We start from the raw sequence: 72,089 nt of genomic DNA, 5'->3' as shown, positions 1-72,089 counted from the left end.
GCTTGTGGTTCCATTTTGGTGGTGGAGGAGAATGACACCCAGTGGGCATGTGAGTGGCACCATCTGTCACAATTGGTAAATGACTTATTTCTGGGTATAGACTGAAAACACCCTCTAAGTTTAACTTAGAACTGTAGGGCCAGATGAGGGCATTACAATCATATCACGAAAACCAGGCCTAATGACTGATCGGGCATACCAGAGTGGGGAGCAGGTAGAACTCCTTCACATGGACTCCAGAAAGAAGTGGACACCGAGTGTTGCCAGTTTGGAGAGCAACAGAGATTTTCTTGGCTGTAGATGGGCGTAGTTTAGGGATTAGAGCTGGGGTGAGGTGGCAATAATGTGACAATGGCGTCTTCCGGCTGGGCAGGGGCAGAGAGGCCACTGACAGTGCCGCATGGGGGTCCTCTCCTGGCACCACTCACCTCCTAGACGAAGGCTGGCCTGGGGCCGGAGAAGGGAGACATGGCTGCTTCTCACTGCCCTCAGGGACAGTGCAGGAAGTCTCCCTGGAGTCTCACCTGCCAACCGGCCAGGGCCCCGTGAACCGAAACCTGACTCACCCACCCATGACAGGACATCATCTTTGAGGAGGAAAGGGGGCTTGAAGTAAACTGTTCAGCAATGGTGATGTGTTAGCACCTCATTAATTAATTATCTGAGCTGCAGTTAGGAATAAGCCTTTAATTTAGATTTATAGGGTTCATTTAGAGTTACAAGATCAGCTATTACATATGAAGTGCAGGACTCATGGCTGGTTTCTATGGGAGATCCTCACTGAAGTAAAAACAGAGAAGTATGAACAGTCTCGTTGCCCTGAGGGTTTCTTCTGAACCAATGAGGAAGGGCAGAAGCAGGGTGAACACACCTCACCTCCCCAGACACTCTTCTCTCTTGTGGAACATAATTCTGTCTTCTGCTCAGAGCTCATTTGAATAAAAAGGAGACATCACACCATGAAGGAGATGCACACCCAACTATGGAGGTGGATGTGGTCTGGGTTGAGTTGCTGGCTTGGACAGGGAAGGACAAGTGTGGGCAGGAGGCGTGGAGCAAGTGCAGGATGGAGTCTGGAAGGTTGGGTCAAGTCCTTGCTCCATTTCCACCTGCTTGGGGACAATCCCTGAGGTGGGAGGTGGATAGGATATTCTTTCTGGCTCTGAAGTTGGCTAACCTGGGAAGGTGATTGAGTCTCCAATGGGGAAAAGGTTGGTAGCATTCTCATCATCTGTGGATGCCTTGGCTGGGACTCTCCAGAGCTTCTCTCTCACACACCTGGCCAGGTGGAACTGAAGCCACAGCATTCATGATTCTGAGGGGCCAGGGTAGCCCCCTGCGACACAGCAAGGCAATGTAGAGGGAAGAGGATGAAGGCCAGACTGGGGTTGGAGTTGACGGTGTTTATGGGCAGGTTGGTGGGCTCGGGGGTCCCTGCTCAGCTCTCAGAAGCTGTACCTGGGAGAACCTGGAATGGTGCGAAGGGTGCATGACCCTGCTGCAGAAGGCCCTGCTGCTGCCCTTCTTTCCTGAGGGGATGTTCAAAGGTTCCACAAGCTTGTGGTGACAGGTGGGGAGATCCAAGCGGACTTCTCACCTGCTTCCAGGACCACTGAAGAACTTCTTTTGTTTAGACTTCAGAAAGAAGAGGCAAATGAGAGCCTATGGCACTTCCCCTCCTCCTGGCTCCTTCACCAGTCTCCCAGTGACTGAAGGAAACCTTGAGGTAGATGACAAGAGAGCCTGGGGTTCAGGGGCAGATAGGCAGGGAGAGAAGGGAGGGAGGAGAACATGTCACATCAACTAAGGAGATGCCCTGTGGTCAGTGTTGAGATTTTCATAGCAAAAGAAGCCCGCCTGAATCCCAGCTGGATCACTGAGCAGATGTGGTATGCTTAGTGTTAGGTCAGAACAAAATGGAGTCCCTGAGGACAGCAGGAGGGCGACAGAGACACAAGGAAGTGGGTCATCCACATTCCTTGAGGAACCACCCAGCCATCATCCCTTCCTTGCCTAACAATTCCCCAGGTCTAGGTGTCCTGCCCCTTATCTCTCAGGACACCAGGTTACTGTTCTGGTGTCACACCCTGGCTATCTTAGATCTCCCCTAAAGAAACCTTTTCTTTAGTTCTCCCTTCCTCACCTTCCCCCAACTGAAAAGCTCTATATAGACCACTGTCTGTGGTCCCAAATTGACTGCTCCACTCTTGAGAATCAGTCGTGGCAGCTCATGTTTTTCCCAAATAAAAGCTTCCATCTTTGCCCCAGAGTGGTCTCTGTGGTCTTAGTCACTCCTGAACCTTACATCTGGTGCTGTGACTCAGATGAGGCTACGGGTTTCCCTCTTGGGCAGCCAGACCTCCTTTTCCCTGACCAGACCACCAACCTGCCATTCAGTCCCCTGGAGCCTTGGACCACCCCTTCCTGATACAGGCTCTCACACCCAACCATGATTCGACCTCACTGTTCTTCCTTCTCCTCCCTCCTTCTCGGTAAGTGTCCCTCTAGGGTTGCTTGCTCTCGGGTCTCATCCCTCCTCATGGAAGCCATGCCAGCATGCCAGGCTACACCCCTTGGCCACTAGGCCCCAACCCCAGGTCTCAAAAAAAGAGGTAGTCTCGAAACTTTGGGTCACTCTCTAGTATACCATACCCTAAGGGGTGCCTTTTTGTTTGGTTGCACCATCTCGGGACACCCCCTTTCCCTCCCTCCTCTTCCTCTCCCTCCTGAGCTCTCATCTTCCACATCCAGTCACTTTCGCCATTGGGAACACAGTCGCCCTCCTCGCCCATTAACAGGCTAAAAAGCCAACAGTTGTGGCCCATATGGCCTCTGCCCACATGGGAGGTGCAGGCCCTGGTCACCCCAATGGTCCAGGGGGTCATATTGATGTTCTGTGTAAACCCAGCTTAAGCTCTGGTTTATTTTTCTCTCACCCTTGTTCTGTTCTTTTCCTGTCTCCTTAAGAACTTAAAGCCTCTATGACACTTGGACAACATTTTATCTTTCTCTGCAACTCTGCCTGGCCACATCCATAATCCAGACAATGGGTCCAAATGACCTGAAAATGCTACTTTTGATTTCCATAGAGGACCTGACCCTAACAGCTCCTGGCTCTTCCAGTTCCCTCAGACTCTCTTGATTCCCTGTCTGATAACAAGTTTTGATTTTAGTCTCCAGAATTGTAATTAAAATACAAATTTAAAATGGGAATGTGTAACTTCTGAATAAGTGAATTAATGAATGAATATGTGAAGGGGAAATTGTTGTCTAGAGTCTATATGAAAAGCGCACTTAAAATGAATGTGCATGTGACTATGTATGTGGCTCACAGCCCTAAGGCAGCAGAATGATTTCTGTTCTGAGTAGTGCCATTTCATTGTGGGGATGTTTTCTACCAAGCCCGCTGTTTGAGACAGCATAGCCAATTTTTGCTGTTGAGTGCCCCCCCCCAGATAAAAACACTAAAAGTAATTAAGATCATAGAAAAAAATGCAAGATTCTCCTACTCTCAAAGAGTTGTAAAATGGCAGGATCAAAAGCTGCCTTGTAGCCCTGAGGGAACTCTCCCTGGAATTTAGGGGGAAAATGGCTCTTTCTTAGCTTCCCTATCTTATAGAGCCAGGAGGCTGCAAGCACAGGGAATCTCAGGATCCTGGTCCCAGCATAATGATGAATGAATGCCAAGTCACTATAAACAGATGGGGACTTCTTATTGCCCCGGCCAGCAGGGAGTTAAACAAGGACATGAGGGGAAAGTAACCTGGATGGGAGACAAGAGACACAAAGAAGGAGACCAAGTCTATATTCTGATCAAGGTCTCCGATTTATTCAGGCAAGCACAAGCTTATATACAGAAAATAAAACTTTCTAGACAGTGCCTATGTGCCTAAAGTCTGCTCCACAAATGCCTCTGTGTCTGAAGACTGTTTGCCAAGGCCATACGATAAGGCCTCTGTGCCCAGAGATCCAAAAACAGCTTCAGTTCTCATGGTCAAAGAGCAGCTACAGCTCCCAACACTTATAAGAAATTTGTAACCATTTTACGTTTATTTTATCTTTCCATGCCTCTATGGAACCACTAACAGACAATAGCCTCAAGATTTATATTTAAATTTAGAAGTAATCGATGCTAAATTTAAAAAAATTCTAAAATTTCTAATAATGTTTAAATCTGCTTTCATATTTTTTTAAAAAAATGTGTTTCAGGAAAGTTATAAAAAACAAAGTTCCAAAATCTATATGTTTATTCTGGGTAAATAGCATATGCCAAATCTGACCTACTCTCTTTTTAAGAAGTTATTTCAAAAGGCCTTCTGATAAAAAGATGGTCATATTAAAAGTGTATGGTAAGGACAATAAAAGTTTTTGTTAGTAGTTATGAGATGAACTGACTGAAAAAGATAAACTGGGGAGAAAACTCTATATGTTCGATATTAAATGTTTATTAAAAATATTGTTACAGAGTGGTTACATGGATTGTAAGGTAAAAGTATATAGATGAAGGTATGAGTAAGTATGTAAATGAAGATATGAGTAAATTTAAAAAAGAAAGTTAAAGGCAAAGTACTTAATCAGATTACAGACTTCTTGAGATATAAAATGACTATTAGCCCAGGGCTTATAGCAGACTAACAAAGTATGGCAGATAGCAGGTTGCTATGGTATTCAGGTTATAAACATAACTGTAATCTGGTCATGATACTAGTTATGAAAGACTGAATTTAGAGTACCCAACCAAGTTAACTAGGTTCTTCTATTTGTCAACCTTTTACCTAAATCTGAAGATTAAAATTGACTCATTAATATTTATTATATCTAAAACCCTGCCTCAAAAAAAAAACTCTCAGAGGAACTATTTGCCCCCCCCCCCATTTTATAAGGTAAGTAGTCCACATTTGAAACAAACAGTATTTATCCGTCACTCACTTGAAAGCTATTTACTTCATGGTGAATACAAAAAAAAATTTCCAAACAAAGTCATGTTGTGATTTTAAGATATAATTTCTCAGTTCCTCCAACTTAATACTTTAATTTTAACTTACATCATTACTGAACAAGTTTTCCAAAGTACCACAGACAGAATTATAAAGTTGGTTAAGATTTGAATAGTTATAGATTGTGTCATAAAATTTTGTGTATGTTTAGAATTCAATATAGTTTTATAGTTTATAAAATTAAATTGGAAGAGATTTAAAATATTTCTTTTTGGGCTCTGCAGTTAAAGGCGCTTATTTGCAAAGCCAGATGCACATAGTGGAACATACGTTTGAAAATTGTTTGCAGTGGCCCTAGCATACTCATTTCCTCTGTTTTTCATGAGACTTGTCTCCTTTTTTATTAGATCATGGCAGTTTAATCCATTTCCTCTCTTCTTTGGGCATGTTAAATATAACTAAATTAATTTCAGGAGCCGATTTATAGATTGGATGCATATCTTATTTAGCTTTTAAGAGTGCTAAATCTTCTCAAATGTATGTACATAAAGGTATCCCAATTCTGATAAGCTTAAAAATTATAAATTTTTCATGTCTTCATATTTAAGTCAAAAATGCTACTACATAATATAGATTTCTTGTTTACTTTAAATTCTGTCAGCAGATCTTTTGTTCATAGTTTACTGTCTGTAGCTTCATTGCCTTAAATATGTAAACTCTAAGTTTTGTTAATATCAGACTTTTTCAGATATCAGAATATTGTAATTTGGTTTGTACAAAGTCCATGATATTTGACTATCAGCAAGCGTGCATCACTATGCCTGGATAAAACTCTGTAATTTTAAAATGGTTCTTGTCTTGTTCATACTGGTTTTGCTAGATGCTTATCACTGAGGTTATAATCCTAGTCTTATAAAAAAGTGACTTATTGTGATTTTGTTCTTAGAAAAACTAAAAAAGCTCCCCATATATCCACTGTACACAAACAATGTTAATATACATTGTCTAAGCCTCATGTAGCAGTCATAAATATTTCTTTAGTTAAGCCTTAAAATTGTTTAATGGTAAAAAGTACTTATTTAAGAAATTTCTTTGTGTTTGCCATATTGTCTCTAATGCAGGCTTGTTTAACTCAACAATGAACAAATTTTATTTTATTCTTGAGCTATGTATAATGAGTCTCAATGAAGGCTTTACTTAATTAATTATTTCATTTCTTTTATCTTGGGTTCACTGCTTATAAAGATATACTTACAACATGGAAATACAAACAATGTTAATATAGTTTGTCTAAGCTTCATGTAACAGTCATAAATACTTTTTAGTTAAGCCTTAAAATTGTTCAATGGTAAAAGATACTTATTTTAAAAATTACTTTGTGTCTGTCATATTTTCTCTAATGTATGTTAAGATCAGGCTTGCTTAACTCAACAATCACCAAGTTTTATTTTATTCTTCAGCTATGTATAATCAGCCTCAGTCAAAATTTCATTTAATTAATTGTCTCACTTCTGATATCTTAAATTCATTGCTTGGAGATATTGCTACTTAATACATGGAAATACAAACAATGTTAATATAGTTTGTCTAAGCTTCATGTTCAGTCATAAATACTTCTTTAGTTAAGCCTTAAAATTGCTCAATGGTGAAAGGTACTTACTTACAAAATTGTTTGTGTCTGTCATATTATGTCAAATGTAACTCATCAATGACCAAGTTTTATTTTGTTCTTGAGCTATGTATAATCAGTCTCAGTCAAGGTTTCACTTAATAGTCTCTTTTCTGGTATCTTAAGTTCATTGCTTATAGAGATAGTGATACTTAAAACATGTTTCTTACCCTAAAAAAAAAAAAATCTTAAAGTGCTGTTTTTCTTCCAGTTTGGGGGTAATTGGTATTTACATTGATATACAGACCAGCCAAAGTTGTTTTCAAATACAGGTGCTAAGTTTTTACACTGTCTTGTCTTTTTCCTGGCATACAATTTCTAGATTAAATCAATTAACTTAAAGTTATTGATAAAATATTGTTTTGGGGGCTGCTAAATTGTTCTACCTATACTTATAACTGACAGATACTTAAAATATGGAATGTATGCTTTCTATGTCTCAGATATAGCTTGTACTGTCACCTGACAACTAAACTTAAATACTAATCAAAATGATTTTAAACTATTGTGTCATTCTCTAACCAGATCTGGTTTGCAAACCACTTTCTGCACCCATTTTAACTAATGTGTTTTGCTAATCAGATATGTACAGTCTCTCTGAGTGAGTAATAACCATATGTAGAAGCTTAAATCAATTGGAAACATTGGAGTTAAAAGGATAGCCACTATTTTTGTTCCTGCTCCTGGGTCAAAGGGCCACAGGAAATGATGGGACACTTGAGCTTCTAGCCTCTGATAAGGTACCTATCTTCTTGGTCAGAGAGGATGTGGAGACCCAGAAACAAATTTCAAGTCAGTATATCTGCAACATGAAGAATGCCATTGGAATTTTGATGGGTATTGCATTAAATGTGAAGATTGATTTTGGTAAGATAGGCTATTTTCACAATATTGATACTTCCAATCCAGGAACAAGGGATTTTTTTCCATTTCCTAATATCTTCTGCAATTTCTCAATTGAGTGTTTTAAATTTTTCATTGTAGAGATCCTTCACTTCCTTGGTTATGTTTATTCCAAGGTAGTTTATTCTTTTATGCAATTGTGCATATTTCATCCTCTGTGTATGTGTTGTTAGTATATATGAAGGCTACTGATTTCTGTGTATTTATTTTGTATCTTGCTACATGGCTTTAGGTGTTTATTGTTTGTTGGCAAAGTTTTTAGTGTCCTTTATGTATAGAATCATGCCATCTGCAAATAATGATAACTTGATCTCTTCCTTTCCAATTTGTGTCCCTTTTACATGTGACTCTTGCCTTATTGCTATGGCTAAGACTTCCAGTACTATATTAAATAAAAGTGGAGATAGTGGACACCCTTGTCTTGTTCCTGATTTTAGTGGAAAAGCTTCCAGTTTTTACCCATTTAGTAATATGTTGGCTATAGGATTATCATAAATAGCCTTTATTATATTGAGATATGTTCCTTCTATTCCCAGTCTCTGTAGGACTTTTATCACAAAGGGATGTTGGATTTTGTCAAATGCTCTCTCTGCATCTAGTGAGATGATAATGTGATTTTTGTCCTTCAGTTCATTTATATAACGTATTACATTTATTGATTTGTGTATGTTAAACTATCCCTGCATCTCTGGGATAAAGCCTACTTGGTCAGGATGGATGATCTTTCTTATATATTCTTGTATTCTGTTTGCCATATTTTGTTGAGAATTTTTGCATCTATGTTATGAGGGAGATTGCTCTGTAATTTTCTTTTTTTTTGTTCTACTTTTGCATAGTTTTGGTATCAGGGTGATGCTGGCTTTGTAGAAGGAGTTTGGTAGGATTCCTTCTATTTTTATTTTATGTAAAATCTTAAGAAGCAATAGTGTTAATTCTTTTCTGAATGTTGGGTAAAGTTCACCAGTGAATCCATCGGGGCCTGGACATTTTTTAGTTGGGAGATTTTTGATAACTGCTTGGGTCTCTGTACTTCGTATAGCTCTATTTAATTGATTCATCTCATCTTGATTTAATTTAGGTAGGCCATATAAATCAAGAAAATTATCCATTTCTTTCAGATTTTCATGCTTAGTGGAATATATGATTTATAGTATGTCCCAATGATTTTTTTAATTTCTCTGATATCTGTTGTGATGTTGCCTTTTTCTTCTCTAATTTTATTAATTTGTGTCTCTTCTCTCTTTCTTTTGGCCAGATTTGCTAAGGGCTTATCAATGTTGTTTATCCTTTCAATGAACCATCTCTTTGTTTCATTGATTCTTTGGATTTTTTTTTTTTTTTTGGTTTCTATTTCATTAATTTCTGCCTTAATCTTTATTATTTCTTCCCATCTACTGATTTTTGGTTTGCCTTGCTCTTCTTTTTCCAAGGCTTTAAGGTGAAGCATTATGTCATTTACTTGAGACCTTGTCAGATATTAGGATTGCAACCCCTGCTTGTTTTCTAGGCCCATTTGCTTGAAACACCATTTTCCAAACTTTCACTATAAGATAGTGCCCATCCTATGAAGAAAGGTGAATTTCTTGAGGCAATAAATTGAAGGATCATGCTTTTTAACCCAGTCTGCAAAGCTATGTCTTTTGGTTGGGGGATTGGGAGGCTGTTGATATTAAGAGATATTATTGAAAGGTGTATATTCATTTTTGCCATTTTTTGTAGTTCTCCTCATTTTACCTTTGCTCTCTGGTGTTAACTAGTATTTGAGCATTGTTTGTTTTATCCAGGTTCCTTATATGTGTGCTTTTCTTTCTCTTCAGCATGGAAGAATCTTTCAAGTATTTTCTGTAGAGCTGGTTTTGTCTTCAAATAGTCCTTTAGCCTGCTTTTGTAGTGAAATGTCCTTATTTCTCCATCTATTTGAATGGATAGCTTTGCAGGATAAAGCAACCTTGGTTGGCAGTTGCTATCTTTGAGAACTTGGAATACATCACTCCAAGTCCTTCTGGCTTTTAAAGTTTTTGTTGAGTAATCTGCTGTGATCCAGATGGGCTAGCCTTTGTAGGTAACTTGATTTTACTCTCTAATTGCCTTCAATATTTTTTTCTTTAGTTTGTATGTTTGGTAGTTTAACTATGATATGGCAAGGAGAGGTTCTTTCCAGATTTTCTCTGATTAGTGTTCTAAAGGATTCCTGTATCTGCATTGGCACCTCTTTCCCAATTTGGGGGAAGTTTTTTTATTTTTAATGATTTTTGTTGAAAATGCCTATTATGCCCATGGAGTGAAATTCTTCTCCTTCTGCTATGTCCTGAATTCTTATGTTTGATCTTTTCATAGTGTCCTTAATATCTTGAAATTCCCATTCATACTTTCCTACTAGTTTGTCTTTCTCTTTGTTGGACTGTATTAGATCTGCCACCTGGTCTTCTAGCTTAGATATTCTGTCCTCTCCTTCATCCATTCTACTGATGAGATTTTCTACAGAGATTTTTTTGGTTTTGCTTTTTCTTTTTAATTTCATTGACCGTGTTCTTCATTTCTAGTAATTCTGACTGGTTTTTCTTTATTATTTATTTTTTCTTGTTTATGTCTTGTGTGGACCTTTTTATTTCATTAAATTGGTTTCTTGTGTCTTCTTTGATTCCTTTGATTTCCTCTTTCATTCCTTTGATTTCCTCTTTGGCTTCTTTGAGCATATTTATAATTTTGGTGGATTTATGTTGTCTTGACTTTTGGTGTTTCTTGTATTATGTATATATTTTTGCACCTTGGGTTAATTTAATGCTTGGATTTTCTAGTTAGCTGCAGTATTATTAGATGTATCAATCAATCTGATGTTATATATCTTCAGGTTAGGAGCTTAAGGTGCTAGATGTGGCTCTCAAGACTCTCAGAGTATCTACCAAACTCACCCTAGGTGTTGGGTTTGCCTGCTATGAGATTATTCAAGAAGGCTGAGTGGAACAAAATATAGGCAGATTCTAAAATTTAACTAAACAATGTACACATTCAATAAAAAACAGCACAGAGTATTTTTGTAAGAGTAGGTATTATGACAACCAGATCCTCTAACAAAGTCACTGTCCCTTAGGTTGTGTGGTGCCCCACACCCTTAATCCTGTCAATAAGGAGGTTAAGATTTCATGTCTGTTGAGAGTTCCACATAGTTTGTGACCAGGTGAGACCCTTCTATAATGTACAACAGAAGAGGAAACAAAGCCACTATATATCAATAGGCAACAAAGAACAAGCCCAAAACATAGCTTTTTTAATAATTGAAATTCTGACCATCCATCAGATTTTACCTATAATTTATCCTGATAGGGAAGTTCCAATTAGCACTTCTGGTTCAGGCCTATATACCAGGTTTATTTGGCAGGTACTGACCTGGTGTAATCCCAAGTACCTTTTGGGATGATTTTGGTCTCAGTCATGCTGCACTCCTGCTTGGGTCCCTCTTTGGTGCACTGTGGGTTTAAGTAGGCTGGCTGGGCCATTGTATCTCTGCTCTGGTCATTGATGCTGGGTGCTGTGAGCTCCCTTTCCCTGGTCTCTGGTGCTTGCACTGGTGGTGGGGGAGGGGGCTATGAATGGTGGCTCTCGTCTCCCACTGGTCCACTTGATCCTCTACCATGTGATCTGCTCCTCTGTTGTTCACTGCAGTTCTCCCTTCATGTTTCTTGAGTCTGAGAAAAGCTCCATGTGAGTGGAAAATCCCCTCACCTGGCCTTTTCTGCGGCTCAAGTCGAGCCTTGTAGCTGTGGCCCAATGGGCCTGGATGTGGTGCTGCTGCTGCTGCAGCCACTTCTGCCTGCCTATGTGGGCTCTAGATGTTCTGGATCTCTCCTACTTCTCTTCTGCCATTGGTAATTTCTTATACACCTCACCTTTTAGTAGAAGAGTGTATTTTGTTAGGGGTTTTGGCTTTTTCTCCCTAGGCTGCTTTGGTGTGGTTCCTACACCACCATCTTAACCAGAAGTCCCAAAATCTCTCTTTAATTAATGATGCTTATTCCACTGTACCTATGCTGACCTCTGTCTCCTTTGGAGAATCTGTTCATGTTTATCAGAAGGCAACTAGAATGAGGAGATGAACCACCCCTCACACACCATTGAGGGCCCAGGTGAAACCACAGAGGAATTGGCAAGGTGAACAAGAGTGCTGCTTCCATGGTGAGCCTGACCATCTGTGCCAGGGTGAAGAAGACTGACGCTGAGGACACTCAAAATGCACCAAACCAGAAATCCAGAAGCTGCTGAGAGCTCAAACTAAAGTAGATTTAAAACACTCACCGCTGGATGTGGTGGCACATGCCTTAAATCCCAGCACTTGGGGGGCAGAGGTAAAAGAATTGTCGTGAGTTTGAAGCCACCCTGAGACTACTTAGTGAATTCCAGGTCGGCCTGGGCTAGAGTGAGACCATACCTAAAAAAAAAAAAAAAAACCTGCCATGCTCACAGAATTTTGCAGAAAAAGGGGTGGGAAATGTGTAAGAACCACAGAGTGGAAGGGAATGTTCAGCAGCATCCCCTTCCCTTACAACAACTGACTGATGCTCTCACATCTCACAACCCACAACCCTATGGTGAGTACCAGCAATCCTATTTGGAAGGGTCCTCAGAGGAATGACAGTAGGGAGGATGGAAATGATAGCACTAACATATAATGTATCCATACAACTTTCTATTAAGAAAAAAAAAACATGAAAAAGGGACTTTAGAAAAGCATGCACTTCCAAAAATTAAAGTCAGTGATAAAAACAAGAAGTGTCCCTTCCCACCCCAGCATAAATCTCATAGCTGCTGGGGTGGGAGAGAGAAATACTGGTGCAAAGATCCAACAGCCTTGTTGCCACAGTTATGGGGGGGGAAGGGGATGGAGAGGGAGAGGGAGCCTTGTCTCCCCTGGGTCAGAAAAGATATACTTTAAAGTTCACAACCAGTACACCTGGATATACCTATACCAGGTGCCCCAAACAGTCAGCTTGAGCTTGGAGGAAGAATCCACCCACACCTGGGCAGGATGCATGCTTAAGAGAGAGATCTGATTGGGTGAGACAGGCAAATGATTTATCTCATGGCTGAAGCAGGTGGGGTGAGCTGACATAGGTGAGGCCAGCCGGGATAGGTGTGGCAAGGATGTGATGTAAGATTTCCCTCCTAAGGGTCATCTTGCCTCACCAGACCTGCCTATTCTGGACCCCCCCCCCCCACACACACACACACTCACACCAAGACCCTGTTGGATGCCCGGAACTGTTGGTACCAAGCTCTCCCTGTGCACGCTCACTTCTTGGGTGTTTGCAGACCACGCCTGGAGAAGGGTTGAGGAGAAGGAAGCTGCTTCTCTGCCATTTGTGCTGAACACTCCAGCAGCTTCCTGCTGTCTGGCAGCACAAAGAGAGAGTGTCCCAGGGAAGAGAGGCCCATGGCTGCTATTGCCTGGGGCAGATTTAGCCAAAAGCTGTAAGAAACATGTAGGGCACTGAAGTGAGATCTTGCAATTAGAAGAAAATGTATACAGATGATTGGGCTTCTGTGTGAGAAGGAAAATACTTAGTAGCAGAGCCCAGTAAGTTAAAAAGAAGATATAAAGGGAGGAGAAAGGAGGGGAGGAGGGTGTTTAATAGGTTGGTATTGTATATATGTAAGTAGAATGATTGAGATGGGGAGGTAATATGATGGAGAATGGAATTTCAAAGGGGAAAGTATGGGGGTGAGGGAGGGTATTGCCATGGGATATTTTTTATAATCATGGAAAATGTTAATAAAAATTGTGAAAAGATAAAAAATAAAATAAAATAAAATTTTTGCGCTGGAGAGATGGCTTAGCGGTTAAGCACTTGCCTATGAAGCCTAAGGACCCTGGTTCGAGGCTTGGCTCCCCAGGACCCACGTTAGCCAGATGCACAAGGGGGCGCACGTGTCTGGAGTTCGTTTGCAGTGGCTGGAGGGCCTGGCGCGCCCATTCTCACTCTCTCGCTATCTGCCTCTTTCTCTTTGTCTGTCACTCTCAAATAAATAAATAAAAATAAACAAAAAAATTTTAAAAAATAAAAATAAAATAAAATTTTTATAAAAGAGAAAAAAAAGAAGAGGAAAATGTAGAGCCCAGTTTCTCATCTGCCATCCCAAAGTGGCTCCCCACTTCCCTCTTCTCCTGGCCACTTCCTCTCAGCCAGACCCTCCTTCCAGCTCTCCTGGCAGATCCAAACTGCCCATTTCATTTAAGGGCCATTCATAGCCATCCTGGCTAGGCAGATCTTCAGAGAGCTTTTAGTCTATGCTCATTTGTTTAACAGAGGAGAAATCCAAGTTTTTAGAGGCCCAGACGCTATTCAAGGCCCCTGAGTACGATGTGGACATCTGGGCTGGAGAGAGAGCACAGTCAGTAGAGCGCCTGCCTTGCAAGCTTGAGGGTGTGAGCCCAATCCCCCGGCCGCACATAAAATGCCTCCTGGGCAGTGTGTGTCTGTAATCCCACACTGGGTAGATCCCGGAGGCTTGCTGGTGTCCAATCTAGCCTACTTGGTAAACTCCAGGCCAGTGAAACACCGTGTCTTAAAGGAGGTAAGAGTTCCTGAGGATGACACCAGAAGTCGTCCTCTGGCCTCCACATGAATGTTCACACATGTGCATGCACACATACTGGCATTCATATGTACATACGTGCGTGCACATGCACACACACACAGACACACACATTTTAAAAGAAATGGGAAGCTTACAGTTGTCCCCACTTAGCATTTTACTTTCTCTAGTCCGAGTTCTCCATAGACAACGGCAGAAAAATAATTCACAAGTTTTCAACTTTGAGCTGTTCGGAGTAGGATGGAATCTCACACTGCCTTGCTCAGAACACGCATCACCCCCTCAGTGCCATGTGTCCAGTCCATGTGTCCTGCCTGACCTCCTGTCACTTAGGAGAGTGCTGCCCCAGACTACCAACTTGTCACCTGCTCCACTGATCTCAGTTAACTCCTGTGTGGAAACCCTGAGGTCTACACTGTTGCCCCACAATTTTCTTGGTCTTGCCCTTATCTGGAGCTCCCTCTACCCAACTTCTGCTTTTGTAAATCGTGCTTGCTTACTCTTGCAAAAGATGACTGAGGTGCGAGATGACTGAAAGAGTGAGGGGTAGGTTATTGTAAAGGAATGTGGTGTTTGCCTTTGAAAACTCACTGTGAATGGATGATGGGGCTGCTCTCCTCCTTGCTGTGAGGGGACAGACACCAGCCAGCTTAATAAAGACTCTCCTCTTAAATTTTTATTTGGGTGGTCTTCTGTTCATTTTTGGTCTGGGACTCACTACAGTTCTAGCAAGGAAAATGGTGACGAATACAACATTCAATTCATCCACCAGTTAGATCAGAACCTTCATAAGTCAATAACTTCTCAGTGGTTGGATCCACCAGCTGGGAAACAAGTTCAACACAGGAGTCTTTTGGGGACACTTTATATCCAAACATCTCCTAACAGTAACAACTGTTAAGTTTGTTTATGTCTCATCCTTCTCTGACTCAGGAACTCTGCGGTACCTGTTCCTACCTTTGTGCCCAACATTCTTCCAGCTTGTCACACCATTTATATAATCAAGTCTCAGTACATATGACACCACCTTCAGGGTCTCTCTTACTGCCCACACTGCCCACAGTTGGTTGTCTTGTCACTGATCACTACCCAGTATTGCCCCTTCATCTCAGGTCTCCTGTGTATTCGGTGGTGGTTTGGGCATTGTCTTTTTTCCCATCTAGGCTCTGAGCACCAAGAGAACAAGAGCCCTGCGGATGCTGTCACCTCCGGACCTGGCACCTTGCACGCATTTGTATCAGTCAGCTGTCACTGTGTCACAAGCAGCACCCATTCAGTGGTTCAACCTGAAGCAACTTACCTCATTCCTGGCGGGGAGCTGGACGTGGGGGAGCTCTAGCTGCCTATGTGCCGAAGGTCAGAGGGAATGTCTGTTTATTCCAGGCCTGGTGCAGACCAACTGCATGTGTTGCTAAGCCAGGGCTGATATAAATGCCACTGTGGCATTCATCTGAGCCTGAACCCTCTCTGGACCTGCTCCTGCTGGCCTCTAAGCCCAAGTCTGGCCAGGCTCACCCCCTGACCCAAAATGTACCATCAACAGTCTCTCTAGTTGTAAGGCCCTCTGTGGCATGCATAGAGCACTCCTGGGTACTGGGTACTTGCCTGCTGTGTCCTTGTAAGAAGGACAATGGCTTGATATCAGGAGCAGGGTGCTGAGACCTCTCCCCAAGGACACGGGGCATCTAAGTGCACCTCTGGTGCTCCCCTGGGATGAGCACAGGAAATGTCAGTATCCAGTCATTTGAAAGTGAGGAGTGCACTTATCCATTTAATGCATTCTCTTGAAAGAGAACCAGGCCGGTGGGGCCCCTTCCTGGAGCACCTGGACCCTGCTCCTGCTGCTGCCGACTCTTCCCTGCAGGATCCTTAGAGACCCCCAGGCCCTCCGCCCTCCCTCACAGCCTCCTGAACCCTCCCCTTTCAGAGCCCCTCTGGCTGTCCTCATTTTGGCTTCTCCCCATCTCAGGTCTCTCTAGAGAACTTGCTGAGAAGATGCACTGCAGATTCTGCCTCGGGTCTGCTCACTCCTCCCAGGAGCTGCGATGTGATGGGGCGGGAGACGCCTGGGTGTGCGGGTGCTAGGCCCTTCAAGGTACAGACGGGAAAGTGATGAGGACGAGGACTCACGATGGATAACCGGCATGTGAGCTTTGGGACTGCCGCAATCCGTACACACTCGACAGCAACTACACTTCCCAGGGCCTCTGCAACATGCCTATGGGGCTGGCTATCATCATCTTATGACTCCAAGCAGTGGGGGTCCAAGGGCATGGCTCGCTCCAGGTCACAGATAAAGTGGGGATGCACTTGGGTCCAATTAGCTGTCCCTCCCTCGATATGATGGACAGAGAGAAGGTAGAGGGGCCAGTTAGGTCCTTGCCTGAGTCAGGTGCCACCTTCTGTCCTTAATCACTGTGATAGTTCAAATGTGAAATGCCCCTCATGGACTTATGAATTTGAGGACTTAATCCCCAGTGGGCTGTGCTGTTTAGGAAGTATGCGTAACCTTTAGGAGGTGTAGCCTTGCCAAAGGAGGTTTGGGCCTAGGAGTGTTACAGGCTAGCCCCATTTTGTGCTTTCTGCTTCCTTTCTGGTGATGTGAAGGTGTGTTGCTGACTGCCTACTCATGCTTTCCCACCATGATGGAACTTCCCCTTTAAACTGTAAGCCCAAATAAACCCTTTCCTTCCATAAGTTGCTTCTGGTGAGATATTTTGTTCCAGCAAGGAGAAAGACTGATACAGTCACTGTGACTTCTTACTTCAATGCTGATCTGAATGTGGAGCAGCTGCTGAGAACACCACACCACATGGAAAAGCAAGCAAGGCCGAGGGATGACCCAGTGGCAGAGCACATGCCTGCTGAGCAAGAGGCTCTGGGTTCCATCCTTAGTATGAGAGGGAGAGAGAGACAGAGAAACCAAGAGAAAAGAAAAAGAAAACAAAGGGAAGAAAGGAGCACCCTGCTGGATGTATCAGCTTCTGCAGAATCCACATAGGGTCACGGGGTGGGGCGCTGAGAAAATATTTCCATGGCACTAAACCCATTACAACTGTTCTCCTGCCCTCCCCCTCTCTCTCCTGAGCTTCCTGGAGACTCATTCTGTGCTCATGTGTTAACAGCCCCCGCAGAGAGTTCCAACATCCCCAGCCCCTCCTCTGATTTTCCCATAGTCTCCCTCTACCTTCCAGCCTGCCCAGACCGCCACCTTTCCAGACCAAACCTGAGCCTCCTGTCCCCTTGCTGCCTTCCCGAGTAGTGAGAACATGGAAGATACTCCTTTCTGTCTCCTCACTGTGGCTCACTGTCATTCCTCAGAGCCAGGAGCTTCCCTAGAGTGAGCCCAGTCTCTATTTCCTTCCTTCCTCTATATGCCACTGCAGTGCTGTCCCTCTCTGCAAACCTCTCTCCCTCTCTCTCCTTCTTGAGCCATTCTTTCTTTATCCACCTGTTACCTAAGGATGAACTGTTGAGCTTCCAGGTCTCTCCCCCAACCTCCTCTCTTGTCCACGCCAAGTGATTCTGAAGGGCCTTGTCCCTGCTGCTCCATGAACACGCTGTGCTTTGTGTGTCTCTCACATGTGCTCAGAGGTCAGTCCTCCAAAATATTGTAACAGAGGCTCCATGTCATTGCCCTGTCCCCTTGGCCATGCTGAGTTGCCCAGGCCAGAGGGCAGCTGCTGGCACTATGAAGCCCTTCTTCTAATGCCACTCTTGCCTTCTCCCCTCAGTCCCTTTCCTCTTCTCTTAGGTTCAAACTTCACTTCTCTTTCTTTCTCTCCTCACCCTCTCCTTCTCTTCCCTTTCCTTCCTGCCCCTCCACCCTCTTCCCTCCCTTCCCCTTCCTTCTGTTTGTATTCCTTTCCTTGGAGGACTCCAGTGCAATGAGTCCTAGCTTCTCAGAGATGTCCCCATGGAGATCCCCTTGAATACCCGCCTCCTACCCTGGATTCCTTCACTGGAGCTTCTGGAATCATTTTACCCAATTCCTCCAGAATCTAGACCCTTGTACTTGGACTGTGCTAGTGTGTTCATTTTAAGATAAATAACATATTCTGTCCCCCTTCGAGTTCAGTACTTTGGTATTTATTAGGGAACATTTCCTTTTGAAATTTCTCTCTTGAGGAAGAGCAGACTCTTCAGTATGGATGGTGACTTCTGGTTCCTATTGTCCTGTCACCCAGCACATTTATGCAAGAAGGTATTGTTTACTTTTACGCAGCTGTGCCCGTGAGACCAGAGGAAATCACTTCAAGGAGAAAGGACTTAGCTTGGCTTGTGGTTTCAGAGGGATTCATCTATACATGTTTGGCCTCATGCAATTAGACAGAACATCATGGGGTCAGTAATGGGAGGTTGAGAAACTTCTTCATATCGTGGCAGACAGGAAGCAGAGACACGGAGGGGACTGGCGACCAGGAATCACACCCAAAACACTTCCCAATAATCTACTTCCCCCAAATAGACTCTCCCTGAATAGCTGCACCATCCTGGATCTAAGTATTCAACACAAGAGCTTTTAGGGAGGGGGCATTTCTTGTCCAACCATGACAGATGATCCATGGATGTCTTGAGTGAGAAAGTGAAGGCATCAGTGAATGGATAGACAAAGACCTGGCTCTCTAGCAGCCTTATCTTGGTGGACATGCCTTGCAGAAGACTCATAGACCAATTACCTGGCAGCCTTCTCTAACAACATCCAAATGTCCATCAACTATTCACCCCACCCAATCCCACAGGCTCTCATATTCTCTGCCATCACATTCCACCATCCTTGACAAAACCAACTTCTCCAGCCAGCAATCAGCCTTGGGCTCAGCCGGAGGTTCTGGTTCCAGTTCAATAAATACACGGAGCTGAGTGAGACTCTAAACTGACATAAGTGCATGTAATCCCGGGAAAGGCCACTCCAGAGAGAGGTGGCCCGTGTCCTAGCTGGACTCCAGGACTCATTCAGAAGCACTTGGACATCCGCCTGCTCGCTGCCCATGAGAGCAGCTCTGGCAACAGTCGTCTCCAAGCATCAGCTTACGGAGCCCACATGCACGGGTCCATTTCCAGCTGAAGGGATTAAATCACTGTTGGAGAACTGCAGTGCCTAGGAGCATCTGGGTCACACAGTCTGTGTCTGGCTTTGATCTCCCTGGGGAACAAGATATTGAGGGACATCCATAATGTCCTACAGATGCAAAGTCAGTTACTTGTCCTGTATGAAGTTATTTTCCAAATGAGGAAACTGAGGGAATGTATATGGATTCAGTGGCTGGCCCAGGCCTGTCATTCAGAGTCAGGATTTGGACTCTGAGCCTGAATCCAGAGAGTGCCTGTCCCACCTGGCTTCCCTGAACAGGAAGTCATGTTGAAATGCAAGGAGACATCCAAACCCGGTCCTACAGCAGGCTGGGCCAGCACTCAAGTCAGGAGGGCCGGCCTGGGCTCAGTACTGCCACCATCCAGGTTGCTTTACTTCTTGTGGTCTCACTCCTTGTCAGTGCAATAAGGACAGTTGCAGACAGCTCCACAATGCTGGGACCAACATCTAATGAAACATGGAGTTATGGAAAGAATGGATTTATTTCAAGCTTATGGATCCAGGAAGGCTCCATCACTGGTAGAAGAAGCTGCCTCCCATTCATAAACCCAAGCAGAGGCAGAAACCACCAGCAGCCAGCAAACACCAGAAAGTGGCAAGCAGGGACCAGCAACCAGCAGGTCCCCCAGAGTTCAAACCTCTCTGCATCCTTTGGGGTGGAATTCAGATCCCCCAAATGCACCTTTCGGGTGATGTCCAGGATCTGCTCCCAGGGACACCTCCTCCAGCCAAGCAGCTGGAGAGTCAAGTCAAAAGCTTTAATAAAACCTAAGTCTATGGTGGACATACTTTCAAACTACCACAACAGTATAGTACGTAGATGTCATGAGCTGGACAAAGTGACCTGTCATGACTAGGGCTCCCCAAATGCTCTAATACCACCAGCCAGAAGTAACCTGCTTACTGTTCTGGGCCTGAGCAATGTAACCTCACCCAGAAACCTCCGTCCGTGGTGCTGACGCAGCACTTCAACCTGATCTCCACCTTTATGCTGGGAGCAGTAACCGCAGAGATTACTGAGGGCCGGGCGGGAGTTCCCCAATCAACTCTCCTACATTGCAACTACAGGCAATAACACACTTAACCTTATAGCTCAATGACATCCAACAGCGTACACCTGTGTGGATGCCCTACCTAACCAAACACGGAAAGGTCCTTCCCGCCTATCTCCTACCACTGCCTGTTCGTACCGTACCATGTAATGAGGGGCAGAAGGGGCACAGGTGGCAGAAGAATAGCAGAGTGGTGGACAGTGAAGGCCAGGGAGCTCTCCCAGGGAGACTGAGCTTCAAGCTGCGATCCGACGTGAGCAGGCGACAGCCAGGTACAGAACGGAGTCTAGGTTCGTGCTGTTTATGTATCTGCTCTTAGCTTTGTGGTCTGGGGGAGGAGGACAGCTCCAGGCCTGTCTGGAATCCTGTCACACTCAGATGCTGTTACCTTCAAGCATCTGGGCTCACAGGCATGTCAGGTAAATGGTTTGCCCAAGACCGTGATTTCACTCTTCACCATGAAGAGAAGGGCAGAGACAGCCTCATCTTCCCCTCGGGGACAGGTGATGTTGAGCTGGTCTGGTGGAAAACAGGGAGAGCCACGTCTGCCACCACAGACCCTGAGAAGGACTCGGGTAAAGAGACCTACAGGGGATTCCGAGAGATCTGGGAGACGTGTCCGCGTAACAGGCCGCACCTGCACACTCCAGAACACATGCACAACGGCATGTGGACACGGCTACCCACACACAGACACACGTGCTCTACTCACACATGACCCTCCAACACATACACGTATGTTACTGTGTATACCTTTCCTTTCTCATCATTTGTGCAAACATATGGATAACTGCGAGATGCAAGCCAGCTCTCCAAACTGCACACTCTGTTACTTCCAGGTACAAGCAAACCAGAGGAACTCAAGAGTGCGTTCACTGTGAGTTTGGGAAGCCGTGTCCCTCTGCTTCCTCAGCTGCAAAATAGGAGTGGGGCTGGGACAGGGGCTGGGAGTGGGCGACAGGCGGGGCTGGACTGGTTAGCTTCCAGGCCTCACACCATACGGCGAGGGCATCTTCGTCCGTAATAAGACGCAGCAGGAGCGACTTCTTAGATAGTTGCTGGAGGGTCACAAGCCATGCCCAGCAAGGCATCGCACCCAGATTGTGCACCACCTAGGAAGGTGCTGTGCTCATCACCAGAAGGCGACAGGTGGAGACCAGGCTGTTGTGCTACTTCCTCTCTGGTGTTTTGGGGTGAGTCTATCCCACTCTGACTCTCAGTCTCCCCATCTATAAGACAGGGTGTCATGGATGACAGAATTCCTCTCCAGTTCTCAGGGGTTTTGAGTTCCAGGCTCAGCTTGAGCTGCTAAGTCTCTATCTGTAGCCTTGTGTGGCTCTCTCCTCTTTCTGTTTCCTTCCTCCCCAGTTTTGGATTCCCACATTAACAGTACTACTTGGAGCTTCTCATATACTGCTGAGAAAAGCACCCTAAACCCTTCCTGATGAACCCTGGCCATGGTCTTGCCAGGAACATATAAGGGAGCTCCCAGGGAAACCAATTAGAAAGCTGTGGAAACCATGGAAACCCTGGCATATATTTTTCCTCAATAACTTTGTTAAGGAATAGTTATCACACAATCAACTCTGAAACTTAAATATAAAGCATTTTCTTGGGTTTTCCCCTTAGGTTTTTCAAGGTAGGCTGACCTGGAATTCACTATGTAGTTTCAGAATGGCCTCAAACTCATGGCAATCCTCCTATCTCGGCCTCCTGAGTGCTGGGATTAAAGACATGTGCCACCACTCCTGGAAGCATCTGTTTTGTTTTTATTATTTTTTTTTTATTATTTCTTTCAAGATTGGGTCTCACCATATAGCCCATGCTCCCCTGAAATTCATTATGTACTCCAGGCTGCCCTTGAACTTATGATCCTCTTGTGTTCATCTACTGAATAGCTTAGATTACAAGTATGCACCACCAGGTCTGGTTAACAGCGGCTTTGATATGCATTTGACTAATGATTATTTCTGTGTAGTATATTTTATGCTTACTTTCCATCCATATATGTACTCTTACTATATTGTTCAAGTTTTTAAATTGAGTGATGACTAAAATTTTAAATTCTTTTTATCATATAGGGGTGTGTGTGTGTGTGTGTGTGTGTGTGTGTGTGTGCATGTGTGTGATGTCATTTAGGAGATACATAATTTGTAAACATACAATTTGCAAAATTTTTAGCTTCTGGCTTATCTTTGCCCTCTTGTTAAAAATATCTTTCCAAAGCTGGGTCTGGAGATACAGCTCAGTGGCTAAGGCACTTGTCAGCAAAGCCAAAGGACTGATGTTTGATTCCCCAGTATGCACATAAAGCTGGATGCACAAGGTGGCACATTGCATCTGGAGTTCGTTTGCAGAGGCAGAGGCCCTGGCATACCCATTCTCTCTCTCTCTCTTTATCTTTCTCTCTGCCTCTTTCTCTCTCTTTCCAATAAACAAATAAAATGTTATATAAAAATAAAGTATTAGACAGGAGTGGTGGGGCATGCCTATAATCCCTGCACTTGAAATTGGGGGCACTGAAATAGAAGGATCATTATGTGTTTGAAGGCAATCTGGGTCTACAGAGTGAATCCCAAGTCAAGTTGGGCTAGAGTGAGATCCTACCCACAACAACAGCAACAAAATACCAGGCAAGCATATTCAATGAGGTAGAGGGAACTGCATGGTTCTGATTGGTCAAAGCTTCTTAAACATGTCAAAAGCACAGCCTATGACAGAACAGACTGAGGCACTAGACTCTTCTAATAAAAACTTTTATGGTTCTCTGAGGCAGGGTTGCACAAGCTGCCCTGGAACTCACTATGTAGTACAGGCCAGCCTTTAACTCATAGTAATCCTCCTCCCTCAGCCTCCTGAGCACCGAGATGACAGGTTGGAGTTATCACATGCAGCCCCTGTGCTTCCTTTGAGTGGATATGTTTTCAGCCTTGCACTTAGCATAGTACAATGTTCCCCTTTTGACACTTGCATAAGGATATTCAATTGTCTCCAAAGCATTTCTTGAAAACCCTATTTCCTTTTAATGGAACTGCTTCTCGACCTTATGAGAAATGAGGCGCTGGACAGGCGTGGGCCTGTTTTTGAATTCTGTTGCATTCCATTGACCTGTTTGCCACTGATGATTCTAATTGACTGCACACTGTCATGGTACTGAAGGTTCAGGATGAGGTTTGCAATTGGTGACTGTTAGTTTTCTAACTTGGTTCCTCTGTTTGTAACTGGTCTTGGTTACTCTTGCTCTTTTGCATTTACACTCAAATTGGAAGTAATCTAAACATATTTTAATTATATATATTTACCAGAAAAAAAATTGGAAGTAATCTGATACTGTCTGAGCAAGCTATCAAGTTTTTATTGGGATTGCATTGATCTGTATTATGGGGAGATTGATGGTGTTTTGGTATTTACCAAGTATAAATCTGGGTGTCTTTTTATCATGATTATTCCTAAGAATTTTATATCTTAGTATCATTTGTAAATTATTCTTGATAGTTCATGCCTGGGTCATCTATTTACTAATTACAATAGCTTTGTATGCATTACAAATTCCACCTCACTTTCTACATAGTGATCATGTTGTTAGTATGGACAGTGTCTTTTTTTTCCATACTGGATGCCTTTTATTTTTCTGGTCTGATTGCACTGGTCAGAACATCCAGTACTATACTGAGTAGTGGGAGAGAAGATATCTTGGTTGCTTCACGACTCTTGGGGAAGGATTACTTTTCTCACTACAAGGATGATGTTGGCTATGGAGTTCTTATACATTCCATTTATTGGGTGAGTAAATTTATCTCTATGCCTATTTTTCCTTTTTTTTTTTTTTTTGCCAAGCATAGGATTTTTTTATTTGTTTTCATCATCTTTCTTTTTTTTTTTTTTTTTTTTTGTTTTTGAGGTAGAGCCTCACTCTTGCCCAGGCTGACCTGGTCTTCACTCTGTAGTTCCAGGCTGCCCTTGAACTCAAGGCAATCCTCCTAAGCCCTGCTTCTCATTCTGGGACTAAAATGTGTACCATCATGCCCAGCTCCAAGGGCAATTCGTATTGAGGCCCTAGTTTTCTTTTAAATGATACATAGAAGATAGAGAAGACATAACTTATTCAAACTGATTATTTTCCCCTCCCCAGTATGTCTATTACCATATTTAAAATCCTTATGTGTGTTTTTAATGTTTTCTGTTCAGAACTAGTTTGTTAGCATTTGAAACTTTATTTCCTTATTTCTTTAAGTATAGATTGAAGGCTGCTTCACTGAAGCTCAAGCTGATGAAATCAGAGCCTTCCCAACACTACAAAAGACAGAAATGATGAACTAGGTCTCACTGCTTTTCATCATTGCCTTCAACCTCATTTTTTCCTTTTTGTTGATCAAAGTGATGATTTACATTGATGGATGTTGAAATGTAAAATCACCCTTTATTCCCAACATAAGACCCACTTAGTATTGAGGAATTACCCTCATCATGTCGACTCACTCTGTTTAGAAATCTTGTATCTTTTCATGGTGAATTTGATTATGGTTTGGAGAACAGACTAATGCTGACTAAAGAAGGGTGAATTGGGAAGTATTCCTTCCTCTCTATGCTGAGTGAAGATTTTGCATGGAATTCATATTATTTCTGCCTTAAATCATGGTTAGAATTTGTCAGGGAATCCATCTAGCCTGTACTTATCTTTGGGGAAATATTTTCAAGGATTAAATGTATTTGACAGATTTGTGACTATTGACATTATGCATTTCTTCCTAAGTAAGTTTTGGTAGCTTTCATTTTTTTTTTTTTGAGAAATTAGTCCATTTCTTTTGATTTGTAAAACTTATTGACATAAACTTGTTCATAACATTACCTTATCATCCTTTTAATTTCTGAAGAATCTAGCTGGTGCCACCTCTCTCATACCTGTTACACGTAATTTGTGTCCTTCTCTATTTTTTCCTGATTGGTCTGCCCTGGGGTTCATCAATTTTATAGATTTCTTCCTAGAACTAGCTTTATTGCTTTTGCTTTCCTCTGTTATTTTTTTCCTGTGTTTTTACAGCATTGATTTTCACTCTGGTCTTTATGATCACTTTCCTATATTTTGAGTTTCATTTACTTTTCTCATTTCGGTTTCACGAGATTGAATCTGAGATCATTGATCTGAGACCATTCTTCTCTCCAATTATACACCATTAGTGCTGTAGTGAGGCCATAAGCCCTGATTTACTGTCATCTTCCATGTTTTGATGTGTTGTTTTTGACTTTTGTTCCGTTCAAAATATCTTACAATTCCCTTATGATTTTCTCTTTGACCTATGGGTTATTGAGAAATATGCTATTTGGTTTTCAATTAATTGGTGGTTTCATGGAGATTATTACATGATTAATATCTACAAATTCCACTGTGGCCATAGAACAGAGTACACAATGAGCAAAGTAAAGGGAGAGTCCAGAGTCTAACCACAGCTGGACTAGCCTGCAGCAGAGATGGGTAAGGTGCCAGCTGAGGCCTTGGCCATGCAGCCTGTTGAGAAACCTTTCCCTGCGGACCCCATCGTGCAGCTGTGGCCTGAGGCGGGTCTCCAGGAGGAGCACCTTCCCTTCAGTACCTGTCCCTGCCGGCATCACACATGGCCCTGACTGCAGGCGTCAGAGCAGGACAGCACGGCCTCCACACTGATGGCTTTTTCATTAACTCTGCTGACCCCTGCTTCATGCCAGGCCTGTCCTGAGACTGGAGGCTCAGGAGTGGAATTGGATGTGGTTCCTGCCTGGGGGAGCTCACTGCCCCCACCCTGTGGGGCCAATGTTACACGGGGTGGTCGAGGAGGGCTGCAACCTGAAAGAATGGGCGGGAAAGAAGAAGGAGACCAAGCGGAGGTTTTGTCAAGGTCTCATTTAATGTTGGATTTTTTAGCCTTTTTATAATCAGTCAGCAGGCAGGGGCGTCAAGCAGGGGGCACAAGGAGGTAGGGCCACCTGGCCGTAATCTTTCTGGAACATCTTGGAATGGAACGTCTTGTGACATTTTCCTGGAGCTGTTGTTTGCCCTCAGGGAGGGGCCACATGAGGGCTGTTAGTTCTTCTTTTGTCCTAGGGTGGTCAGGTCATGGTCTCTGACAGCTCACTGCTATGGTCTGGTAGAGGAGGCGCGGACGGAGGCCTGAAGAATGATTGTGGGTCAGGCCAGAGCCCACAGCCGGGCACTGAGTGGGGCTGGGGCAGGACAGAGCTCCTGACCCCTGGGTTGTCAGACATGGTCTCCAAGTGCCAGGCTGGCTGGTGAGGAGCATGATTTCTGGGAGCAGACCCGTTTTACTGTGGGAATTGTGAATGAAGTGAAATCAAGGGAAAAGCGTCTTCCCACCGTTCCACGCCGCACCCCACACGCAGTAGCCATTCTCTTTCTACTGCTGTCCAGCTCCGTGCTTGAGACGTGCTCAGTGTCAGTCAGGAAATTCTCCATCGTAGTCACAGGAGTGATCAGCCACAATCCAGCCAGACAGACTGGCTTCACCAGTTGGAATTCAGTGGAAACACTAACAACCACAGAGGCAGGTCTGCCTAGGGGCCACTGGACCCAGTGGGGCCACAGACTCTGCCTCCAGTTTTGACTTTCTCTCCTTGTCTTCCTCCTGCTGCCTTCATCCCTGACTAGCCACATCTTCATTTCAGAGCAAATGGGAAAACCCCGCATCCCGTCTAGAAGCTTCCTCCCAGGAGGGGGGTGTCTTTTCTTCTCCAGAACCCCTTGCAACACCTCCTTGTGCTTTATTGGTCTGAACTATGTCGTGCAGCCTTCCCAGGACCAATCACTGTGTTCATCAGGATGGGATACACTGAGCACTTCCACAAATGAGAATCCTTTGTCAGAGCTCAGGATGGGCATCCCGGCCACTTGAGGAAAGTGAACAGGTCAGTTTTCCAAGGGTGTGTTCATTGACCTTGTGGGAAGAGATGACATGGAAACTGGAGAAGTAACAAAGAACTAATACCACCACCCCTGAGATCATTTTTAAAAATGCTATGAATGGCATAGGGGCCCATGCTTATAGTCCCAGCACTCAGGAGAGAGAGACCAGAGAACAGCCACCCACTTGAAGTCAGCGTGGCCTCCACAATGAGGCTCAACCTAACCAAAGCTACATAACTAGATCATGTCTCAACAACAAATGAAGGCAGGCTGGAGGGATTGCTTAGTGGTTAAGGCGTTTGCCTGCAAAGCCAAAGGACCCAAGCTCAATTCCCCAGGACCCACATTAGCCAGATGCACAGGGGCGCCTGCATCTGTAGTTCATTTGCAGTGGCTGGAGGCCCTGGAATGCCCACTTTCTCTGTTAAATAAATAAATAAAAATAAAATATTAAATACAAAAAATGACGGCTACCGGTGTGGGGCTGCTTGGACCGTGTGGGAGTGTGGTGTGAGTAGGCCTAGGGTCTGGGTTCCCAGGTTCCCTGCTCCCTGAGGACATAAATGACCCCCTCACACATCAGCCAGGCCCATGGGAAACCACCAAGGAATCGGTGAGATGAGCAAGAGGGCTGCTATAATGGTGAGCCTGGCACCAGGACCAGGGTGATAGACACAGTCACTGAGGATACTCAAAATGTACCCAAGCAGAAACCCTGAAGCTGCTGAGAGCTCAACACTAAGGGAGACTTAAAGCACACCCTCCATGGCTCAGGGAATTGTGCAGGAGAGGGGCCCGAAAGATTGTAAGAGCCACCGAATGGTAGGGAATGACCAGAGACATTGCCCACCTCCTCCACCTGACAATGACGGGCTGCTGCTCTCACATCTGTACTCCACAACCCCAGGGGAATACCAGAAATCCCACTGAGGAGGGCCCTCAGCTGACTAGGGACTGGAAAGAGGGAAATAATGGTACCAACACATGATGTGTCCATACAAAGTTTCTACTTAATAAAACAAACAAAACAAACAAATAAGCAAAAAGCAGATGAATGAAACTTTCTGCAGCCAGGGCCTCTGTCCTGCTGAGTGGCATTGAGTTTCCTCTCCCAATACTGGCTCATGACTCCAATTATCTGTGGTGCACCCTCCATCTGAGATTCACTCCTTCCCTGACATTCCAGGTCTCGAGAATGACCCTGAGCCACCCAGCACTGGGTCCTTCCTACAGTACTTCCCAGGTATGCCTTTCCACTTGTCACACTATGTCTCCATGTCACATCTACCTGCTCAGGTTCTGAATATGGTAAAGATCACACCCAGCTGTGACCTCCTTGGAACCCTGGACTGAGTTTTGATTATCGTGCTTGCTTTAGCCTCTGGTCATTGAACAGTTCAGAGAAAGGGCACAGGGAATTCTGGGGAATGAAGGAACTGGGCTACTTTTGCTGAGTACACAGCTGGCTGTGTAAGTGTTTTCTTTTTTATAAAGAAAGGAGCCTGAATGGTTAATAGCCTTCCATGAAAACTAAAGGGAACTAAAGAGTTAATAGCTATCCGTAAAGCTTGTGGGCAACAATGAATTTTGGCACTCTTCTCTGATTAATGTACTTTCCTTAGCCTAGCTGGCCTTGAAGGACCAGAGACCATCTGAGAATCCTCCCTTAGACATTCCTGGCTGAAGAAGCCTATTCTGAACAAGGGCACAAACAGCTACAATTTTCTTACAACTGCACCTGGTACAGTCTGTTTTTCTTAGGATCCTCCTTATAAACTTACACCCCAGCCTGGCCCAGTGTTGCAGCTTCATCCCACGGGAAAGCTGAGGCCCCTCCTGTTTCTCTCAATAAACAGTCTTGTCTGCAGAGATCAAATCCAGTGTTCTCTCTTGCTTTTCTTACACTTTCCATACAGAGCCATGAGCCACAAGCTCCAGGTGGATCCCAGGCTCCTGTGAACTGTACCTGGAGGAGGGAGGAGTGGCCGTCACAGCAGGTGGAGTGCTGTATGGTGGAGGAAGTGGCAGTCTTAGCAGGTGGAGTTTCCCATTTGTTGCTTTCAGTGAGAAATTGAAAACAGAAAATCTCACTGTGTCCTCAAAGTGTAAGTGTGCCATAGAAACAAATGTGCTTCCTTCTGGTGTTCCAGGTGAGGGGACTGACACAGTCTTCAGGAGTTCACTGCCATGCTGCATGGACAGACTCTGTCCTGAGTCCCCTGTGGGTCTAGAGGATGGTGCCATCTCAGCTTGGAGCCCAGCCGCTGAGCCACACTTGCTACCCAGACCTGGCAGCGGGGGCCCAGTGTATTTTGAGGGCTGAAGGAGCCACGTTCAGTCACCTGGCCTGGCTGCTTCTCCTGAGCTGACCTTCGGCCATCTTGAACAGTCGTGTCCTCCCTGGTCCTCTGACCACATCATGCTCCTGCCCCAGTTCCAGGCACTGAAGGGTCTTACTGTTTCAAGTGGCTTTCCGCTCTGTCCACAGTGGTCTGGCAGCACACGGCCTCTGGGGTCCGTCCCAGTCAGGAAAAATTCCGGGTACCTGAGCCTGGCATTGGCAAGGAACAGACCAAGCAGACACCTGGTGCTGCTTGTCTCCACCTTTCCCTTGGCCCAGGAGCCTCTCTCTCCTTCTTGGAGCTCTTATTAACACTTCAAGCCCCAGGACATCAGCCCCTCCTCTGGGAAGTCCTCTCCGTGTTTCTCAAGTAAAGCTGACCCTCCCTGGCCTGGGCCTCCGCCATGGAGCCCGTTCTGTCTTCACACACAGCTGGGCCTTGTGAGTAACCTCTGCTCTGCCACCCTGCCATCTTCCCCACACCTGCCAGCGTCCCCAGCAACCGAAAGCAGGGGCTATGTGGGTCCAGTCACTGCCCACGTAGAGAGCATCACTGTCCCACAGCCCCTTCTGTGATGCCGTCAGCAGAGACAGCAGCCTCCTGGGGTCAGTCTCCGTGGCCCCACTGTGGGAGCGAAGGTGTTGGGAAGTTCCCAAGTGTTGGCTCACCTGTCTGTGCCCAGCACTCCCACAGGCTGTTGCTGGCTCTGTGGGGAGGAAGGGCATCCTACTACATCCATGGGGTCTGAACATCACACGTGGGAAGTTAAGACCTAGCACTCAAGAGTGAGCAAATTCAAAGAGCTCAGGAAAAATAGCCACCAATGAAAACTAGTGAATTGAACATCATCAACATTAAAACTTAAATCTCTCATGTGTGGATCCCAGCTATAGATGACTGGGCTTCTGTGTGAGTAGGAAGAAATCTCAGTAGCAGAGGCCAGTAAGCTAGAAAGGAGATATAGAGGGAATAGAAAGGAAGGGGGGGTGCTTAATAGGGATAGTATTATGTAAGTAGAAGAATAGATTAATGGCGATGAAAAGGCCTAAGTGAGGTCAGGGGAGGAGACTGAGTAAGGAAAGGTGGAGGGAAGGCTAATCAAAATCTAAGAGGATATAAATAAATCATATGGAAACCTACTCTTTTGGACAATGGAACACTCAGGAGCATAGATTGTTAGTTGAAAATTTTGAGTGCCAGGGATGGGATACCTTCCAGTGAGTTGTTGGCCAGGGAGGTCCCTGATGTTCCCAAAACATTATAGGCCATTGCTGAGGCCCTTGGTTTCCCACCAGGAATAGAGGGTAAGACCCTATTGCTGAAGACTCCACATACTTGGGCTGCAAGGTCATGGAGAAACCCTGCTGGAACTGAGCTGATAACCTCCTCCATGTAGCCCAGCTGACAGAAAGCTGGAAGAAACCATTCTGCATGCAGTTCAATGGGAGAGAGAGAAATCACCAGTGAAGATACTCAACAGTGGACATTGCAAGCCAAATTGGCCAAATGAGCCAATGGATGCAATAGTGTCAGGTTTGTCATGGTGGAAACCAACTGCCCTCTAATTGGACTGGAGGCCTGCTCAATGGGAGGGAATACATCCCTGATCCTGAAACCTAAAACAGGGGTAGTTATGAGCCCTAGGGGTGTAATGTTTGTGGCTGTCTGGCTAAATATATGTACTATGCTCATCAAACTGCGCAGTAAGCACTTCTCTTAATGTTCATACCCATATATTAATCCTACTCTCACTTTTGGTAGAGAACCTTCTCTATATGGCAGTGACCTTGGGATGACTCAGAAGGCATCATGGTTCTGGGAAGAAGTGACAGATGAATGCTAAGCACTGCAATATCTCTATCACACCTTCCAAGACTCAGGGTCCATTGTGGAAGAGGTGGTGGGAAGAATGTAAGAACCAAAGGAAGGATAGGACTCCTTACAGCGTGCTCCTCCAGCCTGGATATCCATGACCCCACAGTGCCTGACACTAGCTACACAAGACCATCATCATAGAAGGAAAAGATGATGACAACAAAATAATAGAGAGATTGAGAGGGAGAGGGGATATGATGGAGAGTAGAGTTTTAAAGGGCAAAGTGGGGGGAAGGAGGGCATTACCATGGGATATTGTTTACAATCATGGAAGTTGATAATAAAAACTAAATAAATTTAAAAAACTTAAATCTTTGCCGGACAAAAGACCCTTCAAAATGAAAAGACTGAAATAAACATGTCCAAGTCATGCCATTGCTACAGGGATTTTATCTAGAACACATAGACAGCTTTTAATATGATTAAGGTAAACATCTCCATCCAAGACTGGAATACACATCTTATTAACAGAGAGGAATGGATAGCACATATGCACATAACCATATCTCAACATCCATATTAAAGTCAGAGCCCACAGGAGTGATGGGACATGAAGGCTGGTGGCCCGGCTCTGCACAGTGTGGAGGACGAGCCCTCTGGCAGGCTGCCGTGGGATGTGCAGTGCTTCCCCCATACGCTCCATCACCTCTTGCTCATTATCCTTCCTCCGCAATGCTCCCGAGTGGTCATTAACCAGTGGGAGGAAGGACGCACTGTGGGAGGGTTGTGGGGGAGTGACTCTGAATGACAGTGACTTCTGGGCACCAGCTTATATCCCAGCCTCTGTGACCCACAAAGGACCCGTTGGAGAAGGCAGGGTGTCTCCATGGCGACATTCAGGACCCTGAGGAGTATTTAATTCTGCTGATTCCACTGTCACTTCTCTCAGGGCAATCATAATATTGTGACCACCATGACAAGATCCATCACCCAAGTAGACACAGAGCACCAGTGAAACATCTTTCAGGCTGTCACCTGTCTCTCCTGAGCTGCATGGGCCCACAGGAGGCCATTGGCTCTGGGTTTTTGGAGAGCCTGCACCTCACTTTGGGGGTGGTAGGAAGATGATGTCTGTCTGGGGGACCCAGCCACCAGGAACCTGGAGACACCTCCACCACTTTCTGTCTGTCTGTCTGTCTGCTAAGGATCTCTGCCTGCTGAGTGTGTGATGCTGGACAGGTGAGGTCACTGACTGTAGCACGTGAAGGAGGCAGTGCTGAGTGGATGCATCTTCCTGGGATTTGACCATCACATCTGCAGACAGCTGTCTGATTGGCCGGCAAGGACAAACACCTTCACCCCACCCCTGGGTTAGTTGACTTGTTCATCTTGGCTACAGCTACAGAAGACATCTCGGCCAGGCCAGAGCTTGGAGAGCCCCATGACAGCCTGGGCATCTCCTGTGTCAGGGATATGAGCCTACCAGGACCAAGTTCTGGCCCGTGGTCCTCCGCTCCCAGGCTTCTCGTCTCTTCTGGAGTCCAGAGCTGATGCGGTTCTCTGCCTCCTCTGCGGTGGGACAGCTGATGGGGCTCCCTTCAGCTCTGTGAGCTCAGCCTGCCGCTCTGTCGGGAGACCCCCTTCCTCTGTCTGTCCAGCGCCTCACTCCTCCCCCACCCGGCAAGCACGGAAGCCTCCACGGGCTGAGGAAGCCGTCCCGGTCCCCGGGCCGGCGCGAGGGCGAGCGCACGACCAGCCCCAGCCAACCAGTCTTCCCTGAGAGCTGCTGATGCGCAGCTGCCTGGGGCTCGCCCTGCGCCCGACGTCACAGCTGTGAGGACCACACAGCCTGGTTGTGGGCACCGCGAGGGGCAGCCTGCGCGGGGAGGAGGCAGAGCTGAGGGGCAGAGAACGAGGGCAGGATGGTATGCCCTGTGGGAAGGAGGGCAGGGGACCACCATCAGGGGAGCCAGGAGCCAGCAGGCTGGGGAAGAGGGCCACCCGTATGCCTGTGGCTAAGAGGGCCTGGTGACCGCCCGCGGCCGGGACCTGCACTTGCGGAGTCGGCAGGCTGGAAGCAGAGGCCCTGGACGCGGGGCGGGGATGCACACCTCCATCTAGTTTCACCATCACGCATGCTTCCTTCCGTGTTGAGATGCCTGGTAAAAAGTTACAATTAGGGCTGGAGAGATGGCTTAGCGGTTAAGCGCTTGCCTGTGAAGCCTAAGGACCCCGGTTCGAGGCTTGGTTCCCCTGGTTCCACGTTAGCCAGATGCACAAGGGGGCGCACGCATCTGGAGTTCCTTTGCAGACGCTGGAAGCCCTGGCGCGCCCATTCTCTCTCTCTCTCTCCCTCTATCTGTCTTTCTCTCTGTGTCTGTCGCTCTCAAATAAATTTTAAAAAAAATTAAAAAAAAAGTTACAATTAAAATTCTGGACTCCTAGAGCCATAGTATTCTAGAATCGAGTTCTTAAACAAACACTAGGAGTTAGAGAATCTTAGGTTTCATGACTTCCTTCAGGAACATATTCCTGAACATGTCCTTGATCCCTGCTCTGTGCTGGATACTGAGGATGCAGGACTGAGGAACCCAGGAATGGTCCCAAGCTCCCTGGGCTGTACCTTCCAGAATCATAGAGGCTCAGAGTTAAGAGGTCTGGGGAGGATTTCTCAGCTTTTTATTTTCGCCCTGCCCCTCGGAGGACCGAGGATAGTCTCTGGGTGAACTGATTGGAGGTCAGAGCAAGAATGCACTGGGGGAAATTGACAAGGGAGAGTGGTCCCTCATCCATGACAGACCTGTGGTCTCCGTCCCTGGAAGTAGGTCCCCCACGGCCTCCTCACTGTAGTAAGGTAGCTGTCATTGCCCAGCATATCTGCCCCCGTGGGAGTTTGTGTGGGGATATAGGAGTGGGTGTCCCCTGCCATAGTCTGTCTGCCTGAGTCCTTGAGAGGACACCAGAGTGACATGGAAACCCCTGGCACTGACCCTGATCCCGAAAGCCTCTAATGCCAAGCCTGACTGCCTCCAGGCAACAGGTTCCTCATGTGACCTCTCCCCAGTGGCCAAACCCAGTCCCTGGTGACCAACTCTGCTCCTCCAAAGAAAGCCCCTCTCCCACAGCAGTTCTGACGGCAGAGTCCACCTCTGTCCAAGTTGTTTTCTCCAAACAGCAGAGAAGAAGTTCTACTCTTGAGCTCTAATGAAGCAATCACTTCAACAAGATAAACGTGTATGGCTGATAATGTTTAAAGTTCTTAGCTCTAAGTGTGAAGTATGAGTTTTATAAAACAAAAAGTAAACAGGCTCTTTCAGTCAAGTTGACTTTGAGAAACGAAAATTATATTAGGATCCTAACCGATGAGGCTGCAGATTTCATTATGCAAAGTGGCTCATGGAGATGGCTTGAAAACCAATAGGACAGAAAGACTGATGATGAAAGTCAGTGGCCCCCTGAGTCATTCTGTTCCTTGGGTCTGTCTCTGGGGTGATGCCTTGTCATTTTCGTGACTCTCCTGTCGTTCCCCATCGTTTTCCCCATCAAGCTCAATGATGTGTTTGCATGGCTGCCGCCCAGCTTCCTGCCACGATGGGTGAAACTTTGGCTCATTTATGCTCCAGCCCATCTCCCTTTCTGCCAGTTACTGTGTTTACAGCTCTTTTTTTTTGTTGTTGTTACCATGGAAACTTTAGGATTCATATGCTTATTCCTGTGGAAGTTATATTACAAGATGAAGTCAGAGGGAGTCAATGCCGATCTGATAATACAGAGGAGAGATCTCGCTTCATTTCTGGGTGGATGATGCTCTAACTCCCTGCATGGTCTCTTCTCTTTCCCTTCCCCTGTGCCGACCTCATCACCGGGCAGGCTTTCTCTATGCAGTAGGAAAGATGCTAGTGATATTTGGGCTCTGTTACTGGTAAAGACGGGTTCTGTCTAAAATAAGCCCTCCATGGGGGGTTAGCCCTGATTCCTTAAGGCATCTTTGCAGAGAACTGGGAGGTGACGAATGTTCACTGAGGTCAAGCTCCTGAGTGCCCAGCCGCTTAGCAAGACCTGGTGAAAGTCTTATTTTGTGGGGACTGGGGACCTTGTGAGCCAGTTGCAGCAGTCGGGGGAGCAGGCGGGGGAGCTGGGCGGGTAGATGCTGAAGAATCCCATAGACAAGTGTGGATCTCCATGAAGGCACACGGCGGGTATTTGGCAGCAAGGCTGAGGTGGTAAAAAGAGTCAGAAGTGGGCTTAGGGAAGTGATCAGAGAAAACAGCCATGCAAAGGCCCTGTGGCAGGAAGAAGGCTGTCACAGGAGACTAAATATGCCTGCAGATCTGGAAAGTAAGGGCTAGGGAAGAGGTAAGCGTGTTAGGGACCACCCCAGGCAGGGAGGAGCCCAGGTATGACTTACTACACATGGCTGAGCACATCAATATACTGGCTTATATCTGAATCATAAGAAAAGGGAGGGCTGGAGAGATTTCTCAACGGGTATTTGCCCCTGTGACCATGGGCCAGTCTCTTCTCTGGGGTCCATTTCCACCCCTGGTTATATTGTTGCTGGACACAGGGAAGGGATTTGGAATATGTGAATGCTAGCATTTTGCTTGTGATAATCATTTTATTTGCTATTGTTGTGGAACCCTCTAGTTCGGTGTAGTCATCTAAGGCTTTTAGGTTTGTTCCTTAGGGAAAGAAGGTATTGATCACCTCAAAATGGACAGGAAGAAAGAAGTTATGAGATGCAGAGAAAACAAAAGTAACTGGTTTATTACCACAAAATCTCTGGTCAGGACGGGAGGGATCCCAGAGCTAGGAATCCATCTGAGCAGGCTCTGGGATCAGGGTTTTATGGGGTGGTCCACTTCCCTCTTATGCAAATCATAGAGCCGATTCCTCATCTTATTGGTCCATCTTGTCAAGGAGTTTTGTTGGTGGAGTGTAAGTTCTGTCAGGCATCGGGGTCTCTTATAGGGCAGCTCCTTGATGCCTCCCCACATGCATCCTGGAAGTAGGGGAAGACATCTCTTTCCTCAGGTGAGCCACACAATAGGATGCCCCTTCCTCCACTTCTTCAATTCCCAGATGGCCTGCATCACAGCCCAGAAAGGAAGATGCAGGCTCTACATGTGTGTGTCGCCCAAGCCTACCCTGTTGGCACCTGGCCATCCGCTCAGAAGCACTGGTGCTGGAGCTGCAGCCTGGGTGCTGAAGGCCATAGCCAGCGTAGCTGCAGTGGCCAGGGCCTGGCTTTTGCAAGGCAGCTTCAGAATCTGTGGGTCCTCTTAGCTGGATGCCAAGCTCTGGGTGCAGGCAGCAGAGCTCTCTCCCTGGAAAGGCCAAGTACAGCCTTGCTCTGTGCTATGCTCTGTGGGCAATCACAGCACTGTGCCGGTCTCACTACTTTGTACCTAAAGTCATTCTAATTACAAAGTGGGCTTCAAAACATGTATCACCCTTATTTGGTGTATTGCATTCTACCTCTGCATGGGATTCCAGGGTACAGAGGTGAGCAAAGGGTGCCAGAGCTCAGACCTCTTTTCACAGCTCTGGGCTGGAATTCAGATCTGCCCCCAAACACACCTTGGGGCAGGATCACAGGATCTGCCCCTAGTGACACCTCCTCCAGCCAGGCTACTGGAGACTGAAGTTACAAGCTTAATAAAAACACGAGAGTCTATGGGGGACATACATTCAAATTACCACATGAGAGGAAGGGCTGTACCAATAGTCACTATGGGCACTATTGCATGGATAGTGACCCTGGACTCTGATGAAAATCTGTCATGAGATGAAGGGGATTGACAAGGTTTAAAACAGTTGAACTTAAATATTTGTAAGATGGTTGTATTAGTTACTTTTGTTGTTGCTGTGACCAAAGCTACTTCAGGAAGAAAGTTTATTTTGGCTCATGGTTTCAGGACACAGGCCACCATGGTGGGAAAGACATGGCAGCAGGTATGTGACTTCACCCCCAGTCAAGAAATGAAGGGGGATTAATGCTGGCGCTCAGCTCAGTTTCTCCTTTCCTTTTTATTCACACAGGACCTCCATACCATTCAAGGCGGGTATTCCATCCTCAGTTGGTCTTCCCTAATGCACTCAGATATGTGTCTCCTAGGTGATTCTAACTCAGTCAAGTTGATAGTGAAGGCTACCTACCACAAGAAGTCAACTGCTGTGCAAAACTTCCACTTTTTTGGCATATTTTTCTCTTCCATCTGTACAGTGCATAGCTACATTGTTACAGATTTCACCTGGTAGCTTGATGTAGACTTCAACTCCACACTAAACTGGGCACCTGGGGTTGAACAATCCCAGGAATTAAGACAGGTTTTCCTTAGCCTCGTAGGAGAAAGCCCGTAGATATAACCCATGCTCAGAGCAGGCCTCCACTTGAATTATTTTGCTTCATTAATAGAGCAGCAGAGCATTCAGACACATATAGAATGGGCAGTGTCAGCTTGAGTATGTCAGCATCACACTCTCTAGGAAAAGAAAGCTGAACCATTGGTTTTCTATCCTGCTTAGCCACAATGCTACCAAATGCAGTGAGAGGTCAATGGGCTGAGTTAGAACAGAGTAAGTAGCTCTGACATGGAACAAAAATTGGCTTTCTGGGCTGGAGAGATGGCTTAGGGGGCAAAGTGCTTGCCATGTAAGTTTCAGTTCCTGAGTTTGGACCCCTACCACTCATGTAAAAGGTGGGCATGGTGGCATGACTGTAATTCTAGCACTGGGAAGGCAGAGAGGAGGAATCCTGGGGTCTGCTGGCCAACTAGACTAGCTGAATTGGCGAGCTCTAGGTTCCCTGAGAGACCTTGTACTAAAAAACATAAGGTGGAGGGATGGAGAAATTTCTCAGAGTTAAGGACATTTTTTAAAAAAATTTTTATTTATTTATTTGAGAGCGACAGACACAGAGAAAGACAGAGGGAGAGAGAGAGAATGGGCGCGCCAGGGCTTCCAGCCTCTGCAAATGAACTCCAGACGCGTGCGCCCCCTTGTGCATCTGGCTAACATGGGACCTGGGGAACCGAGCCTCGAACCGGTGTCCTTAGGCTTCACAGGCAAGCGCTTAACCGCTAAGCCATCTCTCCAGCCCAAGGACATTTTTTTTGCAAGGCCTGAAAACCCAGGTTCAATTCTTCAATACCCATGCAAAGCCAGATGCAAGGTGGCACATGCATCTGGAGCTCCTTTGCCTTGGCAGGAAGCCCTGGTGTACATTCTGTCTTTGTCTCTTTTTCTCACTGCTTACAAAAAATTAATAAAAGGTATTTTAAGAGCTAAGGCTATGGCTCGGCAGTTGCTTTCAAAGCATAATGTCCTGGGTTCTGTTCCCCAGTTCTTAAATGATAAGATGGAGTGTAACTGAAGAAGCCTGACATTGACCTCTGGCATCCCATGCGTGCATGTGTACACATGCACACAGATTGCACACATGTGTGCACCCACATGCATGTGAATGTGCATACACACTTCCAACACACACACACACATTGCAAAACTTGATTTTGGTTTTCCGGTCTATGACATTTACTTATCTGAGGATCCTCCTGATTTATCCAAATGTGGATATCCTTAGGGGACCTTACTGATGCCTCAGGCTTCCTCACTGATAATAAGGCTTGGGTTGGGGTTTCAAGTGACCATTGGGTTTAGGGCATGACATAGGGAGCAAGCTCTCTGGGGCAGCTGGTCAGTCCCACTGCAAAGTTATGATTCCTGGCAGGAGACACAGTGGCTTGACTCCAGCCATCATCAAATCCTGGTTGACTTCTCAGGGGTGGCTTCTGAGGAGCCTCGTGGTAGCTCCAAAGGCATGGAGTACCTAATGAAAGCAGCTGCACCCTTTAAAATCTCCTTCCTCTTCTGCCTTGCCTAGGTTATCATATCCCTGAAAGGCCTCTGCTACTGTAGTCAACAAGAGAGTCTGAGGTTCTGCGTACACTGTTTGTAATTCTGTCAAATATCAGGAGCTGCCTGTGTTAAAATGCATGGCAGGTCAATTCTTCCTCCCCCTGACTCAGGGTTTGTTGAAGCATTTGTGGAAAGCTTACAAAAGCAGATTTTTAAAAAGCCAGATTTCTCGATCTTCCTGAGTTACTTCCTTCGTTTGTCATAGTTTGCTAGCTTAACCGAGCATCCTTACATTCCCTCTGCCACATATGTCACCAGGTTGTCGGCCCTTCCCTGTGTGCCTCACTTTCAGGGCTCCGCCAGGGTCCGCTGAGTCGGGGGAGCAGCACTGCCAGGTCAGGAGTTGGTGCTCATCAGCTCTGTCTCTGGCCTCCGCGGGGGTGTGCTCCCCGCTGTCGGCAGTGGAACTGCAACGGGAGCCTGCCGCGCCTCCGCTGCTTACAGCAGAGGCGAGGCTTCGCTTGAGGGACTCTCTTTCGTGACCATCAGCACCCTCCTGACAAGCTTCTGCCTCTTTCTTGGCATCGTGCCAGGCCAGCGAGGGACAAAGAGGCCAGACGCGTGGGCAGGATTTCTTCAGCTCTTGCCCCCTGTCCTGTTGGGAGCAGTTCAGGCTCTGTGGTTGGTATCCAAGTCACTGGCCTAAGGTTCCCAGGGTCAAGCCAGGAGGTCTGAGTGAGCTCAGGGGGAGATGAAACCCGGGAGGTAGGAAGCAGAAGTCAGTGTTGGAGGCACAGGGCAGGGACCAAGACGGACGGTCACCCTGTTCTGCAGGCTTCGGCTCTGTGGTAGCATTGGTTCTCTTCCGTGCAGGCCTAAACACAGTGTAGTTTCCGCCAGTTTTCCTGTTTGGCAAAATGGATCTAGGTGGAGGATTGTATCACAATTAAAAGACCCATTCAAAGACCATTGTTCCTGACCCCAACTTACACTGAGAGAAAGCACCATTAGCCCCCAGTCGCTTTTTTTTTTTTTCTTTTTTAACCCATCAAGTTTATGCCAGTAACCACCCAGAGGTGCTCTTTGGGAAAATTTTGGGTGTTTCCCATTTTGTATGTCCCAATGTGCCATGCTGGTGGATCCAGAGCAGGACATGATGCTGAGCTGCAAGTCCAGCAAAGAGGTGGAACCAAACTTGTAATAAAGGCAAGTATAAATGAATTAAGTAAAGGTCCTACAATATTCTTATGGAGAGTGTGAGACAAAGCTCTTTGAAATAACATAAAGGAGGTACAATTCCTGAAGCAATACAGAAATCTGGGCCTGGATTTGGATAGTTAAGAAGGCAGTGGAGGAGATCTCTGAGTTGACTTGGGATGTCTGATGCTAAAAGGAGCCAGTGAAATTGACTGTCGCAAAGAAGACAGCCAACCCAGGGAAGCACAAGAGACTCTGAACGATTCACAAATTCTCACAGCCCCAGAGAGAAAGACGTACTTCCCAGTATAAGCTAATCCATTAGTGGGGGTAGCTACATTTCATGTATAAAGGCTGAGTTATGTAAAGCCATTGGGTAGCCTTAATATTATGAACATTGGTTTTGCCACTATAGTTTATGACCAATGATCAAGCATCCTGGGAGTGAGTGCAATTTATTCTTTTAATTCCAAAGGTAGGTGAAGGACTATTCTTTAATTAGGATCAGACATTTCAGAAGTTTTCCCAGAACCAGGGAGAAATGGGAGGATTGCAGGGAATCAGGCAGAAAGAATGATAGACACACAGGTGCAGGACATGTTCCTGTTTGTGAAGAGTCCAGTAGAGGGGAATGAAGTCTTTGAAGAAGCTCTATAGGTTAAGAGGTGCTGAAGGAGGTTTCCTCCGGTTTTAGGAAACTCAGAATTATGACACAGAATTGGTCAGTAGCCAAGACAAGAATTAGTACAGGGGATGAGACTCCAGGAGACAGACTCAAGCAAGAAGTTTAAATTCTCTGTTGTCTGTTATGGAAGGAATTGTCTTGAGCCTTCATATGTGAGGACACTGAAACTCCCCCTTGCAGGGGGTCCTGGGAGTGCCACCCCTGTTACCTGAGGGTGATCAGGCCTTGTAGACTGCACCTCAAGTGTTGCTCAGAGGCTTATCATAGTCAGACTTGTCTTTTTCACTCTGCAAATGAATTTGCCACAAGAATTTTAATAGCACACACAAGGCAGTAACATGGACGGGGCTATGATTCTGTAAAATGTTGCTCCTGTGGGAGGACCACGCAGACTAGATCTTAGAAAGCAAAGACTCCAAAGCAATTCTTCAGGTGACTTTCCAGTTAGTACGAGGTAGGTTGACATCACTTGCAATGATTCCATGTGGGTCAGTCCCATCTGGGTCGCCAAAAAATGTTACTGATCTCAAGGATTCTGATGCTGTCTACAGAAGACTCAAGAAAGGACTCAGGTCAAAGGAACAAAATGTTTATTCTTGTGCCCCAGCACAAGGGAGGGAGCATGTCAGGGAAGAATATCCAAAGAAGTATCAAAGGAGAGGAAAACAGAACAAAGGTGCTACTATGTTCCCAGGGGGACGGGGGCGGGGTCCCTGGATGTCAATTCATGTAGATACAGAGTTCCACTTTCACCAGTGCTTTCTCCTGTCATGATCTTTTATGCACCAATCCTGTGTCCCGTTTTAATCTCAAGTTTGTGCCATGGGGTTTGATTTATGTATTATAATGAGGCAGGTTGTCATAGTATACCGTTGTGACTATTTGGAACATGTCTGGTACTACTAGAGCAATGTCCTTAACATTATTTAAGAGGCAGATAAGTTAATTATCTTAGTATATTTTACTGATGACTATGCCACTGCAAAGTTAAGCTATTTTACAACCATTGCTAGATTAATGACCTTCTTAACTACTTCATTTTCTCATTTTTCTTTCTTTTTTTCTTAGTTCTATTTCCTGGCAATGCTTGTGGACCAAATAGTTCTTGGAGACTAATTGGAGTGTTGGGCTTTATTTCTCTCCTGGCATTTTCTGACTCTCTCAGTGTGGAAGCTGTACTGACTGTTATACCAGGAACAAACCTGCAGAGGCATCCCTGAGACCAGTATGCATGTCTGTTCTCCATCCCCTCTGCTCTGTACCCTCCTTCTTCAGTTCATTCTGCTGGAACCTGTTGTTTTTTTCACTAGTCCCATTTTTTACCAGTCCCATTGTTTCTGTTTCCATAAAGTTTTAGACTATCTTACAAAGTCAGACTTCTCTTCTGAAGGAGAGGCTGAATGGGCAAAGATGAACATTTCTTTAGGGCAGAGTAGAGAAGACAGCTGGGAATTCATGAGTGACAATAAGTCTGATCCCTGTCATAGCAGATTCTCAGTCAGTATCTGATAGCATGATTCTAAGAATATTGCAATTTTTAAGTTGTGGGATTTTTTTGGTTTCTTTTGTATGTTTTTGTATGGTTCTGAGGATATCTCTTACCTCACCAAATCTACATTTCACTCTCCGGGCATCAGACCTTGCAGAAAGCCCTGTATAAATTTCAGACTTCATACAGGACTTTCAATTCAGATCCCATGCTGTACAGTTCAGCGTGTGAGTGAGAATCGGGGACTGTGTCTTCTTCTTCCCTGGGCAGAGGCTGGGCTCTGCATCTGGAGCAGGAGAGTATTTGTCTGAGGAGCGCAGCCCCGTGGACATGTGCTGCAGGGCCTGTGTTCCGCCTGCTCCTCCTGCAGCCTCTCCCCTCCCCCCTCTGGCCTCTGCTGCGGGGTCCACTGCTTCTCTGATGCGGTCTTCCACACTCCTGCAAAGTGCTTCAGTCCCAGTGTGACCAGAATCTTAGGGCAAAAGTTTCAGCTTCCAACAAGCTAAGCACAGTGACCCATCCAAAGTACACCAATTCAAGAGACAACAAATGGTGAAACGCAAAGGAAAGAGATTTAATCAATATGTTGAAAAGGAATAAAGAAAGGGGCCAGTGACCCCAAATTCTTCTCTAGGATACTGACATGAAGTGTGGAGCTGGGTTCATTGATTTTCTTGTTGCTGTGACAAAATATCCAACAGCAACCACCTTAGGAAGGAAGGCTTTATTTGCACTCACAGTTGAAGGGTTCCTCGTGGGGAAGGCATGGTGGCAGGAGCTTGAGGTCACTGGTCACATGGCACCCACTCTCAGTAAACAGAGATGGGTGCCAATGCTCAGCGAGCCCTCTTCTCTTCTGTTCAGTCCAGTACCTCCACTCTCAGTGACCTAAAGACCTCCCAAGGCTCACCTCCTACAGGCTCCACCATCTCCCATAGCATCAAACTAGGGAACAAGCTTTTAATGCATGGGCCTTTGGGAGGCACTTAAAATCCAAACTGTGGCTCTCACCATGGACTCGTTCTTCAGGCCTCTCCAGCAGTGTTTTTCTCGGGCTCTCAGGATACTTACTGCTCTTCCTCTGTCCCTTGGAATCCCACATGCCCTCCCACAAAGGACCTCCTGCATCAGTGTGCTCAGGCAGGTTTGCAAATCCAAACACAGCCAAAAGCCTTGGTGTGCCAGGGTCAAGCCACCAGTGCTCCGACAGCGGACTCACGGAGATCCCTAAACATGTAGGACGTGGTTCTCAGTCAGCTCTGAAGAGCCGGTGCAAACTGGGTCCTGCACACCCAGGGCCCAGCCAGGAAGCCAGTGTCACCACAACAGGGAAGAAGCTGTGCGGTGACCACTCTCAGGTGAGCTCCCAGCACAGGGTGATGATGCAGGAGACCCCACATCAGGGATCACAGCGACCAGCCACTGGCATTCCCATCCTTATCAACATCAGGTGGACACCAGCAGGACAGTGAGCCGAGTTTTGGCAAGGGGAAGCTAGCTGTAACACCACCAAAGCCTGCCTCCAACAATACATTGACTCTTGCAAGCCTCCACCTCCCAAATTGTCATCAGCTGAGGACCAAGCTTTCAAAACACGTGAGCTTGTGGGGGACACCAATTCAAAAACCACACTCCTCCTGCAGAACCATCCAGTTGTCTGGAATGGCCCTCCATAGCTCAACAGTCTGTGTGACCACAGTCATATTGACTCAGGTATAAGTGACTTGAACTGTGGTGTCACTGGCAGGTTCATTCACAGGAACTTGGCTCCCATGGGGTCCTGGGGGTGTGCTGGGCAGCTGAGCCGGTCAGCCCTCTCGGCTTCTCTGGATCCTTCTCCACAGAGACGGGCAGGGAGGGACCCAGATGTCTGACTCCTTTGCACCGGCAGACCCTCGGGCACAGGTCCCCAGCATGCCATTCAGGAAGGTGCAGCAGCAGGGGGACCACCCTGCACTTGTGCGTGGGGGATACAACAGAAAGAACAACGTGCTTAGGGCCACTCGGGGTCGCCTCATCCGTTAGGGGTCATGGGACACCTCTGAGGCCGTGTGCTTGGGATGCGCTGAGAGGGCAGGCGGGGGTTAGTTAACCACAGCAAGGGCTGGAGGTCACTGCAGGTGAGCTGGTGGCCATGTGCTCTCCTGGCACTCCTCATCCGCAAAGCCTTTCATGACAGAAAATTTGGTGGGCGGTCTCTCTCCAGTCAGCAGATGAAGGGTCCGAGGCCAGAGCAGAGGAGCAACTTGCTCAGGGTCATGCCACGTTCACAGCAGAAGGAAGTTGCAGGGGGCGCAGCTCCATGCCTCCTGTCCCTAGGAGCAGAAGGGCCACCGCCTCTCCTTTGCTTCCCAGCAGCACCTGAGAGATGACTGCAGGGGCATGTGCAGCATCAGAGAGCCTGGCCTTATTAGAGCAGGAGCATGTCCCTACCACAGGAGGGATCAGGGCTCAGATAAGGCTGAAGCTCCAGATACCCAGCAGTGTCCCAGGACTCAGAAAGACCTGTCCCTGGCCTGTGTCCAGGTCTACCCCCAGGCTCAGCATGATTCCAGAAGAGAGATTGCTTGGGTGGAAGCACAGAGTGACTCTCCGTTCCTTGGGATTGTATGTCACTTTACCCAGTCACCCTCACTCACAGAAACCAGTTGGAGGTCCCTGTGAGGGGATGTCAGTTCCTGGGGAAGATGTCTGCTTTCTGAAGAGCTCTGTGTCCTGAGGACGTGCTGAGTGGGGCAGGCTGAGGCCAGGGTCCACCACCCACCCCTTCCCCTTTCCCTTTCCCTCAGGGATTCCACCTTCCTCTTTGAAGGGAAGTACCTTTGCTGCACACCTGGGTGACTTCTCCTCGTTCTGCCCACAGGAGCAGGCGTGGCCTGTGGGATAGGACAGCCTTGTATGAGCTCTGGCATGGAGTCCCATGAAGCAGAGAGAGACCCAGTTCATGATTCACAAGCTGTGTGTCCTTCAACAAGTTAGGATGTCTGCAATTTAGAGCTGTTTCAATAATTAAATAGGAGGATGGAAACACAGAGAGATAACATTATACAAGGTGTGTTGGTGCCAGGCACTAGGCTTCAAACTGAATTAGGCAAAGCCGAAGCCCAGACTCTGAGGCAGGTGGACCCAGACCCAGACAGTGTGTTCTGAGAACCAACAGAAACATGGGTACAGCTGGCCCCTCTGTATCCCTGGGTTCCTGTGCAGATTCAAATAACTTCAGGTCAAAAATATTCAAAACAACGAAACTGTATCGGTCCTGAGCTTGCTCAGTGTGTTCCCTCGTCATCATTCCCTGAGCGACCTGATAAACAGCTGCTCACACAGATGTGCTCTGTGTCGGTATTGGAAGAAGCTGGACGAGTTACAGACACAGGTGGATGTGGTGGTCACCCAAACACAGTGTCATTTTATGTCAGGGACTTGAGTACATGTGGACTTTAGGGTCCTTGGAACCCTCCCCAAAGATGTTGATAACTGTCCTTAACCCCGGGGGCCTCAGGTACTCTCTGGTGTGTTCCTAAGTGGAGTCTGCACCAGCCTTTATCAGAGACCCCTAGGGAGAGGAGGGTGGAGGAAGGGACATGTCTATTTAAATTACAAACTCCCAGCCCTCTCCCCTCCTCCTGAATTGCGGTCACTGAGCCCTAGACTAACGTTTTGCATAGAGACAGCCACTCAACACACAGAGTACCCACATAATGGCAGCTGAGGCTGTTTTCTAGTGGCAGTTCTGCCTGGCCCTGAGTCACCGACTCAAGATTGATTCTAGCTCTGCTCTCAGGCTCATTTTAACCCCCTGCTATTTCTTTTGACATATATGTGTATATGCTTATGTGCACATATGGATATATGCACATATCTGCAATACTAGGGATAGGATGTGGACCCCAGGGTCTCACACGTGCTGGACAAGGTTCCTACCCTTTAGCTACATGCCCAACTCTCTTTTAATGTTTTATTTTGAGAGTCTCACCAAGTAGCCCATTTTGCCTTGAACTCATTCTAGCTCACAAAAGCCTTTACCTTGTCATCCTCTTGTCTCAACTTCTGGAATACCTGTGATCACAGGCCTATCTGTGGCACCAGGCCCAAGGGCTTTTACTACATTTTAAAGTTATCTTCTTAGTGGTTGCCTTGGTGATTCTGATGAATATACTATAAAATAATCTGGCTTGTATTAGTATCCATTTAATTTGAAAAGTATAAAAACACAGCCCCAACTACCCCATTGTCTCTCCGTTCTCTCACGCTACTGTTGTCCCACAAATTACCATTATACGGCACATGTCTACCAGCAGATGGATAATTACTGCTTTGCAAGTTGTCTTTTAAGTCAGATACAAGGACAAAAGAATTCCAAAACATACGTCTCCTGCCTTTCTACTTACTAATGTAGACACCTTGATGTCTTTATATGGACTCTAATTACTGTCCGAGGTCTGTCATCTCAGCCTGCAGCCGTCTCTCTGGTGTTCCTCGCAGGTTCACTCTGCTGCTGATAGATTCTCTCAGATTCGGCTTATTTCGGAAGGTCCTAGTTTCTCCTTCAATTTTTTAAAAGAAATTTTTATTTATTTATTTACAAACAGAGATAGAGAGAAGCCACCGAGAGAGAACTGGTGTGCCAGGGTCTCCAGCCACTACAAATAAACGCCAGAAGCATGTGCTGCTTTGAGCATCTGGCTTTATGTGGGTACTGAGGAATCAAATCCAGGTCATTAGGCTTTATTGGCACGTGCCTTAACCACTGAGCCCTCTCCTTTTAGCCTCTTCTTTCAATTTTAGAAGATAGTTTTCGTACATGTAAAATTCTTGTCTAAGTTTTTTACAGAAGCACATGGAAACATCACCCACTGTCACATGTTCCCATGTTTCTGATGAGAAGTCAGCCAGCCGCTCATCTTCCCAGAATTCCTCACACACCGGGAGCCCTTTCCCTCTTGCTGCTTTTAAAGGACTCTTCTTGTCCTTGGTAATGGGAAGGTTTGACCACTAGGTGTCTCTTGTGATGTGCTGGCTCACAGGCATGACAGGGCTTCTGCCTTCTAGAACTGTTAACAGCTAGGATTACCTGAACACCCACACAAGATTGGGTCCATTAACTTTCCAAATATGGAGTGGGAAGGAGTTTACTAGGCCACACCCCTGTCCAAGGAGGTAAAGACAGTCAGGAATTGCTAAGGAGAGAGATCATGAGGCCACGGCCCTCCTCGGGCATTTATAGACTTAACTGTTAATAGGGGAAAGCAGTTCATGAGGCCACACCCTTACCCAGAAGTATAGTGAAGGACGCTAGGGAACATGTTCACAAGGTTTCACTCTTCCCCAAGGAGATATAGTTAATCATTGCTAAAGGAGAAAGGCTTATGAAGCCACAACCCTTCACAGAATTTGTAGACAGGTAAATGTTGCTGAGGGGAGAGGCTCACAAGGCCATGCCACTGTAAGACCCCCAGAACGAGGACCCCATGCTCTGCCCGGAAATGGCAACACCCCAAATCATTCATGAGAAACGGTCTTGATGCAAACAGCAAGAGGATTTTTATTCCAAGAGCGCTGGGGCCCACAGTCGTACACCGCGCAGGGGTAGAGGACTGCAGAGCCCCGAATGCAGGAACGGGGCAGTTTTTATAGGGTTTCTAACAAAGCCTGTGCATTAGGCCAATCATTTTTTTAACATCAGGAGCCCACGGGGTGCGAGCCAGTCAGTTTGTGCCACTCCATAGTATTTAAGCCAATTAGTTTAATTTGTTCAAGCCCCTCGTGGACCAATCAGTCTCTTATGACCTTGGTGGTCAGCATTTGCGCAGGTCCTTGGGTGGGGGTAGCAGAGTGTGGTACCAGTCTCCTATGACCTTGGTGGTCTGAGGCAGGCTGCTACGGCTTATGGTGTGGGCTACTAAGGCTTACGGTGCAGGCTATTAGGGCTTATGGTGCAGGCTATTTACAGAAACCAAATAACTGGTTCACTTTATTATTCATTTCCCATCCTTGAGGGCTATCTCATGCCCTTTTTACCTAGTTTTATATTAGGAGCGGGCTCTGATATAATGAGAAGAGGGATTCTTTACTTGCTTCCAACAGAGAGTAAAGCCTGGAGTTTGAGGTATGCAGGAGCCCGCTTAAGCTCCCTTTGGAGCGTGATAGTATTTCTGGGCTTCTGAATTCTTGGGCCTTTCACCACTATCCAGGAAGATAGAGACAGTTAACAGTGGCTTGAGGAAGAGAGATTATTTTCTTCAGCAATGTAGTTACCCATAATTTGGCTATGCTCCTGACAGTAACCCCAACTAAAGTCACTGGTTTACCAAACTACATTCGTGTGCAATCACTACTTTGTTTCTGTCCTCGTGCCCTACCTGAGGTGAGTGGACATTGGCTCCATCTCCTCAAAGCTCACACAACAGTGTCCAGACGGCATTTCTTCTGGCTTATTGAGCATCTTAAAGGTATACATTGTGGTTTTCATCAAATTGGGGGATTTTCAACCATTATTTCTCCAAACATTCTTTCTAGTCTTTTCTCTGCTTTCAGTTTCTTGGATATATGTGCAGAAGTGACATGCTGGGTTATACCTTATGTTTAAGTTTTTGAGATGGCACCATGATATTTCTCACAGTGGCTGAGCCATTTTGCATTCCCCCAGCAGTGCCCAGAGAGTCCAGTGTCTCCAAATCCCCCTCAATACGTGTGTGTGTGTGTGTATTTATTTATGAGTGTGTTAGACATCCTGATGGGTGTGAAATGGCATCTCACTGTAATTTTGAGTTGACTTTCCCTGATGTTTTAATGATGTTGGACATCTCATATGATTATGAGCTATTTGTATTTCTGAGCCTACTTTCTGGATGTTTTTCCCCTTCTGTTGCCTGTGTTTTAGTATTCTAAGAAGTAATTATCAAATCCAATGTGGTGAACGTTTTCCAGTTGCTTTATTCTAAGGGATCATTTTTGTTTGTTTTATATTTAGGTTTTTGGTTCACTTCATATTAAATTTTACATGTTGTGATAAAGAGTACAACCTGATGATTTTGCATGCGGATATCTATAATTTATTGAAAAATCTGCCCTTTCTTCAATGGAATGGTCTTGGTACCATTGTCAAATATCATCTGACCATATATATGTAGGCACTTATTTCTGAACTAACTTTCCATTCTATTAGCCTATATGTCTGTGTTTATGCAAATAGGGTTCCCCAGTCTAGTCCTGGGGTCTTTAAGTCCACAGTCTGCAAAGCCAAGCCTGGCCTCTAGTGTCAATTATATCAGTGATGGAGAAGGCTCACAACCCCTCCCCCCATCCATCCACATTGAGCCTTGGGCACAGGGAACCTGGATACTGTTGATGGTTTCCTATAAACCTGTCCTTTCGGAGGTCCTGGAATGTCAAAGCAGGTTTCCACACACCAGTCAGTCATCTGAGTCAGGCAAGAGATCATACCCACCTTCTAGAGGAAGAGCTAAGACCCAGGTATCAAATCCCAGGGGATGAGCATTAGTGGTGAAGGCAGGACCAGGGCTCCTGTCACAGGGCTTAGGAGCACAGGAGAGAAGGGGAATGTGGGGCACAGGCTCACTGGGCATCAGGAAGGATATCTATGAGGGAGCATCAGAGAACCTGTTTTGTTGAACCAACTGGACCAACCCCAAGAGGCTTGATGGGAGCAGAGCTCAGAGCCCCAGGGCGGATGAGTTCAGGTCCAGACCCCAGAGCAAAGCTGCTTCCTGTCTGAGCCTGGAAAACCCAAGACTGAGGATCTTCAGAGCCAGGACTGAAGGGGTGTGTGTGTGTGTGTACACACACATGTGCATGCATGTATGTATGTATGTATGTATGTATGTATGTGAGGAAGCCAGAAGACAACTTTGAGTGTCGATCCTCAGTACCATCTCCCTTTGTTAAGATAGGATCTCTCACTGACCTGGATCTCACCAAGTAGGCTAGACTGAACAGTGAGCCTCAGGGATCCACCTGTGTCTACCTCCTCAGCACTGGGATTACAAACACATCCAACTATTCCTGGCTTTTGGTCCCCACGCTCTTGGTTCTTTGTGTTTGCAAGGCAAGCTCTTTAGCCATTAAGCTATCTCCCCAGGCCCTGGGCTATGATTTTAGGAGTATTTGTTAAGGCCTGGGGATGGAACACAGGGCTTCATACATGCTCAGGATAGCACTCCACCCCTTAGCCATACTCACGCCCTGTAAGGCTGTAATTTTGTTATGAAAGCAGGATACCAAAGGGCTGGCTCTGGGGACATTCTCTTTCAACAAAGACAACTTGATGACGCTTAATACGGCAGAGTGTGCCAGGCAGTTTGGAACACCAGGTTCGTGAATTTATAACTGAAGGGATGTATGAAACCCATCTTGCAGAGAATTAAGTCAATGGCCGCAGTCCCACAGCCCTGAGGGGTGGAGCCAGGAACGCTGTGACCCCAGTGTCTTAACCACAAGAACACACCTGTGCTGGGAGCACCGGCCATATGCCCGCCCTCTCCCGCCTCCGTCATGCAGGGACAGCGGGAAGAAGCTACTCCGCACGGCTCAGCAAGAGTGGCTGCAGAGCCCCAGCCCTCAGGGTCTATTCTGGGGTTGTGGGGGAAGACCAGGTGACTTTTTTTCTTTTTTTCTTTCATGTCCAACAGAAGTTTGAATGGGATGCAGGGGCTTTTGCGGAGTCAAGTGGCCTTCCCTGAGACCTTTCTGGGTCTGCATCCTTGCTGCTCGGGTGTACCTGGAGAGGGTGTGTGAGGCTGGCTCAGCACTCATCTCTACCTCTGAGATTCCGTTTGGCTTTGGGTCTGGACTGGTGGTGGTCACTTAGGGAGTTCCTGTTGCTTTCCTGACTCCATAGTTTCTCGCATGGGCAGTAGACCAGTGAGTGAGTCTGGATAAGTCTCACCCCATAACTTGCTTGCTGTGTGGCCTGAAGTTAATTGCTCCCCTCTTGGGATCCTGGACCTTTCCTGCACAGCCTTCAGTGCACTAGTTTGGCCCTCCATCTGCATTTACAAAGCAGCTAAAGCAGGCAGGCAGGTGATCAGGGCAGAGGTGGAGCCCATCCACATGTGTCTGCCCCAAAGCTGTCTGTTGCACCCCCAACTAGGTCATCTTAGGGCTTCTTGAGTCTCTGCCTTCCCACTCAGACCATCAACCATCCATCAGGGTCACTAGGATGTGGTGTCTCCTATCAGAAAGACCTCTACTCTGACATGGATGTGTCCCAAGCTGGGGAAGTTCTCTGCCCTCAGCCCCTGACCGAAAAATCTGAGAGTCTTAGCTTATCACTGGCCTCTGGGAGCCAGTGACCATCTCCTGTGCCACGGGCATCACCTTCCCCAACAGGGGGAGAGCAGTGGCCACTGTGCCATGTGGGCCTGCCTGAGATGGGCACACATGGAGAGTGGTGCAAAAAGAAGGCCACGGCTGGCAGGGGGAAAGGATTGATCAGGACATCAGCAGTTCCTGCACCAGTCCTGTCCATCAATGGTGCCATTTTGAGTTTCCCTATGGACTGGAGATGAGACTGGGAGGACTGGTCTCCACTCACGTTCACATTTCTAGTTCTCCTGAGTGTCACTGGGGGACTGGAGCAGGGCCAGGCACTCACTAAGTGCTCCTGGCTATGGTTATTCTACACCCTGGGTAAAGAGGCTGGCTTCCAACAGGCATTGACTTTAGTCACTGCAGGCCAGGCTGAGCAGACTGACTGACCAGCTGGGGAGACATGGTAGGCAGGGCCGGGCCAGGCTTTAAGTGCAGGCTTCTTGAGCTTAAAGTGCTCTGCTGCTCTTCATTATGATACGCACCCCCCCAACACTGAGGTCACTGTGCCTAGGGACACCGGCAGCTACGTCCAACAGCTCCAACCTGAAGCAGGCAGCCCCCCGCACCTACAGCATATGGGCCTGTGTCCCCATGCCGGTCTCCAGGACTCTGCCACCTCTGACCACAGCCCTCTTCTGTGGTCTCCCTGCCTTCAGCTTTTGGCCATCTGATCAAAATCCTGCCCCTGAGGTTGAGGGTTAGAATTGGCATTTGAGAACTTCTCACTCTGGTCCCAGTGACATCCTTGTGGAGACCACAGCCTATAAACTGATGGACCCACACCACTGTAACAATTCTGGCCTTTTTGCACACTGGTCTCTCCACCCGGGGATGTCCCTTTCTGCCGTCAGTGCTGGGCAAACTTCTATTCACCCCTCAGAACCCTATTCATATACGATATGTCCTTTTCCACTAGACCCAGAGCTAATCACTCATCTTCTGTGCCCTACTTCCCCCATTCCCCAATTCCTTCTGCACTGAACCTCCATAGTGGTCATTATCTGCGGTAGTTTGAGCCTATGTCTCTGTCTCCCAGCAGACTCAGGTGTTTTACTAAAACTTGGAACTCCAGGGCTGGAGGGATGGCTTAGCAGTTAAGGCATTTGCCTGCAAAGCCAAATAACCTCAGTTCAATTTCCCAGGACCCATGTAAGCCAGATGCACAAGGGGGTGCATGTGTCTGAAATTCACTTGCAGTGGCTGGAGGCCCTGGTGCACCCCCCCTTTCAAATAAATAAATAAAAACTAAAAGTTGAAACTCCAGCTGCCTGGCTGGAAGAGGTGTCACTAGGGTGGATCCTGGGCTCCAGCCTAAAGGTGTGAGGAGTGGTCTGAGCACTGCCTGGATCCCTGCTGGTCTTGCCCATTCGCACTTGCTTGTGGCGCTTGCTAATTGGTGGTGTCTCTCTGGCTTGGATTTGGGAAAGGGAACCAGCTTCTTCTGCCATCAGTGGAACCTCCCTGGCTCTGTCAGCTTCAAATAAACCCCTTCCCCGTGAACTTCATCTGCTTTGGAAGTTCATCCCACAGCATGGAGCTGTCTATGACAACACCTGTTCATAATTCTGTTATCCTGGGGCCAGGACAGGCTTGTCTTTCATTTATACATCTGCTGACAGGTTCACTCATCCTATGGATGTCTCTACACCACTGCTCACTTCAATGTCCTCATGATCATATGGGGACTAAATGGGGGGTGCAAGGTGCCTTCCTCAGAATCCCACCCCCCAGTAGAAAGGGTGATGTGCTCCTCTTTGCAGATCAATTTCCCTTCTGTAAAGTGAGGATGTCCCTTCGCGGTCCATGTGAAATGCGTTTGCTCCTCCCACAAGAGCAAGGCAGTGCAAGGGCTAAGAGCCTGGGGTGAACTGACCTCCAATGAGGTTCCAAGCCAGTCTTCTAGAAGTCTGGGGAGCCTAGGTTTACTCTCAGTGAGTACTGGAAGGGCACTGCTTGAGGAATTCAGAGAAAATCCCAGTGACCCGCCACTCACCCACCCTGGATGAGTTCAGTGTGTAAAATGATATTTAAGACAGATATAATCCTCATTTCTGTGAGAACAGAATTGCAAACTAAATTGAAAGTGTCAAGTGCCCTATTAAAGGGACTTATGGAGTGAGGTGGATGACTGATGGCCTCTGAACTGGGCCATTTCACATACCTGAGAAATTAGGCAAATTTTTGTTCCTATAATTGCAGGATTAAGAACCGGAGGTGACTGAGGAGAGATTGGAAGGCAGCAGTGTGCTGGAATGGCTCAGACAAGCCACCGAGCTGAGAAGGAACATCAGAGATTCTTCAGCCAGTTCATGGACACTGACACTGTAGAAATTGGCATTATTCAGGGCTGGAAAGATGGCTTAGCAGTTAAGGCATTTGCCTGTGATGCCTGAGGACCTAGGTTCAATTCCCCAGGACCCACATAAGCCAGATGCACAAGGTGGCACATGTGTCTGGAGTTCATTTGCAGTGGCCTGAGGCCCTGGTGTGCCCTTTCTCTCTGTCTCAAATAAATATTTTTTTTAAAAAAGAAAGTGACATTATTCAAACTTGGAATGAAAGAAATCACATTACAAACAAAGGTAATGCATGCTCAAAACCCATCCCTTACCTACCTTTGATAGCTGAGGCTGCCTTGGGGGAGTATTCCATCATAGATGTGACTGCATCTCTCCCAAACTCTCTGTTTAATGACAGCTCTTTGGTGGCCTGAAACTGACCAGAGTGAGGGCATTTACAACAGGAACAGAAACACTCCCCAGAGCTTTCTTCCTGAAGAGCTAGTTAAGTCAGTGGTGGGAGGTAATGCATGAAACACCAGAAGAGGTGAGGGAGCCGCCCGCCTCCAGCCACCCGCCTTGGGCAGTGTCTCTGTTAGGCAGTATTTACTGTGATCCAGCCTGGCGCTGGGTCTGGTTCACAGTTGCTTCCAGGGAAGCCAGGCTGTGATGGGCCCAGGTCAGTGAACACTTGTAAAGATACTACTGGCAGCCGCCTGAGGGGCGGCACATGGGTAAGGAGCTAAACAGAGGCAAAGGCATTCACCCAGCCAATTCATGCTTCCTACCTACACTGGTTTGAATGTGAAATGGCCCGTCTAGCCTCGTGTGTTTGTGACTAAGTCTCACACTCAGTCCTCAGCTGGTGGAGCCTTTAGAAAGTGTAACCTCGCTGGAGGTGTGTGTCACTGGGGCTGGATCTTGAGGTTTATTGGCTCAGCTCCAAGCCCAGTACTTAGACTGCTTTCACTTTGTCACCTTGCTATCTTTATCTATTGGCTGCTATGACAACATGTGATGCCGAGTCTTTTTTCTGCCACGCTTTCTCCACCATGATAAAACTCCCCCTGGGGACTATAAGCCGAAATGAACCCTTTCCTCCCTTCAGTTAATTTTGGTTGGGTGTTTTGTCCCTTAGCAAGTGCAATGCTGTTCCTACCACCTGGAGTCACCTGGAAGGAAGGTGCCTCCTCTCACATGCTGCTGGTCTGGCAAATGCCTGGCCTTTGCCATGGAAAGTTCCAAATGCTAGGAAAACCCTGAGACCTGGGCCAACAGGACAGCTGGTCATCGTCCCTTACCTGCCTTGTTGAAGTGGATGGGTACTGACCACCCTGTCTTGGGACAGCCGGCCCACTGAATTTTCACCTGGCAAAGCCAAGTGCCTTGGAAACAGGTCCCTGTGCTCAGACTGCAAGTGAGAGAAAGGGGGTGTGGACAGGGAGAATCAACACCAGGAAGTGGGGGACTCACAACACCAGGGGCCTCCACTCTGACCCCTGTGGGGAACAGACCTGCTCCAGCAACCCATGCCCACCCGCAGGAGCCCTCAGGATGCCCACTGTCACCACCCTTACCTGTGAGCTCTGCCCTGACTGGGTGCCGCTCGTCCAGCCCCCAGTCACTGTGCACACGCGTGACACTCACACGCCCTGGCTCACTGATGCAGAGGAGGGAGGGAGGGAGGGAGGCAAGGAGTAGTCAGAGGCCACCACCACCCCCGCCCCAGGGCCTCCACAGGAAGCTCTGCACAGTATGGGTGGCAGTGATGCAGGGTTTGAGAACCTCTCAGCTCCTTGTGGGCTCAACTCTGGGGGCTAAGGTGCCAGAAACTAATAGCACCCAGAGGGAATGTGGGCAAGCAGTGAGTGAGGAGAGGTAGATTTATGAATGAAATGGAAGGACTCCCAAGCTGGAGGAGCAATGAGACAGAGAGAGAGAGAAGAGAAAAAAACAAGTTGCCTGAATTACTGATCTTTTATGTGACTTATGATGGAACTGGATAGAAACTGAAGTAATCTACGATTGGTTGTTCTTCACACATACTATGGACCAAACCAATGAGGGGCCTACACATCTTGTGTGTGCCCCCTGTGCCCAATCAAGAAGTCGATCATGTGCCGCTCACCCACTCAGGGAAGTAGGCATGCACTGCAGTTCCCTAATCCCTCTAACAGCTAACTGGTTAGACTCCTTCTGAAGGCAACTGCTTGAGTCATTTTCTTTCTGTTGTCTTGAGTATAAGACTGGCTTATAATTCTCTAAGAACCCTCATCCTTACTGCCTGTAGGAGCTAACCCCTAGCTCAGGAGAAGGGGGCTTAAAGAAGGGAAGTGCTCTTCTGGACCACCCACCTGACCTTCATCTTGCCAAGTCCCTAATCCTTTAGCCAACAAAGAGGTGACAGAAGCTCCTAGCCAGGCTTTGGTCTCCACTTATATGCGTGGTGAGTGAGGTAAGGCACATGTGCAGATGCCCTCTCTGTCCCCAGAGCTGCTAGCAAGTGTCCTACTATGACTGCCTGTGGTCTGTCAGTAAAGGAAACTGATTAGCACCTTACTGTGATTCTGTAATTCTCACTTCTCCAGAGAACTCTATGTGGCCAATGACCACAGGTGATCCACCATAAGAGACATATTAACTCAGACCAACAACCACCAGTCAGAGACTCTGATAATCATCAAGTAGGCCCAGCCCACGGATGTCCATCACCTCCACCTCATTCCTCACTTCTTCTGCACTCCTTCCATCACACAGGAACAGAGCAGCTTCATCACCATGCAAGATTCTCCTCGGTCCCCATCCCTCAGATGGACTTTTCTTCTAGACAGTCTAAAGTGTCCCTCACTTTGTGTTCAGCTATTCTTTTGCCTGGCAGTCAGTAAACCTTTTTTTTCCTCAGACAACAGTTCTCTTCAGCATCCTCTCATGAAGCCCACTGTGATGGAGTTTTAGAGGTTCAAACGCATATCCCAAACCTGAGTTCATGTCTGTTTTAATCAAACAGCTGGATAAAACAAGATTGGGAAAGATAATTATTAAACTATTATATTTAGTCTGAACTCAGAAGGGGTGAGAAGAGTCCCTGGATCAAAAAAGGGGGAATCGATGTATCCACGTGGTCTAGGGACCCATGTCCATGGACCTAGGGGAAAACAAAACTATCGTCTCCCATCCCGGGAGCAGCTAAGGGTGGGGAAGGGCAAAATCTTACCAGTGGGGAAAAACTCAGGTGCTGGGAGATAAACAGACCAGGAGCCGGAAAAGAAGACATAAGTCCCCTGTGGACTCCAACGGGGCTTTTTTAATTATGAATCCAGTGCTGAATAGAAGCCAATACACCTGTGTAAAGTGTCCAGAAGGGGCTGGGCTTGAACTCGGCACATGCCTGAGTAATCCCAGCAGCTGCTCCAGATAGCAGGGCGAATGTGTGACATCAGCAGCCACATCTGTTTATGCTCCACTTGGCAGACAGGAATTAAGATTCATATTTCTCCTATGGGCCTTCCGGTCCAACTGCCTCTACCTGATGCTACCTGTCTCTCTTCGTCTTCTTGAGGGACTTTCACCAGAGCTGCGTGTCCTCAGAGGAGGAAGTAGGAACCAGGAGCTTGACCATCAGTGGGCACCTGTGGTGCCTCTAATGGCTAGGTGGTGCCACATGCCTGCTGTGTGGCTAGAGTAAGGTTGATGGCCAGCCACTGTGTGGTCTCAGATGGTCACTCACCCCCTGTGGTGGTTTGATTCAGGTGTCCCCCATAAACTTAGGTGTTCTGAATGCTAGGTTCCCAGCTGATGGATATTTGGGAATTAATGCCTCCTGGAGGGAGTGTATTGTTGGGGGCGGGCTTATGGGCTTTATAGCCAGCTTCCCCATGCCAGTGTTTGGCACACCCTCCTGTTGCTGTGGTCCACCTTATGTTGGCCAGGGAGTGATGTCCACCCTCTGCTCATGCCATCGTTTTCCCCTGCCATCGTGGAGCTTCCCCTCGAGCCTGTAAGCCAAAATAAATCTCTTTTTCCCAGAAGCTGCTCTTGGTTGGGTGATTTCTAACAGCAATGCGAACCAGACTGCAACACCCCCTCTGCACTGCTTTGTGTCTTGGAAGCCAATGGACACCTTCCCAGGCAGCTCCTGACTGTGGCCACCTCCAAAGTCACCCAAGAGTGTTTTCCATTAAGGAGAGCCCAAATGGGAATTTGGGAGTTTCTTGCCAATACACTAACATGACAATACACCATTAATTTGGGGTATCCCTGGAGGCTTGTCTTACAAATTTAAAGAAGTAAAATCCACAGACCAGAGGGTAAGACTTAGAGAGACTTTATGAGACTTAGAGAAGGGAAAAGGAAAAAGTGTAGAGCTCCAGCCATGTGGAAGGCAGGAGCGGATGGAGAGCCCTCGTGGGAGGGATCTGAAGTTCAGGAGACGAGAACAGCCAACAAAGAGGTCATGCCCACCTGGCAAGCATCTGTTTTAATCTGATGGCGGTGGGGGCTATGCTTAGGTGAGTCAGAGAGAGAACTGATTGGTGAACTCAGGGCCTGGATTAACTTAACCAAGGAGAATGCCAGGATCAGATTTAAACCTTAATTTTTGGAAAAAAGGACCTCCTTCCCAGAAAGGGGATCGGACTGTTTATGGAAAAACAGATCCAGAGAACTCCTGTAGGCAAGAGATAAGGAGAAGCCAGATCTCTAGCAAAATGGAGTCTGCAAGAGCAGACTCCAGGACATTGCTGCTTTTTACCTTCAGGGTTCAGTCAACCTAAACTGCTTCAGTCCCATCCCCATTGACCTCAGGGCCCAGGGCTGCTCTCAGGAGGCCCTAGGGATCATCCTTTTCCCATGCAAGAGAGCAGGAGATTGGGGCAGAGACTTGGAGTGACTCACCCCAAGTCACACAGCTGGTCAGGAGACAGGGCTGAGATCAGTAGGATCAATGAGAGGGCTAGAGACCAGCAAGTCTCTGGGAGACCTGCCAGAGCTCTCTGTACAGCAGTGGGGTGTGTGAACAGGGAGAAAGGAAGAGATGGGAAGGAGGGAAGAGCCTCATTTGCATAGAGGCTAGGGCTCCTCCAATGAGCTGGGCTTTCAGAGGCAAGGACTCCACAGATTGGCTAATCATCAGGAAGCTGAAAGCAGAGATGGATGGGGCAGGAGGAACCAGACCCTCCCTTGTTAGCATTCAGGTGGCCCGTTCTGTGCTCACACGACTTTTCTCTCTTAACCCACTATTTCCTGGGCCTTGAACTCAGGGCCTGCGCACAGTGGGCAAGTACTCTACCACTGAGCTATACTCTTCCTCTCCCCACCTTGACCTCTGCTGGTCTTCCCAACAGCTGTGCCACAAGGGTAGGCATAAGAATCTCAGTTCTGCAGATGAGAGAGCCACGGGCCTGAGAGGCCATGTAATTTGTTCAAGGTCACACAGCAAGTCAGCAGCAGACCCACACTTAACCTAGGTCCTGACTCCTGCCCAGCGTGCAGAGTCCTGGCCCCTGCCTTCTTTCCAGCTCTCCTGGCCCAGGGTCACTCTGGACACGGCCACCTGGGGTCTACCCTATTACCACCATGCGCTCTATCCCCTGCACACCCCACTCAGGGCTGCTGCAACGTCCAGGCCCTCTCCAACTCTACCCTTGAGCCTCAGACCCCCTGCCCAATGTGGGTTAGGACTGCATAGGATGTCAGGGCTGGCAGCGACCTCAGGAAGGGTCTGGCCCAGTGGCCATACTGAGCACCTTCCATCCCCAAAGCCATCCCCCCAGGCCCTTCCTGAAGCCCTGCTCATCCCATCCCAAAGTTATACAGCCATCTTCAGCCCTGGGTTCACGTTGTCTGCTGGGGAGCAGAAAGGTGGGAGGCAGGAGGCACAGGAGATCTGGATTCCAAACCAGGCTCAAGGCTGCCACTCAGCAGGCGAAAGGAGAGAACTTATGGTGCAACCATGCAGTAAGGTGCTGCCCAGCTGCACGGAAGCGTAAACTATTCACACACACACACACACACACACACACACACATACACACACACACTGAAACAGAATACTGACCATTTAATCAAAAGGAATGATGGGCCTGGCATCTCTTAACACATGCAGAGGTCAATCCAGTGTGCAACAGCGCCCACAGGAGGAGAGAAGTGGAAACACACTCAGTGGAATTCTGACACTGGGACATCTGGGCTGTACTAAGAACCCTGGAGCAGCCACTACAATGCAAAGCAAAGTCACAGTTAACAAACCAGCAACAAAGACGAAACGGAACCACAAACAACACGTGCTTCCAAAGAGGCAGAGGAAGGGGGGCAGGGACACGGGACGAACTAGATAGGAGAAAGAAAGCAAAATGATAGATTTAAACCCAGAAAGCTGGCTCCTAGAACTTCCCCTTTCCAGGGAGGTAAACCTAGACACAGAGATGGGCGGAGCCTGCCCCAGGTGAGGGAGGCAGAAAAGGACTGACCCGGGCCCTCAGCCCACCCGGTGCGCCTCCCAGCACGGGCTCCGCTCACTGCTCCTCCCCAAGACCAGGAGGCTTTGGTTCCCCAGAACGCTGCCTCCTGCCCATTCCCCTGTCTGTGTGAGCTCAGGGCTGGCCAGGCTCCAGGGATCAACCCCCTCCACTGTGGCGACTGTGGCCTTGAGAGGCTGAGGGCTCCATTCAAGGTCACCCTCTGAATAGGGCACCGTTGACATTGTCTCCTCCCACCACCTAGGTCTGCTCCCTGTCCTCTGGCTGCTGCTGCACCTGTCCCTGGTTTCCATGGTGGTTCAGCAGATGTTCACCACACCTGCTAATCACTGCATTTTAATTACCGGGTAAACACTGCAGTTGTGTTGAACATTCATTATCATTTTTTTTTCTCCATATGATGGTGTGCAGTTTTCCATCTCCCTCATCTCCCCCATCTCCCGGAAACAGCAGTCCCAGGCTCAGCCTCCTGGCGTCTTCTCACTTCTCAGTGCTCCTGGTCCAGTCCCTGCAGCTGGGAAGCCCATTGGGGATCACTCATACGGCCTGGGGAAACTGAGGCTTGGAGTGGGAATGATTTTCTCTCAGCCACAGTGAAGCAGGAGCTGAGGCAGAGCCTGCTGTGTAGGGCACTGCCAGAACAGCAGAGCACGGGCAAAGGGAAGCTCAGGGTCCTTTGCTCTCTCTTTTTCTTCTTTGGCATGTGAGTCGGGTGTGGCTCCAGACCCCTGCTCCTTCCCTGCCTCCTGTTTGCACCGGCTGAGACTTGGGTCAGACTCAGAGAATTCATTCAGCTCTTGTGTCAGCCCAAGTACCACCCCTGTGACGCAATGGCAGAGATCAACAACGTACAAGGAGGGAAGGTTTGTTTGGACTCACGGGGTCAGAGGCCGCGGGCATCCCGCACTTGCTTCGGCCTGTGGTGATGCGGGCAGCGAGCTATGGTGGTGAGGAAGCGGAAGGAGAAGTGCGAAGGTGCCAGGGCCCCATGCCCCTATGGCCTATATGCTACAGCTCCTAATGGTTCCGGCCACCTGCCTGTGGCAGCACAGGCTGAGGCCACGCCTTTTGACACATGAGTCTGTGAGGGACATTCAAGATCCAAAGGACAGAGCCATCTCTGGCTTCTTTTTTTTCTCTTCCCTCTGCCATGCCCTCCTGTCAGTGAGAGCGTATGAAGGGCTGTGGGCTGTGGGCTTCAAGGGCACAGCGTGGGCAGAGGAAAGCTCAGGTTCTTCACGTTTCCTTCATCATTTAGTGATTGTGTGTGTTGCGTATGTGTTCCTGTGTGTGGGGGTGCATCTATGTGCACATTTGCATGTGTGTGTGGAGGTCAGAGGTCGACTTTGGGTGTCCTCAGTCACTCTCCATCTTATTCTTTGAAACTCTGCCTTGCTGAACTTAGAGCTCACCGATGCGGCTACTCAATGAGCCCCAGGGATCCCCAATCTCTGCCTTCCCAAGGCTGGGACTACAGGCCTGCGCCACCACATGTGGTGGTGGGGAGGGGTTGATGGGTGGCTGAAATACTACCTGTGCCCATTACAGTAACTCTTCTCATTTATAAACATGAAGGTTCAAGGGCATTGAGTAGTTGGCAGAACAGGGCGGCACCTTGCTGGACAAGATTGCCTAACACTCAGGGCCGGGGAGATGAAGTGGCAGGAAGGAAGGCTTGCTGCAAGCATGAATCCCTGAGAGGGCCTGAGGGTGCTGCTTTCATTCCTCAGAACCCATATAACAGGCTTGCTGTGGCCATGCTTGGCTGCAATGCCCGCCGTGGGAGGAGGGGAGGCCAGAGAAATGTGGGCACTCATTGATCAGTCAGTCTCACTGAAAACCGGTTTCAGGCCCAGTGAGAGACTCTGACTAAAGGCGACACATGGAACTGGGAGTGGTGGCACATGCCTTTAATTCCACAGCTTGGAAGGCAGTGGTGGGTGGATTGCTATGAGCTTGAGACCACCCTGAGACTACATAGTGAATTCCAGGGAAGCCTGGGCTAGAGTGAGACCCTACTTTGAAAAGCCAAAATAAATAAATAAGGCAGCACATGAATAAGTGATGCAGGAGGATGCCTGAAGACCTTCTATGACCTCTGCATATGTGTGCACAGGACACGTGCACCTGCACACACATGTGCAAACAGCACACCACATCACATACACACACTGCTCCACATGTACATACGAAAAGAATTCCTCATGCCCTTAGGTGCTGGGAGGCACCATGCCTGGATGGGAAACCCTGAGACCCCATAGGTTTGAACGCCTCACTGTAGTCCAAAGAGGAATATTCCCCAAACTAAGGCGCCCAGTCCCATCTCAGACTCCAGCTTACAAACCCATCTTCATGATGCCTTTACATGGGGGCTCCCTTACACCCCACACCTCAGTGGGCAGAAAGTGCCACTCCCGGTCCCCTAAGCCAGGCAGAGGGCAAGCATGTGGAAGGGCAGTCTGCACCAGGCTGGTGTGGCTTATGACCACAGCACCTGCTCATTCCACAGTTTTCTCTTTCGGCCCTTTCAGCACCTGCACCACAGGCTCCTACTGAAGGCCCTCTGCTTGTACTTCCCAGAGCAGTTTCTGCCCTCAGAGTGGACTCTGAACACCACAGTCTGCAGACCGAGCAGTGTAACTCTCTCGGCGATGGGATTTGAGGGGTGCACTGTCTAACTTGATTAACCTAGGACCCAGCCAGGACTTCATGGCTGGAAGACAATGGCCTGGAGCCTATTTGGCAGGCAGGGGCATTAAATCGCATGACTCAACCATCACCTGTGATTTCCTGGAACGAGCTGCCTGTTGAGCAGCGGCTTTCTCAGCTGAGTGGACTCTAGGACGGGCATCACAGCCATTATGGGGAAAGAGGAGAGGATGACCACTTAGGACAGTATGGAGTTTGCAGAAGGAAAGTGACCAGCGCTGTACTGACTTTGTCCAAGGCCGAGACAGGTCAGTGGAGAAGTGATGCCTTGTGAGAAGCCCTCAGGCAGCTCCTATTGAGAACAGCATCTCACATGTCTTCCTGTGGCCTGGCAAATTGTCAAACTCATCACAGAAGTTGAACTCAGGACCTCACTGTCTTTCATGTGGCCACAAGGGCCTTGGTTGGGCAGAAGGGTTCTCTAAGCACAGCATAGCAGGGGTGCGCAGACCTGTGGTAGTTTAAATGGAGGTTCCCCTAGACTCAGAAGTTTCATTCAAGGTTGTAACTTGGATTTCCAGCTGCCTGGCTGGAGGAGGTGTCACTGTGGACTGATGCTAGGATCCAGGCCTAAAGTGCATTTAAGGGGTGGGTCTGAAATCCCAGCCTCTGGCATGCAGAGAGCAGTCTGAGCTCTGCCTGGTTCCCTGCTGATTGACTGCTGGTTTTTGCTCTTGCTTTTGGTGGTGGGTATTCATATATATATATATATATATATATATATATATATATATATATATTTGTTTTGTTTTGTTTTGTTTTGTTTTGTTTCGAGGTACGGTCTTGCTCTAGCCCAGACTGACCTGGAATTCACTATGTTGTCTCAGGGTGGCCTTGAACTTTTGGTGATCCTCTTACCTCTGCCTCCTGAGTGCTGGGATTAAAGGCGTGTGCCACCATGCCCGGCCTATCAGATACAGTGTTTTGAGAGATTACAGCCAGAGGTTGGACCAGCTGATCTGCACTGGGACAACTGGAAAAATGCAGACTTTTGAAGTAAAGGGCCTGAGTGCTGAAGGAGTATCTTGCTCTTCAAAGCAGGAAATGCAGGAAAGAGGGTCATTGGATTTGCAACATGGTTTTGTATTTTGGAAGTGGCCATGGGCAATGCAAAGCAGGCTTGTTGGATTACTTGTGTGGAAGCCTGATGAAGCCATGAGGACGAACCATGGCTTGCAGTGGAGACCCAGTGGAGATGCCAGGATTATGGGACAGCGGCCAAGGACAGCTGCTGGCACCGGATAGAGTTTACCTGGGGCTATTGAGCAGTTGGGTTGGAGGGCCAGAATTAGAACTCCAGAGATTCCTTACTTGTTAGAATTATTGATCTTGGAGACTTGTCCCTGGTTAGAGTTATCATACTTGGAGCCACAAAAATTGATGCTTGTCCTGTTTGTTTCAAATCCTGTACTGGCTCAATGTTTCCTTGTTATGTCCAGTGCCATCTTTGGCAGCATAAATGTTTATTTTGTGCCATTTTTTTGGCATTAAGGTTCAATTAAAAAACCTTGGACTATGGGCATGTTTGGACATCATTAGGATTGATTAAAACCATGGGGACTTTTAAAGTTGGACTGAATGCATTGCATTTTACATCATTGATGCTTATCAGTTTATGGGTGCCAGGGGCAGAATGTGGGACTTTGATTCAGGTGTCCCCCATAAGTTTATGTTTTCTGAATGCTAGGTCCACAGCTGGTGGCCGTTTGGGAATTGGCTCCCGTGGAGGCAGTGTATTGTTGGGAGCAGGCGTGTGGGCACTCTAATCAGCTTCCTCTTGCCAGTGTTTGGCACACTGTCCTGCTGCTGTTGTCCATGTGGTGCTAGCCAGGGGGTGATTTCTCCCTCTGCCCATGCCATCGTTTCCCCTTCCATCATAGGGCTTCCTCTCAAGTCTGTAATCCAAAATACTTTCCTCCCATAAGCTGCTTTTGGCTGGGTGCTTTCTGCCAGCAATGAGAAGTTGACTACAACAAGCTCCAAACCACATCATGAGCAGCTCGTCAAGGTGGGTGGGTCTTCCAGCCAGGAAAGCCATTAAGCAAGTCTGGTGTCAGGCCAGTGCTGGGCCATGAACCTCACTGTGCAAGGGCAGGCACAGTGGCAACTTTAAGGGAGATGGTGGCACAGATGCCCAACTTTTGGTGTGCAGCCATACTTCCTCCACAGACAGCACTTTCCACTTGAGAACACTGGAGCCGTAGAGACGGCAGGCCTGGCTCTGGAAACTCGGCGACCACGCGGCCTGGGCTGCCCGTCTTGGCTCAGGGCTATCTGAAGACTGACCAGTGAGTTGATACGAATATGTGGAGATCGTGTCTGCTCGTGATTAGTTTGGGCTGGCACACACCCTGACGGAAGAGCCCTGCAGCAGCAGGTGACAAATCTCATATCACTCTTTGCAGATGTGCCCCCACTCCTGGATGCCATTCTCCATTACCAGCCATGTCAGTGTCCTGGGGTTCATGCAACAGGTGACCACACACTTTGTTTAAAGCAAGAGAAATCTCTCCTCTCACCATCCAGAAGCCAGGAAGCCTGAGGTCCAAGTGTCCCGGGGTCTGGTTCTCTCTGAAAGTTCTAGGGAATAGCTCTGAGTGGCTCCCGGCGCTCCTCGGCTTGCGGCAGCACCACCGTAACCTCTACCCCCATCTTCACGTGATCTTCACCCAGTGTCTTAGGCCATTCTCCATTGCTGCAGGACACTTGTCATTGGATATAGGGCCTCATCTGGAGAGCCGCACCTTCACTGCATTTGAAAAGGCCTTGTTCTGGGCAAGGTCTGGTTCCGAAGTCTGGATGAGTGTACTTTTGGGGTTGGAGGAGAATCCACTCAGGGCCTGCAGTAGCTGGACCAGCGGATGTCTACAGCAAGACACACACTGAGAGAACCACCAGCCTCTGCACCTCTGCAGGCAGGGGAAAGAACAGCCTCACTTGCAGGGTCCTTGGCAGCCCATTTCCATCCCCTAGCTGGGGAATTCATAGGTAAAGGCAGAGAGCTGCCTGGCTTCTATAGTTGCTTTGTGGCCAGGACTCATCAGGGGCCAGATGGGCACTGACAACAGGAGGTTTGTGAAGGATTGTGAGTTAGTGGTCTCTCAGAAGAGTGCATACTGGGGAGTCACACAGGACCCAGGTAGATGCAAGTGGGCTATGGGAAGCCCATGAAAGTCACAGGGTCCATCAGCCATAGCAGTGTGTAGTGTGGGCTCTGGCAACCTTTGCTGCATCTTATAGTAAAGGTCAAGGGTAGCCCCACCAGTAGGATCCCCACTGATACCACTAGTGAGGCCCCTGAGCCCTGGTCACACCCCTCCCTGTTCTGCCAGCTGGAGCATCCCCTGAGGTAGTTATCCCATGATATCACGTGTGGTTCTCTTTGGATTCAGTATCCCCACCTCCACCATTTTTTTAAAAAATAATGTTTTGTTCTTTTTTTATTTATTTGAGAGTGACAGAGAGAGAGAGGTCGAGAGAGAGAGAAAGAATGGGCATACCAGGGCTTCCAGCCACTGCAAATGAACTCCAGATGCGTGTGCCCCCTTGTGCATCTGGCTAACGTGGGTCCTGGGGAATTGAGCCTTGAACCAGGGTCCTTAGGCTTCACAGGCAAGTGCTTAACCGCTAAGCCATCTCTCCAGCCCTATACCATTTTATAATGTTTTGTTGAACTAAAGCCCCTTTGTAGAAACACAGCCCTTTTCACCCTTCCACAAGCACTCTGTGGCTTGGTCTCCCAGATTTCACCTCTGCAGAATCCAGGCATTGGTTCTGCCAGGATTGGAGGATGGATGAGAAAGGCGGGCCTATAACATCACCTAGGATCCCACCCAGATGTGGGACCCGATCCTCAGGATTATCAAACATCAGACCAGCAGGAGCATCCAACTTCCCCCTCGGTCCACCCCTCCTTCCCACTCCCCTGGTTCCAGCTCTGGGGATGAAAGAGCTCAGGGGAACACCAAGCCGCACAGGGTCACAGGCCTCAAGAACCCAGGCTACAACTCCCACCTGAGAGGCTTCCGCGACCCAGTCTGTCCCTGGTGCCCTGACGCTGGTGGCCCAGACAGCTGCTCACAGTGATCGGGTGTGTCTCACACATGTCTGGCTTTTATGTAGATGACTAACAAGGGGCAGATGAGATTGTCAGCTGCGCAGGACAGGGAAGGTTCCAGATGAGCCACTCCCCCCTCCTGCAGCCATCCCTTCTGGCTCCTAATCCCAACACGGGGTAATTACATCTTCCACGGCTTTCTTGTTTAATACCTCAATAAATATGGCCTATGCAAACCAATTGACATCTCCTGCACTTCAGGCATAATAACTGATCTTATAAATTTAAATGATCCCTATAAATCTAGAATTAAATATACAGGTTTCAGTGCATTTTGGACACTTATTTAATAAAGTGCTGAAACATAAACGCTCCTTGTCTGTTTACACCAAGCCTACTTTGAATTTCCCTGGATATTTTCTTCTGTGCCATAGGTAGGACAAAGAATGGGGAGCCAGAGTCCTGGGAAGCTTGCCCCCCGCAGTGGACATTGTCCACTTTCTGAGCACCGTTCATCCCCTGAACTGATGGGTCTCCCCTTGTCTGTCTCCTCTGTCCTGCGGGTCACTTCTCTGCAGGTCCTCGAAGAGAAGGTGCTTGGAGCTGCCCCAGTGCAGGGACCTGAGCACGAATCACAAGGCCGGGCTCAGCCACTATCAGCATGACATGCGACCTTGAACAACTTGCTTCTTCTTTCTGAACCTCCTCCTCCCCTCTGCACAGGAAGAGAAGGATGAGGTCATCACTGAGTGGGGGGGAGGGGCCTGGAGAGGGGGGTCCATGACTTACACCTCTGTGACCTTGGACAGGTGACCTACCTTCCATGGGTCTCAGTTTCCGCTTGGTCCAGGGCCTGCAGGTGTCCACTGCCAGGCTCCCGGCCTCCCGTCCCTGGGAGGATTCACAGATGTGAAGAAGAGCTGGGAGGAAGGGCTGTGAAGACAGAGGGAAAAGCGTCGCCCCTGGGAGCGTCCTTCCTGCGCCCGCTCTGCCCCTCAAGGCTTGGGGACTTCCCATCTCCTCTGTCCCTGGGCGGACGGGCCTGAGGACGGGTGTGAGGACTGGTTTCCTCCTGGATCTGTGGGAGGGAAACGTGGGCGCAGACGTGGGAAGGCACACGGGATTCCGCATGGCTCATGGCCGAAGCAGGAGGCACAGGCAGGCTGTCTGGGGAGCGCAGGGAAGGAACAGGGCAGGACCCCGAGTCAGTCACCCCAGCAGTGGGCCGGTGACAATGTAGTCGGGAGCTGCTGACCCATCTGACTGGCTGGGAGTAGGAGAGGGCAGGGGCCTGCCACGCACCACTGTCGCTCCAGGACCTGCTGCAGGCCCAGTCAGGGTCATCAGCGCCCGTCACCCAAGGGGGAAAGAAACTAGGGATAGTATGTCCTGTGTGACACGGTGTGGCCCGCGGCCTTTGTCACTCCTCCTCCTCCCCCTCTCCCTTCCTTCCTCTCTTGTTCTCACTGAGGACCAGCACCTGATTGACCCACATGGCCTCATGTCCCACGAGTGCTGACCAGTGATTGGTGCAGGGTGAGGGACAGACCTGGATGGAGTCATTCTGTGACCTTTTGCCCTCGTCCTTCCCAGCTAGTACTGAGAGCTGAGGCCGTCCTCTTGTGACCACAGGAAACACATACAAAACTGACCTCTCCATGCCAGGAAGGGCCACGCTGGAAGAGAAGGACCCCAGGACTGCTGTGACACCCCGAGCGCCCACTACAGCAGCTGCCCTGGGGACGACGCTGCAGGAGAGAAGAACAAACTTGCACTTAGTAATGATACTAATACCCAGGCTCTTGGTCACCTGGAGCCAGACACAGTGTACCAGATCCAGATGGATCCCCGTGGCTGCCGGTGACCTTGGGAAGAACACTCAGCATATAAACCACGACTTCCTCATTCAGTCACTGGATGTGACGTCCGAGGGACTTGCTCACACCTGTCTTGTTTCCTGGAGCTCAGACGTGATCCTAACACGTGCTCATTCTTATGCGGAGCTCACCCTGTACCAGGAGCGGACCGAAGTACTTTGCATGGATTATCTATGTGGGTTCTCACCTAAGCCCTGGAGATGAGCGTTCTTATCAGACTCTGTAGATGGGACAATGGAGCACAGGGAGGGTGCGCAACTCACCTAGGACACACAGCACCCAGAGGTGGGGATGCCCCGGGCAGTCTGTGTCAGTGTGTTTGCGCCCACCCACTGGGCGGTGTGTTAGTCTCCACACACAGTAGGCCCTCAGGAACAGTTGTTGAGCTGAGCTGAGCTGAGCAGGCACATACCAGGGGCCATGCAGGAACCTGAGGGCTCTTGGCACATCTCAGACTGTGGCGGTGTCCTGAGTGGGGTCTCTGAGTGTTCTCCCCCCTTGATGGGCGCATGGCTGCCTCCACTCCCTGGACCCCTGTGGATCTCTGTGATGGGTTTGCTGTCCTGTTAGCTGTTATTCCTACACAGCCATCTTTGCAGCCTGCTGACACCATGGGATTTTACAATTTAAAGTAATAGATGTGCCTTGCAGGGAGAGTCAGGGTGTGCAATCCCATGATGGCAGCCAGAGACAATCGTCCATATTAACAGGCAAGAGATGGGACCTGGATCACCCTGGCCACACCTAGAGGGTCAGAGACTCAGGGGTGGGGGCGGGGCTTCTCTCTTTTTCTGGCAGGGGTGGGGGTGAGGGTCCTGGGTGGCAGTCTGAGGGGCCAGGGGGAGGGGGGAACCGCGTCAGTGTCTTGGTGGAGCAAAGGGAAGGACAGCAAGGAGGACCTGGTGGGACAGCAGAGGGTCTTCCCGGCAGGGGGATGGACAGCCCCATGCCCTCTGCCTCCTGCTTGATTTCACTGCCTCTTGCCTCCTCCAGACTTTGGTAAAGAAACAGAGTTTTATCTCTCCAGATTCAGTGCACGGCACCCACCTCTGTGCCGGCTGGTGGCTCAGAACCCGTGTGTCCCCACATCCTTCTTACTGTGATTCTGGGTCAGCCATTTCGCTGTCACCTGACTCCTCCCATGTGTCAGTTGCTGGAGTGCTGCTGCGGCTAGAACGGGGCCTTCGGCACGGCTTGGCAGTGAGCGGTCCTGAGCAGGCAGTGTGCCGATCTGGTGAGGTGGGGGTGGGGGTGAGGGGGCAGAAGTGCTGCCAAGCAGCTGAGAGGCCTGAGACCAGCCGAGCACTGTGCTGGGAGCCCAAGGAGCCGGGACAGGGCGGCGAGCAGGGAACCCACTTCCTCTCAGCTGGTGACCCCTGCCTCAGCCCCAGCCCTGGACAGCAGAGCCTGCTCGTCCCTGCTCTCCAGACACCAGCACCAAAAACGTCCCCACAGGCAACCCTCAATGAGGGGTCCTCGTTCTCGCCCTTCTTTAGTTTCACTGATGGATCTTATTTTACATTGAAGCCCAGCTCTGGGAGAGGACAGAACCTTGGCCCGTGAATGAGAACGCATGACTCATGACTCCAACCCCAGCGATATAGGCCCAGTCATTCCTCATTGGGGCTCAATTTCCTGGTCTCCAGAATGGGGCTTGGTGACTTTTTCTCTAAGTATCCATCTAAAGCTAACATCAGGTTCAGTAGGCAGTCCAGGTCATGTTAATGAACCATAGTGAGGTTATAATGGGGTTATGGGGTTTCAGGAGAAGTCCTTGAACCCAAAACCCTGAGTTTATGTCTGGCTTTTGTTTTTGTTTTTGTTTTTTTTAGTTTTATTTATTTATTTTTTTTCACAATTTTTATTAACATTTTCCATGATTATAAAAAATATCCCATGGTAATACCCTCTCTCGACCCCTCCCCATACTTTCCCCTTTGAAATTCCATTCTCCATCATATTACCTCCCCATATCAATCATTGTACTTACATATATACAATATCAACCTATTAAGTACCCTCCTCCCTTCCTTTCTCTTCCCTTTATATCTCCTTTTTAACTTACTAGCCTCTGCTACTAAGTATTTTCCTTCTCACGCAGAAGCCCAGTCATCTGTAACTAGGATCCACATATGAGAGAGAACATGTGGTGCTTGGCTTTCTGGGCCTGGGTTACCTCACTTAGTATAATCCTTTCCAGCTCCATCCATTTTTCTGCAAATTTCATAACTTCAGTTTTCTTTACCACTGAATAGAACTCCATTGTATAAATGTGCCACATCTTCATTATCCACTCATCAGTTGAGGGACATCTAGGCTGGTTCCATTTCCTAGCTATTATAAATTGAGCTGCAATAAACATGGTTGAGCATGTACTTCTAAGGAAATGAGATGAGTCCTTTGTATATATATCTAGGAGTGCTATAGCTGGGTCATATGGTAGATCAATCTTTAGCTGTTTTAGGAACCTCCACACTGATTTCCACAATGGCTGGACCAGATTGCATTCCCACCAACAGTGTATAAGGGTTCCTCTTTTTCCACATCCCCGCCAACATTTATGATCATTTGTTTTCATGATGGTAGCCAATCTGACAGGAGTGAGATGGAATCTCAATGTAGTTTTAATCTGCATTTCCCTGACGAATACTGACGTAGAACATTTTTTAGATGCTTATATGCCATTTGTATTTCTTCCTTTAAGAATGCTCTATTTAGCTTCATAGCCCATTTTGTGATTGGCTTGTTTGATTCCTTATTATTTAACTTTTTGAGTTCTTTGTATATCCTAGATATTAATCCTCTATCAGATATATAGCTGGCAAAGA

General features: G+C 47.8%; 1 long non-coding RNA gene across 1 annotated transcript; it reads right to left on the bottom strand.

The window, feature by feature from the left end:
* Nucleotides 1-45,103: 45,103 nt before the first annotated feature.
* LOC123460587 lies at nucleotides 45,104-54,575 on the bottom strand. Its single transcript, XR_006637110.1, has 3 exons — nucleotides 54,479-54,575; nucleotides 46,922-47,077; nucleotides 45,104-45,406 (listed from the first exon to the last, which is right to left on the bottom strand). It is a non-coding gene; the product is annotated as an uncharacterized LOC123460587 (long non-coding RNA).
* Between the last annotated feature and the right edge of the window lie 17,514 nt (nucleotides 54,576-72,089).

Source organism: Jaculus jaculus, chromosome 5 (assembly GCF_020740685.1).
Source record: "Jaculus jaculus isolate mJacJac1 chromosome 5, mJacJac1.mat.Y.cur, whole genome shotgun sequence".
Classification (NCBI taxonomy): domain Eukaryota; kingdom Metazoa; phylum Chordata; class Mammalia; order Rodentia; family Dipodidae; genus Jaculus; species Jaculus jaculus.
This window is presented reverse-complemented; position numbering and strand designations above follow the sequence as displayed.